Genomic DNA, 72,089 nt, shown 5'->3' with positions numbered 1-72,089 from the left:
GGATCAAAATAATGAGTTTTGGATTTATCCAAGAAAGACGAGAAAAGACGTGAGATATGTGCGAGGACAGTACACCTCGCGCCTATGCGTGGCACTGATGCGCGCATATGCGTGAGATGGGCAGAGGACATCGCGCATATGTGAGAAAGAGGTGCGCGCATATGCGCGAGCTAAACCAAATGCCAAGTCCAGAGAACCTCGCGCATATGCGCGGAAGTGGTGTTCGCATATGCACGAGTTGTCGAGAAGGAAAAATGCCGAGACAGAATGTCTCGCGCATATGCATCGAGGAGGGTCGCGCATATACGCGAGACGTGCAGCAAAAAGGAGTGAGCCACGTTTCTTGGCATGCATAACATGTGTATATTAGTTCATTTCTTTTCATTCTTTAACAAGAAACGAGGGAGAATCCCAGAGAAAGGCTTCAACTTTCTTTGACGTGGAGAATTTTTATTTACGAAGGATCCGTCCGTCAGAATTTCAATCCGACTTCAGTACTGTTATCCTCGTGTTAGCGGCTTCACACATACGCAAGTTTTTTTTATTTTCTTTATGAGTTGAAAAAATGATATTGAAGTAATTGGACATGATTCATATATGGTGTTCTTGACATATTAGACGTCATATAAGTGAAACTGGATTGAAGAACAAATACCATATGAAATTGCTATGATTTTCAGAATGGATTTGATTGAGATTTGATATCAGATTTGTATCGATTGATTATGAGTTATTGGTATATACTGAATTGTATTACCAGTACTTTTGAATTATATTGTCGTGCCATCAGAATTTGATAAGACTGAGATGTTTTGATTTGAATGGTATATTGATACAATATATTCGATATTTTCATTGCCAGTTTGATATTGACATGCTTTGAATTCGAGACTTTGACTTCGTCAGATCGACAGTACGAAAGATATAAATCAATGTTAACCGGGAGATCGACTCGAGTCAGATTGGACTTAAGTTTCTCAAAAACCGCATACTTTACTTTATTGCATTGATGTTTGCAAGTGAATGAGATTGAAATGCTTAGTCTATTGATTTATAGCAAATCATGTATTGAATCATGGCCGGAGATGCCTAGTCATTGGCGGACATGCCAAGTCTTTGGCGGATATTCCGAGACACTGGATGATTGAATTATATCGATGTTGCTTAGGAGTGGATTGACTCCTATCGCTGAGATTCGATATATGTGCCAATGTCCAGGAACCGAGATCCCTAGATTAGAGATTATTCGAGTCGGAGATGCAAGTCACTAGTTGAGTTACAGTTTTATATCAATTCATGTTTTCTGAATTGATACATGTTATTAATGATTGTTTATGCTTTCTTATATGTTTTAAGTGATTGCATGTATACAATGTTTATACTGGGATTATATTCTAACCAGAGTTATCCGGCTATTGTCGTGTTTGTCTGTGTGCAGGAAAATAGGTGTATAAAGGCCCGAAAATTCATGTTTTGAAATTTCCGGAAAAATTAAAATTTTCTTTTTAAATAATTAAAATATCTCATTCATAAAATAAACTGATAAGTGAAATTTAATATTCAAAATAGCAGCGGAAGAAATTATTGTTTGCAAAAATAACCGTTTAACATAATCCAACGACGGGTAAAAATATTTGAGAAATAAATGATAAATGCTGAAAATGAGGTCCTCGGGTTCCACTACTGCCGACCCAAGCTAGCTCAATGGTCCCCGCCCTCGGTCCCGACGTCATCAGTACCTACAACAATCAAGTCTAGTGAGTCTAAAGACTCATCATGCATATATCGTAAATAACGAGTAAATAATAAAGTTCCATGCAAGTGAAAATATCATGTCATTTGGCATAACGTAAAATGTCGTGTCATGATTAATTATAATACGTGCATAACTGAACTGAAAACCATAGTGAAAATGTTTGCTCCATGGAGCCCTGTGATGAAGTAGCATGTAATAATTTTCTGGTGAGTTTATGGTCTACGCAAGTGGCCCCTGCACTGAAATGAACTGAACTGACCGGCAAGTGACCAACGGGTGAAGTAATAATCGTCTGATCAGACTAATGCCACAGTATACTGGGTGGGACCGGTAAGTGACCACCGGGATGAACTGAAATGAACCGGTAAGTGACCATCGGTGAAACCATGATAGTGAAGTAGCCACAAGCAATATCGCATAAATCTCAAAAAAAGAATATTTTATATTTTTGCACGTAATATAATTAAATAACGTAATTAAATATCATGAATTAATTTTACCATATGGGTTGGATCGTTCCCAGGCTCGCTGCGACATAAATCTCACATGAAAAATATGCAAATGTTTTAACTTGACCAAACTTTGTGATTGACTCCAAAAACGAGACAATTACGCCCAATGACTCAGTATTAAATCATGACTCTGTGCCAACCCGAACCAACACCGAACCATCATTTAGTCATGATTAAAATACACCTAAAATGATGAAATAATGCTCCTAAAATTACAATACTCGAAATTTTAGTGAATGGAGACTAAAACATGAAACGCTCTTTCGAAAGTCACTTTGGCACATTGCACCGTAAATTCTCGTACGACCTCTAAAATGATCCGAATCACAAACAGCAAAAAACATGACCTTTCTAACTCAATGAGGTACTGTCTAGTCCAAGGCCATAGGCTAAAAACCAACCAAGAACCCAAAATGCACCTCTGAACCGCAACGCACTTGCTGTCAAAAATACAGCAGCATGAGTGAGTGATTTCTTTGCGTCGTTTGCGAGGCTAATGGCCATTGGGGCTTGAACCACCGACCAGAATCTCTTACCAAAATCCTAAGGAATGGTTGGAACCATGGCTAAGAGCCCTAGGCCAGCCACAATTCGAATCACACCAGAAACAAACCATACATCCCAACCGAGCACTAATTCTACGCGTGGGATGTTGCAGCGGTTCTTGCTGTCATGGACCATTCCAGTGGCCATTTGGTTGACCATGGCATGATCTAGACATCAAGAGGTAGGGTGTGAACTAGGGCTAAGGGCCAGAGGCCGACCAAGGTCCACCCCAAACCACCAAAAACCGAGATGACACATGTAGATTTCAAACAAGGGTCGAAGGGGGGGGCTGTTCTTGTTTCTTTGATTTGAAAACCGAATCCACCATGGACCAGGCTTCGAAACGGCGACTTGGTCACGTCTTAGAAATGATAGGGTGGCGTTCTAACCATGGCTATAGGCCCCTAGGGCAGCCAAGATCATGAACTTTATCCCTTGACAGCAACATTAGAAATCGAGACTCAAAAATAGTTCTGCAGAAGAGTTGCTGTGTTTCTAGATTTCCAGCATGTATGGGGATGGAACCAATGTTCTTACATGACCCTAACATGTCCTAGTACATGTCTAGATGCAGCGCCGAGCCCCTGGAATCGAGCCAACGCCTGAAACAACCAAACTCAGCCAAACCGTTAAGCAAGGAAAGAAACCAGAAAATCTGCACATGCATTTTTCGAAAATATAACTCATGTGTTTATGCAATAAAATTCATGAGTATGATGTTTTTAAAATATACTACTATGGATTGATTGAGGAGTGAAAGAAATATAGACATGCCTTGGTTTTGTTTTGACGAAAACAAAAGAAACGCAACGACGCGGCGTGGAGGAAACGGAGTGCTTCACTTTTCTTTTCTTCTACTCGATTCTTATCCCTAATTCCTCACTGAATTCTCACGGTTTTTCTCTCTATTTTTCTTCTGAAATTTTCGAAAATGAGGTAGGGAGAATGGCTAGGGAAAATAGGGAAGATGGCAAGATAAAGGAATGAAAATATTCTTTCTATCTATTAGTTTGTGAGATAAGGAATGGTTGTGATCTTATTTGATATCAAGGGATTTTTTGAGGGATAGTTTTGAAGGTGATGGCCGATTATTTCATCTACCAAATCATGGGAGAATATTTCTTAATTGCTAATTAGTGGAAATTAAAAAGAAGGGAATTATCTACCAAGCAAAGAATGAGGAAATGAATCAAAGTATGAGTTGTCAAATATCTTGAATCTTGATGAGGAGGGGGCCGAAATTTAACTCAAAGAAGATGGGGTGGAATATTGCTTAATTGTTTAATTATTGAAGATTAAATGGTAATTTAAAAGTGGGGAAAAATATCTACCTAGAAAAAGATTAAAGAAAGATAACAAGGAGATGAATTGTCAACCAAATTTAAATCTAGAAAACAGGGAGGGAACCGATTTTTATCTTTCAAAATGAGGTAAAGATTTGTTGAATTAAATATTATTGATGATTTAAAATTGAAGGAATTAACTAGGCCATTAAAGGATTAAGGAAAGATATTAAAATGGAGAGTTGACAATATTTAAATCCCTTAAAGAGATACGGCCGAAATTTACAATAAAAATGGAGGAGAAATATTTCTTAATTCTTGTTTTTTTTATTTTAATTCTTTAGAGTTTTATCTACACCTTAAATATTTTAGTGAATTAATAAATTAATTACGGACTAACATTATCTTGCATGCATGGATAATTCGTTAAATCTTAAAGGTAAATTTTTTATCATATTAAGTTAAAATTTCTTAATTAAAATAAGTCCAGATTGACTTATCTCAATTGGTCACCTATTTTATTTTAGGCTTTTAATTAAATTATCGGAGATAAAGAATTTATTTATTGCTTATCTCAAGTTAATTAAATAAATTTCTTAAACATTCTTTTTCCATTAAAATAAATAATTCTTTATCTTAAATTGAATCTGGGAATATTTTCTCATTATTAACTTTCATCTCAATACTCCAACTCCGATCCAGCCTCACTTAATTAATTGAAAAGATAGCAACTAACCTACTATATAAAATAGTTAAATTTAAATAAAGGAATTTAAATACTCATGCAATGAAAATCATTTTAATGTAAATACTATGAATTATGCATGACTTATACGTAGTCTAATTTACGGGTTCTACAACCCTTCCCCCCTTAAAAGAAATTTTGTCCTCGAAATTAAAACTCACCGAATAACTCGGGGTAACGACTCCTCATCTCTGGCTCAGATTCCCACGTAGCTTCCTCCTCTGAATGGTTAAGCCATTTGACTTTCACTCGCTTAACCAGCTTGTTCCGAAGTTTCTTCTCCTGGCTGTCTAAGATCTGCACTGGTCTCTCTTCATAAGACAGGTTCGGAGTAAGCTACAACGGCTCAAATTTCAGGACATGCGAAGGATTTGCCATATACTTCCTCAGCATAGAGACGTGGAACACATTTTGTACTCCGGCCAGATTCGATGGAAGAGCCACACGATAAGCTAGCGTCCCAACTCTGTCGAGGATCTCAAATGGTCCAATGAATCTCGGACTGAGCTTTCCTTTCTTCCTAAATCGCATGACACCTTTCATCGGTGCCACCTTCACAAAGACATGGTCACCGACGGCGAACTCCAGATCTCTCCTCCGCTGGTTTGCATAACTCTTCTGTCGACTCTGAGAAGTCCTCATCCTATCACGGATCTTGACTACTACATCAGCAGCCTGCTGAATAATCTCTGGACCCAACTCTGCTCTTTCTCCTACTTCATCCCAATGAACAGGAGACCTACACTTACGGCCATACAGTGCTTCAAACGGGGCAATACCTATAGATGACTGGAAACTGTTGTTATAGGTGAACTCCAATAATGGCAAGTTCGACTCCCAAATCCCCGAGAAGTCGATAACACAAGCACAGAGAAGGTCCTCTAAAATCTGAATAACTCGCTCTGACTGCCTATCTGTCTGCGGATGGAAAGCTGTGCTAAACAGCAATTTCGTACCCATGGTCGAATGCAAACTCTTCCAAAACGAGGAAGTGAATCTGGGGTCTCTGTCAGACACGATAGAAACGGGAATGCCATGCAGTCGGACTATCTCTCGGATATACAACTCTGCATACTGAATCATGGTGAAAGTCATCTTAATAGGCAAGAAGTGAGCTGATTTGGTAAGACGATCTACAATCACCCAGATGGCATTTGATCCTCTGACTGACTTCGGCAAACCGGTCACGAAGTCCATGATAACATTCTCCCACTTCCACTCGGGAATAGGAAGAGGCTTGAGCAAACCTGCTGGTCTCTGATACTCCGCCTTTACTAATTGATAGGTCAAACACTCGGATACAAACCGTCTGACGTCCTTCTTCATTCTCGGCTACCAATACAATAACAGCAGATCTTTGTACATCTTTGTACTCCCTGGATGGATAGAGTACGGCGACATGTGGGCCTCTAATAGAATATCAGCTCGGAGAGAATCACTGCTAGGAACCCACATCCTGTTTCGATATCTCATTATGCCGTCGCTCACTGTATACAAGACACTGCCCTTGGCCTCATATCTCTGCTTCCACTTTGCCAACTTCTCATCTGCTGACTAACCACTGCGAATACGGTCTAGAAGAGAGGACTGAATAGTCAAGGTAGATAGACGGGGAAATCTATCTCGAGGATAAGTCCCTAGACCAAACCTCTGCATCTCAGTCTGAAGAGGTCTCGAAACGGTCAAATGAGTCATCACTGCGACTGTTCTGCTCAATGCATCCGCAACTACATTAGCTTTACCCAGGTGGTAGCTAATTTCACAGTCATAATCCTTCACAAGCTCCAACCAACGCCTCTGACGCATGTTCAGCTCCTTCTGCGTAAATAAATACTTGAGGCTCTTGTGGTCGGTAAAAATCTGGCACTTCTCTCCATAAAAATAATGCCTCCAAATCTTCAAGGAAAAAACTACGACGGCCAATTCTAGATCATGGGTAGGGTTATTCTTCTCATGGATTTTCAGCTGACGAGAAGCATACGCTATCACCTTCCCATGCTGCATCAATACTGCGCCCAAACCGAGCTTCGAAGCATCGGTATACAACACAAAATCTCCGGGCCCTGACGACATGGCCAACACTGGTGCTGAGATAAGAGCTTGCTTCAAAGTATCGAAGCTCTTCTGGCACTCATAGAGGAGAATTCATTAATGAACTTCCGATAATATCCTGCTAGCCCAAAAAAACTGCGGATCTCTGATGCATTCTGTTGCACAACCCAATATCTGACTGCTGCAACCTTCGCTGGGTCTACCTCAATACCGTTGCTAGAAACAATATGGCCTAAGAATGCCACCTTCTCTAACCAGAATTCGCACTTACTGAACTTTGCGAATAACTTATGCTTCTACAAGGTCTGAAACACTGTGGTCAGATGTCTGCTATGATCCTCTCGATTCTTGGAGTAGACGAGAATGCCATCTATAAGGCTCACCCTTAAGACCTTAATGAACTCCTAAACTAAGCCTAAACAAAACATAAAGCTGATGTGCAACTGAAAGCAGAAACGTTCGAGTCTCTCCAAGAACAACTACCCGAGCCCTCTTCAACTACACCCCTTCGATATGCTCCTGAACCGAGACCAGCTGTTCCAGCCCTTAACCACCCTCCTAGACCTCGACTGGACCCTCATGAACCAGCATAACCCGCGGCTGCTCCACCATGCAAACTGCAGCTCCCCCACGATCGCGGTTCTCACAAAAACGCCAACCCGAAGCCAACACCTACATCTCTCGATCGATCTCGCTTGGGCTGGTTCTAGCATGCGCTGAACTCTTCCAAACCTTGTCTCAGACCCACCAGGGTCTGATCCGTGACTCGGAATGGTCCTGGCGTTGCTGGCCCAACCCCTATACAAGATCTCCCCTAAACCGAAACATACAAGGGACTGCACCTACGATTTACCGCAACCCTTCTCAAGCATCGATTCCAGCGCTATTTTCCTCAAACTGTGACATGCCTTAGCCCTCTAGCATCAGTAGACACAGGCCCCTTACACCAAGATCACAAACATGAGTTGGATGCAAAGCAAATGTAACTTTCATGCTCAACCGAAACATACCCGTAAAAACGATGCATGTACTGAAAAACAACGTGAATGGCACACATATCAGCATGTATTATGGCGTAAATGATGCAGAAATAATGTACATGGCGTGCCTTAGATGTTATAGAAGCGAGGAGATCGAAGAACGAGCGCCCGAGACAATTTGTTTGAAGGAATTGCTATGGCCGAGATTTTCTTGAATTGAAAATGCTATGGCCGATGGTTGCTGAAGGGAGGCTAGCTGCTGAATTAAAATAATGAGAGTGGGGAGAGTTGGAATAAAGAGGTGTCGGTTGGTGGGGAGGGTAAATGGGTATAGGGTAGCTTAATTAGTTATTAATCAACTAGCTAATGGTCTTTAAATGATTTAATTTAAAATTTAAAAGAATTTTAAGCCCAACGAGATTAAAAGTTGGCTCATTAAATCCAAACACACTTTCGAAAAATATTTCGTGTTGAAAACATTAGCCGAACTCTCAAAAAGTTCCCCGATTTGATAAAATTTATGCACCGTTAAAATTTAAAATCTTGCGGGTAAAAATACCCAATAAATCTCAATTCTTGAAAAATACTTTTAAAACATCTTAAATTAATATTAAAAAATAAATCATGTAATTAAAATAATTTTCCTGAAAATTCTCCGGTCCGGTCCCCGTCCTCATTCGAGTGCGAAAAGAAACTTAAAAATCGATACATGAACCTTTAAAATTTCATGAATTAAATCATATCATGCAATAATAATGCATAAAAATAATTAAACACAATTTAATAAAATAAAATACATTTTATTCTTTAAAAGAATTTAAATAAAATACCAAAGAATTTAATAATTTGCATGCATGTGGTTCACGTGAAATTTTCGATTTTCGGGACGTTACAATCTCCCCCCCTTAAATTGAATTTCGTCCTCGAAATTCATTTGTCCTCGATAATCACAAAGTTTAGACTTAGTTCTAGTATCCCAATGGCCCACGCTTCCGCTACGCTACTCTTGATAAAATAATAAATCTGAGGATATCCTTATATCTCCTCAATACTAATAAACTCTACCTTCTAAATCCTCATTTGCGAAACTCAACTTATAACGACCCATGGTAACCTAGAATCATTTTTCTACAAGCTCAAATTTCAACTTTTCTTAACTTTCCAATATTAGAAATGAGAGTCCGAATTTTATTGTGTCTTACTTTCTCATACTATACCCAGGATGTTCATTGATATATTACATTTGTATTTATGCAGTTCACCCTTAGAAACCTTAGTACCAAAATTTACCGATCGATTCTTATCCTCGATAATACACCCAAAATTTTAAAATTTATCTCAACCCCATAATAATATTAGCCTAAGATCCTTGAATCGAATCTTTATCTTACGATACCAAACTTTCGTAACTTAACTATTTACAAATATATCATCAATATAAAATTGTTGCAAATCTTAATCCTCGAGTAACGTTAATCCATAAAACCCAAATATACAATATCGATCTTCTACCTATATTTTAAAGCCCTGCAGTCCCAATTACATGCTTAAACTGTTTCTTTCCAATTTCAATATAGTGGAGGCATAAGACTCCGGACTTTCCTCATTGGAACAAATGTCGCATTCTTATGTACCCTCAATGCTTAGTTAATTATAGCGTATAACACTTACTAAGTTATCACATGTTAACGTTGGACTAACTCTATTAAACCAACTTTACTTATAGCCCATAGAATTCTAGAATTCAGACATCAAGATTTTAGATTTCTTACTCGATAAAAGTCTTAATATTCATTCATTGATAACTTGTGTTGAACACAACTAATTCTTTTTTTTTATTTCATCCAAAATTTCCGTATGAACAAATGTCTCATAAATCTGAAATTCAAACTTACCTAATCCAAATAGCTTTGAATAAAATAATTCCAATACACATATGCGCTTAGCCCCAAGTTTCTTAATGACTTTCAAAATTTCTCAAGACAAGGTTTCTACCTCACCTCTTACATTCGTCTATCAAATATCATAACCATTAATCACACTCAATTTTCTAGAAAAAATAAATTCCAACAAAGATATAATTTTAACTCCAAATATCACGATTAAAAATTAGGATACATCAAACTTAAGTTCTCAAAATTTTGTTAACTCAATGCTTATTCTTATAACTTAATCTAACCAGTCAACTTTACCTTAAATCGTCATTACTTTAAATTCTCAATTTGCCATAACATTATTTCACTAACGCTTAAATTTTCATGTCCAAGATTGATTCGTCCTAAAATGTCTTGACTAACATTTCTTATAAAATTATAACCCAGATATTACAAGGTTCTAAGTATCCCTTCGAACCTAAATCGTCAAAAATTCATATTATTTAAACCGTTCAATTCTCACTTACTAATAAATAAGTTCTCAAATTTCTTAAAATTGTAAAATTAATTCTTACTTTCCTCGACTGTCGTCCAATTTTTCCTAAATCTCAAAAATTTCACAATTACCCATGAGTCCCCAGCATTCCCAATTTCATTTTATAGATTTACCGTATCATAAGATTCAATAGTCTTAAGTTTATTAAACCCAAAATTAATTCCCATAACACGTCTTATATTTCTATAAATACTTAAAATCCCAAGTGTTCCTCAAAGGTTCGCAATTACATCCTTAAAATTTTGAAACTTGCAATCTGGCCCTTACAGTTCTCGAAATTTACATTTGGCCCTACAATTCTTCGAAATTTGCATCATTGTCCCCATAATTTTTTTTTTCATCTTTACCTCATTAAACTTTTAAATTCTCGAACTCAAAATTAAATCCCAAAATTTGGTAAATTCAAAAATAATCCCTCAGAATATTTGTTTTGCATTTGGTCATCAAATTATTAGTTATTACAATTAGGTCTCTAAAATTCTCAATTCATGCAATTCCATCCTTAAATCTAACTAGGTAGAGCATGTATCCTAAATAAATTCTACGGTTTATACTTCCGAATATCGTCGTAGTCTTCGAATCATTAATCCTTGCATGAAATCCTCAAAAATTTAATTCAACTAGAAATCACGAACCATCACTAATTTCTTACAAATTCTACAAGTCCCGAAAACATTCATAATTTTTAAGTTTAACTTATGGCCCATAAGTAGAACATCAGTACTACTAACCCAAAAATTAATATAGTCAAATAATTTACGACCTCTCCTAATGCCCTGTAGCAAAATTCTTATTTATGTCCGGTGGGGGTGGAGGTGCATTTCCCTCCTGCCTCTGATGCTCACCGTCCTCATGACGGCGCTCATCATCCCTCGCGTGCTCAACAAGGCGTCTAGGAGGAATATTGTTCCCTACATATAACCCAAACGTAACCAACATGCATAATTACCTAATTTTTTTAAATTTAAGTAAATACTAAATAATAAAATCCGAACGTAAAATATTTCATGAAATCATGCTGTTAAAATAATTCATGCTTTAGATAAAATGCGTAAATGTAAAACTTACAGACCGAAAACGTGACTTCGTGAGCTTCTCGAGATCAGTAGTAATACAACCCTTTACAGAACCATTGCTCTGATACCAGCTATAATGGCCCGAAAATTAATGTTTGAAAATTTGCGGAAAAATAAAAAAAAAAAAATTTTAAAATAATCAAAATTGTCTCGTTCACAAATCAACTGATAAATCAAGTATAAATATTCAAAATAGCAGCGGAAGAAATTATTACTCGCCAAAATAACAAGTTAAAATATCCAACAACTGATAAAATGTTTGAGCATAAAAAAAATGGCAAGTGCTGTAAATGAGGTCCTCGGGTTCCACTACTGCCGACCCAAGCGAGCTCACTCATTCCCGCCCTCGGTCCCGACATCATCAGTACCTACAACAATCAAGTCTAGTAAGCCTAAAGACTCAGCCTGCATATATCGTACATAACGAGTAAATAATTTAGTAAAATTTTCATGGGATAAAAATATCATGTCATGAGGCATAACGTGAAAATAACTTGTCATGAGCAATTATAATACGTGCATAACTGAACAAAAAATCATAGTGAAAATGTTTGCTCCTTGAAGCCCTGTACTGAAATAACATATAATAATTTTCTGTTGAGATTATGGTCTACGCAAGTGGCCCCTGAGCTGAAATGAACTGACGGGTAACTGGCGACCGGACCGGTAACTGGCGACCGGATTTTAATAATGTAGGTCTGATCAGAATACTGCCACAGTATACTGGGTGAAACAACTGAACTGACCGGTAACTGGCGACCGGATTTAGTAATGCTCCCATGACCGGTAACTGGCGACCGGGTGAAGTAATAATCCCATGATAGTAAAGTGGCCACAAGAAATATCGCATAAATCTCAAAAATGAATATTTTGCACGTAATATAATTAACCAACATAATTAAATATTTACAATTTCTATCTTCTTACATTAAAATCATGTACTTGCGATATTTAAAAATATCTATATGGCTTGATTGAAGAGTGAAAGAAGATATAAACATGCCTTGGTTTGTTTTGACAGAAAACAAATGAAATAACGACGCGGCGCGGCGGAGACGGAGTGCTCTTCACTTTCTCACTTTTTCTCTCTTAATTCCTTTAAACCAAGCATGCACCATAATTATTATAATAGCGTAAAAAAAATCGTAATCATGATGCATGACATTTAAAAATATCATGTTTTGTGCTCAGGGCGCTGCCAGGACCAAAATCTCACCCCAGGTGCAAAATGAGCATTTTGCCCCTGAAACTCAAAAATTACCATTTTTCCCATAGACGTAAAATTTCACTTCTTTGACATTTTCTTAATTCCATTGACACTAACGTGTCCCAAATAATTATTTAAGCCTACATCAATTTTTTCATATTTTTATTTGGTATAAATCGAGGACTTTTAAATTAATCTTTAACTATAACATATTAATCCGTTTTAATCCCGAATTAAACCAAATCTTAACATAAAATTCCCAAATTAAAAACTTATACTTCTAATAATTATTTGAGCTTAAATATAATTTCCCATAATTTTATTAAGCTTAAATCTAGGCGTTTCAATTAATTCTTTAATTAACGTTTTATGCGGCGACTAAATCCCTAATAAATCCAAAACTCATTATTTTGGTCTGAAACTTACCAAACTCCTAAAAATGTCCCGAAACATATTTAAAAGCATCCCTAGACGTGAACTCGAGCCCATTTCATAACTTAACCGAGTTGTTTTAAAACATAGATCGGGATCTCGGTTTTAATCCGAATTAAACCGAAACTTAACCAAATTTTTTTCCAACTTTTTACCATAACTTAAAAACCCATTCTAAACCATTTTCTTCTTAAATTATTCCTCTAAATCCATAATGTTTCGGCTACTCTAAATAAAACTCTCGCCCCCCCCTTGTGCTCTTATCATCCAACACATGTATTCAACTCCATAAAGTTTCGGTCCACCTTCAATCTTCATTTGTCTAGCTTTAAGGCTCGCCCTTAAGACCTTAATGAACTCCTAAACTAAGCCTAAACAAAACATAAAGCTGATGTGCAACTGAAAGCAGAAACGTTCGAGTCTCTCCAAGAACAACTACCCGAGCCCTCTTCAACTACACCCCTTCGATCTGCTCCTGAACCGAGACCAGCTGTTCCAGCCCTTAACCACCTCTCCTAGACCTCGACTGGACCCTCATGAACCAGCATAACCCGCGGCTGCTCCACCATGCAAACCACAGCTCCCCCACGATCGCGGTTTTCACAAAAACGCCAACCCGAAGCCAACACCTACATCTCTCGATCGATCTCGCTTGGGCTGGTTCTAGCGTGCGCTGAACTCTTCCAAACCTTGTCTCAGACCCACCAGGGTCTGATCCGTGACTCGGAATGGTCCTGGCGTTGCTGGCCCAACCCCTATACAAGATCTCCCCTAAACCGAAACATACAAGGGACTGCACCTACGATTTACCGCAACCCTTCTCAAGCATCGATTCCAGCGCTATTTTCCTCAAACTGTGACATGCCTTAGCCCTCTAGCATCAGAAGACACAGGCCCCTTACACCAAGATCACAAACATGAGTTGGATGCAAAGCAAATGTAACTTTCATGCTCAACCGAAACATACCCGTAAAAACGATGCATGAACTAAAAAACAAGGTGAATGGCACACATATCAGCATGTATTATGGCGTAAATGATGCAGAAATAATGTACATGGCGTGCCTTAGATGTTATAGAAGCGAGGAGATCGAAGAAAACGAGCGCCAGAGACAATTTGTTTGAAGGAATTGCTATGGCCGAGATTTTCTTGAATTTAAAATGCTATGGCCGATGGTTGCTGAAGGGAGGCTAGCTGCTCAATTAAAATAATGAGAGTGGGGAGAGTTGGAATAAAGAGGTGTCGGTTGGTGGGGAGGGTAAATGGGTATAGGGTAGCTTAATTAGTTATTAATCAACTAGCTAATGGTCTTTAAATGATTTAAATAAAAGCTTAAAAGAATTTTAAGCCTAACGAGATTAAAAGTTGGCCCATTAAATCCAAACACACTCTCAAAAAATATTTCGTGTTGAAAACTTTTTGAAAATATTAGACGAACTTTCAAAAAGTTCCGCGATTTGATAAAATTTATGCACCGTTAAAATTTAAAATCTTGCGGGTAAAAATACCCAATAAATCTCAATTCTTGAAAAATACTTTTAAAACATCTTAAATTAATATTTAAAAATAAATCATGTAATTAAAATAATTTTTCTGAAAATTCCCCGGTCCGGTCCCCGTTCCTCGTTCGAGTGCGAAAAGAAACTTAAAAATCAATACATGAACCTTTAAAATTTCATGAATTAAATTCTATCATGCAATAATAATGCATAAAAATAATTAAACACAATTTAATAAAATAAAATACATTTTATGCTTTAAAAGAATTTAAATAAAATACCAAAGAAATTAATAATTTGCATGCATGTGGTTCACGTGAAGTTTTTCGATTTTCGGGACGTTACAACATTTCCATGGATTTTGTGACAAAGCTACCGCGATCCTCCCGTGGTTGTGATGCGATTTGGGTCGTGATTGACAGATTGACCAAATCTGCATGCTTTATTCCGTACAAGATGACATACCGACATGACAAGATGGTCGATACTTATGTCAGAGAAGTGGTCAGACTGCACGGAGTGCCAAAGTCGATTGTATCATACTGTGATCCTGTTTACTTCGCACTTTTGGCAGAGTTAACAGCAGGCTCTAGGTACGAAGTTACATCTGAGTACTACATATCATGCATAGACCGATGGACAGTCAGAACGAACTATCCAGACACTGGAGGATATGTTTAGAGCTGTAGTGCTTGATTTTAGCACTAGTTTGCAAGAATCTTTGCCACTTTGTGAGTTTTCATACAACAACAGCTATCAAACGAGTATTGAGATGGCACTGTTTGAAGCGTTGTACGGTGAGAAATTCAGATCCCCTCTGTATTGGGATGATATCTCTGAGGTACCTGAGATTGGACCTGATATGATCAGAGATATGACCGAGCAAGTCAAGCTGATTCAGAAGAAAATGAAGACAGCTCAAGACAGACAGGCCAAATATGCCAATGTTCGACAAAGACCATTGGTATTTGAGGCAGGAGACCAAGTATTTTTGAAAATTTCACCTTTCAGAGGAGTTATCAAATTTGGCAAGAAAGGGAAGTTGTCTCCACGTTATATTTGGCCGTATGAGATTCTCGAGAAGATAGGAGATCGTGCCTATCGACTCGCCTTACCGCCTTCTCTATCTGGAATACATGATTGCTTTCATGTATCTTTATTGCGGAAGTATATTCCTGATGCTTCACATATTATTCAGCCATACGAGGCTAAACTTGACGAGACACTGAGTTACTTTGAGAAACCGATCTAGATTCTCGATCGTAAAGAAAAGCATCTCAGAACGAAAACTATTCCACTTGTGAAGATTCAGTGGAGTCATCATGGCATCGAAGAAGCTACCTGGGAGACTGAGTCAGACATGAGACAGAGATTCTCAGAGTTATTTCACTAATGTGAGTTTTCTATTCAGCTTTTTTTACACCTTCTTATTGATATGATTTGATTGTCTGTGATTTCGGGGACGAAAACGTATCTTAGGGGGGAGAAATGTAATGCCCAAGAATTTGGTTATTATAATTGATGAAACTTAAAATTAATAATTTATTATATATTAAAACCCGTATTTTAAAATTTTAAGTTTCATTAAAATTATAAATTATGTTATTTTAGTATTGTTTGTTTATATTTAAATGTCTTACTAAATATGTTTTATTTTCGGGTTTTCTACGTGTTGGTAAAATAATGATAACTCAAGCTAGAAAATTCAAATGGGGGTGACTCAAACATGTTTGGAATCCTTGAGAAATTATCTACAACTTTGCAGAAGACATGATTGCCTAAAAAGTTCATTAAGATGATCAAATTGTGCAAATATCAAAAAGAGGACAAATTTACTTTTACCATGACCAGCATATAGTAAAAATTAATAACTATTTCAATATTTAACCAAATGAGGTGAACAAGTGGCCAAATTCATCTACAGACAATTCCACACATGTTTGCCGTTTTGAGCAGAGTCAAATTCAGTGATTAAAGTCGTGGAACAAAGCATTGAAAGAAGAGACATGGAATTGAAGTTGGAGGAGACAAAGAATACTATTATAACTACATGGCATTAATAAAAATTTTGACCATTTCTCTAATTTGGCCTATAAATAGAGGCCTTGTGTTAGCTTGAGAATCATTCTATCTCATTGTAAAATATAGTGTGAGTGTGTATCAAAGTTCTAATTTTCAATATATTTTCTTTCATGTTCTCAACTATGAGTGATGTTTTTAGTGTTGATCAAAAGTAAGCTCATGGCAAGCTAAATCTATTATGTCAAGGTGAAGAGGATGTATTCTTGGTGAAGTAAGATTGTTTATATTTTGTATATTCTTTCTTTATTTCTTTTCATTTAGCTAACTTATTTTTATTGTAGGTATAAAAATGAATTATTTGTTGTTATCAATTTACATCAAATGCTTGATACCATTGAAGTGGTTATCTTGATTTGTTGTTTAAATTTTGATACAATAAATATTTCATCAATTATTATTATTGTTATATTATATATATAGATATAGATATATATATATATATATATTTATATAATAATATCATAATATTTCATTTAGACGATAGCGTGGCTCTGCCGGTTGTTCTAAATGAAATATTATGATACTAACATCTAACAATCTAACATTTATTTTATCGCAACTAACTTTTATTTTTCGCATCTAACTTTTACTTTCCCGCAACTAACTTTTACTTTTCCGCAAGTAACTTTTATTTTTCCGCAACTAACTTATTAAATCAATATATTTTATTTAGGCAATAGCGTGGCTCTGCCGGTTGTTCTAAATGAAATATAATGATTTAATTTAATATTTACTTTATGCAGTATATATTTATATAGTTATAACTATAGTCACTATAAAAAATACCGAATTAACCGATATTTTATATATGGTACCTAGATATTTTATATATGGCACATATGATTATAGTTATAACTATATAAATATATACTTGCATAAAGTAAATGTTAAATTAAATCATTATATTTCATTTAGAACATCCGGCAGAGCCACGCTATTGTCTAAATGAAATATATTCATTTAATAAGTTAGTTGCGGTAAAGTAAAAGTTATTTGCGGAAAAGTTAAAGTTAGTTGCGGGAAAGTAAAAGTTAGATGTGAAAAATAAAAGTTAGTGGCGATAAAGTAAATGTTAGATTGTTAGATGTTAGTATCATAATATTTCATTTAGAACAACCGGCAGAGCCACGCTATCGTCTAAATGAAATATTATGATATTATTATATAAATATATATATATATATATATATATATATATATATATAATATATCAAAAATAATAATTGATGAAATATTTATTGAATCAAAATTTAAACAACAAATCAAGATAACCACTTCAATGGTATCAAGCATTTGATGTAAATTGATAACAACAAATAATTCATTTTTATACCTACAATAAAAATAAGTTAGCTAAATGAAAAGAAATAAAGAAAGAATATAGAAAATATAAACAATCTTACTCACCAAGAATACATCATCTTCATCTTGACATAATAGATTTAGCTTGCCATGAGCTTACTTTTAATCAATACTAAAAATATCACTCATAGTTGAGAACATGAAAGAAAATATATTGGAAATTAGAACTTTGATACACACTCACACTATATTTTACAATGAGATAGAATGATTTTCAAGAAGGCTTCTATTTATAGGCCAAATGAGAGAAAGGGTCAAAATTTTTATTAATGTCATGTAGTTGTAATAGTATTCTTTGTCTCCTTCAACTTCAATTCCATATCCCTTCTTTCAATGCTTTGTTCCACCACTTTAATCACTGAATTTGACTCTGCTCAAAATGGCAAACATGTGTTTCACCTCATTTGGTTAAATATTGAAATAGTTATTAATTTTTTACTATATGATGGTCATGGTAAAAGTAAATTTGTCCTCCTTTTGATATTTGCACAATTTGATCATCTTAATGAACTTTTTAGGCAATCATGTCTTCTGCAAAGTTGTAGATAATTTCTCAAGGATTCCAAACATGTTTGACTCACCTCCATTTGAATTTTCTAGCTTGAGTTATCATTATTTTACCAACACGTAGAAAACCTGAAAATAAAACATATTTAGTAAGACATTTAAATATAAACAAACAATACTAAAATAACATAATTTATATTTTGATGAAACTTAAAATTTTAAAATACAGGTTTTAATATATAATAAATTATTAATTTTAAGTTTCATCACAAATGACACATTACTCGACATTGAACTAAAAATTATTATTATTATTATTATTACCATATACATCTATCTATTTTTATTTTCATATACTAAAAAAAACTAAGAGAAAAAGAAGAGGAGATTATTCATACCTTAAAAAAAAACTTTAAAACATACCGTTGAATCACAAGTTTAGCATCGCATGAATTTTCTTTTCTTACTCTTGGATGTTGGCCAATTAAGTTGAGATAAGAATGGATCTGGTTTATGACTAAATCCTTGCAGTAAATCAATAAGTTCACCTTCACTTGTAGCAGAAACTAACATCCTTCGCGAAGCTAATGAAATAAATCCATGTTCCACAACATCATCAAGAAACGATAACAGTTTATCATAATAATTGTTAACTTTTAAAAAACCAATTGGCTTATTGTGGATATTTAATTGTTGTGAGGCCCGGGGCCGAAGAGGGCGGGGGGTGAACGCCGGTGCCATCAGTTGCACGGACAATGAGCGGCTCCTGGCAGGCTTCTAGGTGAAGGGAACATGAATGAACCGACCCACACGGGAATGAGAGGGATTCCGAGACTGGGCAATGTAATGGACTGAACAGTTGAAGAGGGCTTAAAAGATTTGATTGGTACTACTCATATCACGAAGGTGCATCTTCTTTTCGGTAGCTCATCACATAAGAACTCCAAAGTTAAGCGTGCTTGACTTGGGGCAATTTTGGGATGGGTGACCTCCTGGGAAGTTTCCTAGGGTGCGTGTGAGTGAGGACATAAGCACGCTGGAAAGACTCGTCTTGGTACAGTGAGGACAGTCGTCAAATCTGGGGCGTTATAACGACCTCGTATTTAATCATGACTTTAAACCAACCCGAACCAACACTGAACCAACGTGACGTCATGATTAAAATACGTTTAAAATTATGAATTTATGCTCCTAAAATTATGAGGGTCGAAATCTAGGTGAAATGGAGGCCAAAACATGAAACGCTCTTTCGAGAGTCAATTTGGCACATCGCACCGTAAATTCTCGAACGACCTCAAAAATGATCCGAATCACGAACGGTCGAAAAAATGACCTTCCTAACTCAATGGGGCACTGTCCAGTCCAAGGCCATAGGCTAAAAGCCAACCAAGAACTCAAACAAGCCTCCTAATCGACACAGCAAGTTGCTGTAATTTCCAGCAGCTGTGCAAGTGTAGTGTCTTGCTTTGATCGATGTCTTGCGTCGATCCAGTGGCCATTTGGTTGACCATGGCACGATCTAGACATGTAGGGGCATGGTATGAACCTTGGCTATGGGCCATAGGCCAACCAAGATTCACACCAAGCAACCCAAAACAGAAATGCATGTGCTGTACAATGAAGGGCCGAGAAGGGGAGTGTGGGCTGTTCTTGTTTCGTGGGTTATCTTGCGTCATTCCAGTGGCCATTAATTTACCGTGGCACGACCTAGACATCTTGGGGTGTGGTATGGACCGTGGCTAAGGGCACAAGGCCGAACCAGATCCACACCAAGCCACAAAACAAAATGCAAACCTGCTGTCAAAACTCAAGAGCCGAGAAAGGGGAGGGGCTGCTGTCATGTTTTTATTTAAAACCGAGGAGCCATGGACCAAGCCACCAAAAGGGTGACTTAATCACGTCTTAGACATGCTAGGGAAGTGATCTAACCATGGCTATAGGCCCCTGGGGCAGCCAAGATCAGATCTCTTCCCATGACAGCAAAACTGAAATTTTCGAAAAGCAAAAATGGCAGCAAGGGGAAGCTGCTGTTATCTCGATTTCTAGGCATCATGGGGGCTGAAAGACTGGACCAAAGTGGTCTTAATACATCCTACTACATGCCTAGATGCAGCCTTGGAAGCCTGGAGTCGAACCATTCCCTGAAACTCACAAACCAACAGAAAACGTGAAGGGCACAAGAACAAAATCTGCACAGAATTTTTTTAATGATGTTGCTGTCAAATAAAAATCGGTTTCATGCTGTAAAATCGTGACTATGAGATGCTATAAAAATACTATAGGACTTGATTGAGGTTTGGAAAAGAACATAGACATGCCTTGGTTTCGTTTTAATGAAAAACGAATGAAGAGACGACGACGCGGCACGGAAGAGACGGAGCGCTTATTTCCTTTCCTTCTACTCGATTCTTTTTTTTTTTCTATTAATGAGCTCTCGATTTCCTCACTAAACCCACGATCAAGCTCTGAAATTCTCTCAAATAATCGGTGGTGGGGGATGGGAAATGGTTAGGAGGGTGAGGGAGGTCCAATAATAAAGGGACACCAAGGTATGACCAAGTCTTTTTTTTTTTTTTTTGAATTTGAATTCTAGTTGCTAACAAAAGATTACTTGGGTGATTCTAGAATGTGTAGTGGCCGATTCTTGCAATTAAAAATGAAGGGGAATGTTAAATACTTAGTAAATCACTAACATTTAAAAGCCTCACTAATCTTTTAATTAATTTAGTAAATAAAACCCTTAATAAATGGAGCTTAATTGAATTAATTTCCTACTCACCTCAAGTTATTAAAATAAATCCTCAAACCTTCTTTTTAACTTAAATTAACTTACTTGCTAGCTAAAGTAAGTCCTGGAAATATTTCTCGAATCTTAAATTCTATCTCAAAACTCCAACTCCGGTCCGGCCTCACTGAAATAACTGAAATGCTGGGCCGAAGAGGGCGGGGGTGAACGCCGGTGCCATCAGTTGCACGGACAATGAGCGGCTCCTGACAGGCTTCTAGGTGAAGGGAACATGAATGAACCGACCCACACGGGAATGAGAGGGATTCCGAGACTGGGCAATGTAATGGACTGAACAGTTGAAGAGGGCTTAAAAGATTTGATTGGTACTACTCATATCACGAAGGTGCATCTTCTTTTCGGTAGCTCATCACATAAGAACTCTAAAGTTAAGCGTGCTTGACTTGGGGCAATTTTGGGATGGGTGACCTCTTGGGAAGTTTCCTAGGGTGCGTGTGAGTGAGGACATAAGCACGCTGGAAAGACTCGTCTTGGTACAGTGAGGACAGTCGTCAAATCTGGGGCGTTACAAGTGGTATCAGAGCCGACCTCTCTTAGTACGGTGTGGTTCGGGGATGAACCAAGCGGAAGCTTGTGGGCATGTGAGGCCCGGGGCCGAAGAGGGCGGGGGGTGAACGCCGGTGCCATCAGTTGCACGGACAATGAGCGGCTCCTGGCAGGCTTCTAGGTGAAGGGAACATGAATGAACCGACCCACACGGGAATGAGAGGGATTCCGAGACTGGGCAATGTAATGGACTGAACAGTTGAAGAGGGCTTAAAAGATTTGATTGGTACTACTCATATCACGAAGGTGCATCTTCTTTTCGGTAGCTCATCACATAAGAACTCCAAAGTTAAGCGTGCTTGACTTGGGGCAATTTTGGGATGGGTGACCTCCTGGGAAGTTTCCTAGGGTGCGTGTGAGTGAGGACATAAGCACGCTGGAAAGACTCGTCTTGGTACAGTGAGGACAGTCGTCAAATCTGGGGCGTTACAATTGTGTTCAACAAACAGTATGAAATATTTCTTCCAAAGTACCGAAACCTCCTGGCAAAGCAATGAAAGCATCTGAATGTTCAATCATTTCAGTAATTCGTTCATACATATTGTCCACTTTCATTTCTTCTCCTATTGTTGGTCATGTAAGATTGGCTAAGGTAATCGGAATAATGACTAAGACTTCACTTCCACCTGTATGCGCAGCTTTTACAACTTTTCATATGAGGCCAACTTCACCACCACCATATACCAAATGAATCTTTTTTTAAGCAAGTGTTATTCCAAGCTTTTCTGCTACTTCTTCATAAATTGAATCTTTTCCTGCACTAGATCCACAAAATACACAAATATTTTTTATTTTACTTACCGTGGACGTTGACATGTTAAGAAATATGTTTTCTGTAATTGTTAGATCACATCATATGAATTTATAAGCGTAACATGCTAAAAGTCAATATTTGAACAGGAAATTATTATTATTAAAAGAAAATAAAAATGACAAAATTAAAACAAATATATATATATATATATCGTAGTTGTAATTGTGGCTCACATCTTCCTCTGATTTTACGTTCAGTAACGGCTTCAACGCCTTCTATGAGTCGAGGATATGCTTCCCATCCAATTTTCTTATAAATTGTCAAACAGGGTATTTTAACGTCAGATTCCCAAGACGAAATTGTACGTGTATATATATTTACTTATCTAAATAGATATGCGTTACTACAGTAGAATCTTTGTAAAGCTGATTCCACTGTCCATATTGATATTCCTCATGTTGAAATTGCCACCATAGTTTAAGAAGTTCATTTTGCACGTACCCACTAGAATGCGTATCAAGAACCTCTAGAAAATTATCCATAGGCTCTTTACTCAGACCATTCTTAATGAATAAAATTTTATATTCTCTACTCATTGATGTCATTCCTACATTTTTGCATTTCCCATTACAAGTCCACCTTGCACATTTATGACATCCACCTATACGTTTAGCTCTTCATTTTTTGGCATATGTCTTATTAATAATTCACTTGCTTCCCCAACCAATCAGACTTTTGCTTCAATTATCAAACGGACATCATTCGGTATGCCATTTAACATCATCAACCTTAGTCTCTCACATCTAGCTTTATAAATTTTTTTCAACACATTATCAGGTAAACAAGCAAAATATTTACGAAGATTCATAATAGACGCATTATTATTATTATTATTATTATTATTATTATTATTATTATTATTATTATTATTATTATTATTATTATTATTATTATTTCAATTATTTTGGGAAAACTGAAGAAACCGACTTAGACAGTCACGGAGTACCGTTATCCGCCACTTAACCGGGGAATGAACTAGAATCTGCAAAAACAGAATGAAAATATCAAACAACTATTGTGGGTCATATAAAGGCATAAATTCAGCATTAAGAATTTCATTTTCTATAAAAGGCTTAAGTCTTTGCCCATTAACTTTAAACACATCATTATCTTTGGGATTTTCAATAATCAACAGCACCATGAGGATAAACATATTTGACTATAAATGGTCCTGACCACCTCGATCTTAGTTTAACTGGAAATAAATGCAAACGAGAATTATAAAGAAAAACTTTTTGTCCAATTTCAAATGACTTTCTCATAATATTTTTATCACGAAAGGCTTTAGTTTTATCTTTATAAATCTTTGAATTTTCATATGCATCATTTCTTAGTTCTTCAAGTTCATTTATTTGCAATTTTCTTAATTTAGATGCATCATATAAATTAATATTAAATGCTTTAATTGCCCAATAAGCTTTATGTTCAAGTTCAACCGATAAATGACAATGCTTACCAAAAACTAACCTATATGGTGACATCCCTAATGATGTTTTAAATGCAGTTCTATATGCCCATAATACATCAGTTAATCTTAAAGACCAATAATTTCGATTTGGATTAACTGTTTTTTCTAAAATTTGTTTTATTTCTCTATTTGCAAGTTCAACTTGACCATTAGTTTGAGGATGATATGAGGTAGAAACTTTATGTGTAATGCCATATTTTCTTAACAAAGAAAAAAATGATTTATTTATAAAATGACTTCCCCCATCACTAATTATTGCTCTAGGTATTCCAAATCGGCTAAAAATATTTTCTTTTAAAAATTTTATAACGACTTTATGATCATTATTTCTACATGCAATTGCTTCAATCCATTTTGAAACATAATCAACAGCGACTAAAATGTACGTATATCCAAAAGATAATGGAAATGGACCCATAAAATATATCCCCCAACTATCAAATATTTCAATAATTATGATTGGATTTAAAGGCATCATGTTTCGTTTTGAAATTGATCCTATCTTCTGACAGTTTTCACAAGATTTGCAAAATAAATGCGTATCTTTGAATAAAGATGGCCAATAAAATCCACATTGTAAGATTTTTGTAGCTGTTTATTGGATGAAAAATGACCTCCACATGCTTCAGAATGAAAAAATTTAATAACATTACTTACTTCATTGTCGAGTATTCATCGTCGAAAAATTTGGTCAGGACAATACTTAAATAAGTAAGAATCATCCCAATAAAATTTTTTAACTTCTATCAAGAATTTATTCTTATCCTGTGAATTCCAATGAGAAGGCATTTTATTTGTCACAAGAAAATTTACAATGTTAGCAAACCATGGCATAATAGTAGCATAGAACAACTGATCATCTGGAAAATTTTCATTTATTAGTATTTCATTATTAGATGATTCAGTCATTATTCTAGATAAATGATCGGCTACGACATTTTCTTTTCCTTTTTTTCTTTAATTATAATATCAAATTCTTGTAACATTAAAATCCACCGTATTAATCTTGGCTTAGCATCTTGTTTATTTGATAAATATTTTATGGCAGAATGATCAGTGTAAACAATAGTAGTAGAACCAATTAAATAAGATCGAAACTTATCTAACGCAAATACTATTGAAAAGTAATTCTTTTTCAGTAGTTGAATAATTTATTTGAGCACTATTTTAAGATTCTACTAGCATAATAGATTGCATAAGGTTTTCCTTCTTTTCTTTGTCCTAACACAGCTCCTATAGCATAATCAGTTGCATCACACATTAATTCAAATGGTAAGGACCAATCTGGAGGTTGTAAAATAGGTGATGTAACTAAAAGATTAATAATTTTTTTAAAAGCATTTTCACATTTCTGAGTCTATTCAAATTGTGTATCTTTTGTTAAAAGATTTGAAATTGGTTTAGATATTATGCTGAAATTTTTTTTATAAACCTTCTATAAAATCCTGCATGACCCAAAAATGATCGAACTTCTTTAACCGTTTTTGGTGATGTTAAGTTAGCAATAACATCAACTTTGGCTTTATCAACTTCAATTCTTTTTTCAGCTATCACATGTCCTAAGACGATCCCAGATTTAACCATATAATGACATTTTTCCCAATTTAAAACAAGATTTTTTTTCTTCACATCTTTTTAATACTTCTTCTAGGTTTTTAAGACAATTTTCAAATGAGTTTCCAAAAACAGTTATATCATCCATAAAAACTTCTACAAATTCTTCAATCATATCACAAAAAATACTTAACATACATCTTTGAAATGTAGCCGGAGCATTACACAAACCAAATGGCATTTTTTAAATGCAAAAGTTCCAAAAGGACAAGTGAAAGTACTTTTTTCTTGATCTTCTAATGATATAGGTATTTGATACACATCGGTACTCCAGTGCATTTCTCCAATACCCCGAATACCCATCAAGAAAACAGTAATAAGGATTTCCTGCTACTTTTTCTAGAATTTGATCTAAAAATGGTAGTGGGAATTGATCTTTTCTAGTTGCATCATTTAATTTTCTATAATCAATACACATACGCCAACTAGATGGAATCTTAGCTTGTAATAACTCTCCCTTTTCATTTTTTATAACAGTGATGCCTGATTTTTTAGGTACTACTTGTGTTGGACTTACCCATTTACTATCTGAGATTGGATAGATAATTCCAGCGTCTAATAGTTTTAATACTTCATTCTTAACAACTTCCTTCATATGTAGATTTAACCTTCTTTGTGGTTGTTGATATGTTTTAGCATTTTCTTCCAAGTGAATTTTATGTGTACAAATTAAAGGATTCATACCTTTTATATCTTTCAAAGTCCATCCAATTGCATTTTTATATTTTTTAAGTAATTTAATTAAATCTTCTTCTTGATTTGGTAAAAGAGTGGAAGAAATTACAACAGGAACTGTTTTATTTTCACCAACAAATACATATTTCAATTCTAATGGTAAAATTTTTAATTCAAGTTTTGTATTATCATCTTCTTTAAAATTATTTTTAGACTCAAAACTTTCTATTGAAAAAACTTCAGATTGTTGATATAAGTTTTCTTCTTGTATATTTTCTTCCACAATTGTTTCAATTTCATTATCATATTCATTTTCATTAATACTTGGTCGTTTACATAAGTTGAACACATTAAGTTCTAGAGTCATGTTTCCAAAAGACAATTTCATTATTCCATTTCGACAATTAATTAAAGAATTTGAAGTTGCTAGAAATTTTCGTCCCAATATTACTGGAATTTCATTATGTACTTCTATTGGTTGTGTATCCAAAACAATAAAATCTACAGGATATATAAATTTATCAACTTGAACCAACACATATTCTACAATACCTCTAGGTACTTTGATTGACCTATCCGCCAGTAAAAGAGTAACAAAAGTGGGTTTTAATTCTCCTAAATTAAGTTTTTCATAAACTGAATAAGGAAGTAAATTCACACTTGCTCCTAAATCCAATAAAGCTTTTTTAATTTTATTTTCTCCATAATACATGAAATTGTTGGAAAACCAGGATCTTTATATTTTAAACTAGAATTATTTTGAAGAATAGAACTTACTTGTTCAGCCAAGAATGCTTCTTCTTCACATGCAATTTTCTCTTCACAGTACATAAGTCTTTTAAAAAATTTTCATAAGAAGGTACTTGTTTAATAACATCTAATAATGGAATATTTATCTTTACTTGTTTAAAAAATTCATAGATATCAGGATCACTTTTTTGTTTTTTATGATTTGTTAATGCATGAGGAAATTGTGGAGGTTTATTTGACTCATTTACTATTTCAGATGATTTATCATTCACCATATTATTCTTAGAATTTAAGTTATCATCATTCTCAAAAGTATCAGGATTATCATCCTTACTCTTTGATTTTAAATGATCCTTGCTTTCATTACTATATGGATCATTAACTATTTTACCACTTCGAAGAGTAATAACAGATTTTATTTGATCAATTTTTTTCATTTTTTAATTCTTGATTTTGATTTTTAGGATTAGGTTGAGGTTGAGATGAAAATTTTCCTTTTTCATGACTATTAAGTGCAGATGCAAATTTTGCAAGAGTTTCTTTCAAATCACTCATAGATTGACTGTTTTGAATATTGATAGACTCTTGCTTTTGGATAAATACATGAATTACATCTTCAAAGTTTTTTCTTGGAGGTGTAACATAAGGAATATAACCTTGATGATTTTGGTTATTTTGAAAATATTGTTGTGACGGTTATGCATTATTATCATTCCTCCAACTAAAATTAGGATAATTTTTCCATCCAGGATTATATGATGGTGAAAAAAGATCTAGTATTGGTTTTTTATAATTGTTAACATAATTTGTTTGTTCATGGAGACATTTTTTAAATGAAGGTAATGTTGGACAATCTTTTGTAGCATGATCATTTGTATCACATAAATGACAAACAATTTCTTGAATACTTTTTAATTGACCACTCTCTTTCATTTCTAATGACTCAATTTTTCTTGCTAAAGATGCAAGTTTAGCTTGAATATCTATATCATCTTTAAGATTATAGATACTACCCTCATTTGTTGAATTATTGATTTTAGTTGTTGGTGGTTCTATTGTACCTTTATTATCTAATTTTGAGCATTTTCTGCTAATGAATCCAAATATTCCATAGCTTCATTTGGATTTTTATCTTCAAAAGTTCCATTACACATGAATTCTATCATTTGCCGATCTTTAGGTATTAGACATTCATAAAAGTTAGAAACTATTCTCCATGTTTCAAAACCATGATGTGGGCATGTATTAAGTAATTCTTTATATCTATCCCAACATTGATAAAATGTTTCTTCTTTTTTTGAGAAAAAGTAGAAATTTGTCTTTCAAAAGAGTTTGTTCTATGGGAAGGGAATTTTTTTTAAGAAATTGTTGTTGCATTTCTTCCCATGACCTTATTGAACTCGATCTCAAATTTTGTAGCCATGTTTTAACTTTATCTTTTAAAGAAAAAGGAAAAAGCTTTAATCGAACTATATCCATGCTACAATTTTGATCATTATAAGTGTTACAAACTTCCTCAAATTCTCTTAGATGTAAATATGGATTTTCAGAATCTAAGCCATGAAAATTTGATAAAAGTTGAATAATTTGAGGTTTAAAGTTGAAATTAGATGCATCATGAGGAAAAACTAAACAAGATGGGGCACTAGTTCTAATAGGGTTCATATGGTGCCTAAATGTTTTTAATTGATCATGTTCTTGATTGTTATTATCATTATCTTGATTATTTAAATTATCATCCATGTTTAAATTATTTTCAGATACTCGAATAAGTCTACCACTTTTTTTCGACTCCAAATACTCATACAAAAAACAACACAATACTTATAAATAAAACATAATTAACAAATATAAACTTAATTTATACCTTCCCGGCAACGGCGCCAAAAACTTGCTACTACTTAAATTATAATTCACCCGAGTGTAGGTTTTCTGCAAGTAATATATTTCGTAAGTACGAGATCGATCCACAGAGAGGTTATTTTAAGTTTAAATTTATTAATTTATAGATTACCAAATGCAAGAATGAAGTTTACAAATTATAAATTTTGTCAAGGCTTGAGGATTTATTCTTGGTTTATGTAATATTATTTAACTAAAAGTAAAACAAAGGAAACCACCATAAATAATGTTTCCAAGAAAATTGAACATACACATAATATAATATAGTTCCCACTATAGAAAATACCGAATTAACCGATATTTTATATATGGTACCTATATTATATTATGTGTATGTTTAATTTTCTTGGAACCATTATTTATGGTGGTTTCCTTTGTTTTACTTTTAGTTAAATAATATTGCATAAACCAAGAATAAATCCTCAAGCCTTGACAAAATTTATAATTTGTAAACTACATTCTTGCATTTGGTAATCTATAAATTAATAAATTTAAACTTAAAATAACCTCTCTGTGGATTGATCTCGTACTTACGAAATATATTACTTGCAGACAAACACTTGGGTGAATTATAATTTAAGTAGTAGCAATAATGTGAAATGATTTATCGATAATTGATGTGATTATAGACGGAAAGGATCAGACCGAGAAAGACGAGAAAAGACGTGAGATATGTGCGAGTACAGTACACCTCGCCCATATGCGCGAGATGGGCAGAATACCTCGCGCATATGCACGAAGGGGGTGCGCGCATATGCGCGAGCTATGCGGGAAACCAAATGCCAAGTCCAGAGAACCCCGCGCATATGCGCGGAAGTGGTGCGCGCATATGCGCGTGCTGCCGAGAAGGAAAAATTTCGAGACAGAATGTCTCGCGCATATGCACCGAGGAAGGTCGCGCATATGCGCGAGACGTGCAGCACAAAGGAGTGAGCCACATTTCTTGGCATGCATAACAGGTGTATATTAGTTCATTTCCTTTCATTCTTCAACAAGAAACGAGGGAGAATCCTAGAGAAAGGCTTCAACTTTCTTTGACGTGGAGAATTTTGATTTACGAACGATCCGTCTGTTAGAATTTCAACCCGACTTCAGTACTGTGATCCTCGTGTTAGCGGCTTCACACAGACGTAAGTTTTTTTTATTTTCTTTATGATTTGAAAATATGATATTGAAGGAATCAGACATGATTCATATATGGTGTTCTTGAAATATTAGACATTGTATAATTGAAACTGGATTGAAGAATAGATACCATATGAAATTGTTATGATTTTCAGAATGGATTTGATTGAGATTTGATATCATATTTGTATCGATTGATTATGAGTTATTGGTATATACTGAATTGTATTACCGGTACTTTGGAATTATACTGTCGTGCCGTCAGAATTTGATAAGACTGAGATGTCTTGATTTGAATGGTATATTGATACAGTATATTTGATATTTTCATTGCCAGGTTGATATTGACAGGCTTTGAATTCGAGACTTCGACTTCGTCAGATCGACAGAACGAAAGGTATAAATCAATGTTAACCGGGAGATCGACTCGAGTCAGATTGTACTTGAGTTTCCCAAAAACCACATACTTTACTTTATTGCATTGATGTTTGCAATTGAATGAGATTGAAATGCTTAGTCTATTGATCTATAGCAAAGCGTGTATTGAGTCATGGGCGGAGATGCCTAGTCATTGACGGATATGCCAAGTCTTTGGCGGATATGCCGAGACACTGGATGATTGAATTATATCGATGTTGCTTAGGAGTGGATTGACTCCTATCGCTGAGATTGGATATATGTGCCAATGTCCAAGAACCGGGATCCCTAGATTAGAGATGAGTCGAGTTGGAGATGAGGAGTCACTAGTTGAGTTACAGTTTTATATCGATTTATGTTTTCAGATTTGATACATGTTATTGATGACTGTTTATGCTTTCTTATATGTTTTATATGATTGCATGTATACATTGTTTATACTGGGATTATATTCTCACCGGAGTTATCCGACTGTTGTCATGCTTGTATGTGTGCATGACAACAGGTGGGACAGGATCAGGGTCAAGAAGAGGATGAGAGAGGACAAGTTAGCGTGGAGATCCGAATCAGAAGTAGATAGGCTTCAGCACTTGATATAAAGTAGTTGAACCCTAGTTGATTTTAATGTATTGAGTACAAGACATACACTTTACTTTTGATATGTGTATCAGAGTGATTCCATTACGTTCCGCATTTGTATTTAAAAAAAAAATTAGACCACGTTTATTATAATTGATCAAATTATTCCCAAAGATGATTAAGAAATGAATTAGCGTCCGGGTCCCACAGAAGAGCTCGACTTCAATACATCTACTGAATACACAAAGAATCCCTTTGCTTTGTAATAATCGAGTCATAGATAATACAGATATCAAAGGAATTCTAGATCTAGAACCCTTACCGTAAAATTTCCACTCATCAGTCATCTCATGTCTGAATCTCACAATTTTCTGGAAACAATCTATGGTAGCTCTGTACTTGGTCAGCATATCAATACCGATAATGAAATCAAAATCAGACAAACCAAGTACAAGACAGTCTAACTCTATTTCATGGCCATCATACTGCAGTATACAATGTTTAACAGCATTCACTAATATAATACCTCTCCCCAAAGGTGAAGAGACATATACTAAAGTTGATAAAGACTCAATAGGCAACGCATGTATCAATGCAAATCGCTCAGATATAAAAGTATGGGATGCACCCGTATCAATCAACACATAAGCATGATAACCGCAAAGAGAACAGTTACCTGCAACAACATCATCAGATGCTTCCTGGGCCTGTTCCACAGTCAATGCAAATACTCTGGCCCACTGTATCGGAGGTTGGCTAAAAGTCTGGCTTCCTACTGGCGTCGGTTGTGACTGGGCAGGTGCTGGCTGGAAAGAGTGAACAGTAGATGATCGTCTATCAGTCTGAGCCACTGATCCAGATGATTCTGCTCCCTGGGATCATTGAGAACTTCGCTGTGGGCAGACTCTATCAAAGTGTCCCTGCTGTCTGCAGATATTGCAACTACCAAACACTCATTGGCATTGCTCTATGGGATGCCTTCCTCCACATGTTCTACAATAGACCCCTGTATAACTCTGACTCTGTCGTGAACCACTGGAGCTAGATGAACTACTACCAGACTTCTTAAACTGTTTTCCTCTGGCTTTCAGTTGATCTTTCTTCTCGCTGCTGCTACTGCCACTCTAAAATCTGGGAGGGGGTTGGTGGAACTGAGTCAAGGGTTGTTGTTGTTTCGGTGCTGGTGCAACATATGAAGCTCCTTTCTGCTTAATCATGCCTGCTTCAACTCCTTTTGCTCTATTCCAAGCATCATCAAAATTATTCGATCTTCCGGTATTTACCAGTGTAAAAATCTTAGGATTCAGCCCATTAATGAACTGATCAGCAACATCTTCATCATTCTCAGCAACGTGTGGAGCAAAACGCAGCAAGGTAGAGAATTTTGCCACGTATTCTTCAATATTCAGTTGGCCCTGTCTCAGGTTAGCAAACTCTGCACCCTTGTTCTTTCTGTACGATATTGGGAAGAATATTTGATAAAACTCAGTCTTAAAGAATTTCCAAGTAATAACCGTACCTCGATACTCCAAAGCCCTCTTTGTCGTAAGCCACCAATTCTTTGCAACATCATGCAACTGGTGCTCAATCAGTCTGACTCTTCGCTCATCTGTATAATCGAGTGAATCAAACAGCATCTCAATATCAACAAGCCAGCTCTCACAGTCAACTTAAGTCTTAGTGCCCTTCAAAGTTGGCAGTTTAAATGACTGAAATCTCTTCAACAGTGTTTCCATCGGTGTCTCTGTAACATCCATCAGATTATTTGATGTACTACCCTGTTTTGGGATTCTTCGAGGAGGCATATCTGATTATCAAAAGGGTTAGAAATCAAATCTCGCAAATCTGTCTCAGTCCTCCTCTGATTATCTTACCTCTGATCAAGAATCGGTTCTGATTCATTCTCAATAATACATGTTTCCAATCAAATAAGATAATCAGGTAAACATGTATATTATAAAGCAATAAAACATGCTATCACCGCAAAATCAGAAAAGAAAACTCATTCTACCCCGCTCACTCCCTTCTAGGTCAGTCTAAGGGACCTATAGCTCTGATGCCACCTGGTGTGGGGACCAAAACCTAATTCATCTTCTTAAATCGTCTTTGGGATTAATTAGATCGATTAATTGTACAGGGTCTAATTTTTTTTTTCTAAAGTACATAAGTGCGCAACATATGATAATCAATCTTATTTCATTTACAAGATCCAGAGTAATTGTTGCGCGTTTTCCTACCACAAGTGTACGGTGTCAAGTTTTAGTACTGGTTAGAGTACAGATATCGATCCCACGAAGAGTGTGTGTAAAATTGTATATCAATTCTTGTAATTAAAATAGTCTCAACTTTATTTAGAGAAATTGAATAAACGGTTGGTTTGGTTTAATGAATTAACTGAAAACAATGAATTAATTAAGTCACCGAATTGAGAGATAATAATGAGAGAAAGTATCTAGAGAAATTATTTCACAAAGTTTCCACGATAATTATTCACAGTTGAATTTTTATATTCCTGAATTCCAATCAATTAATGGCCAAGAACACTTAGATTGTTTTATTCCCCCTTTCCCAAGTGACGAATAAAGTGTATCTATCAACTTCGATTCAATTATTCCTAATTAGAATCTACGTTTCATAGATAAGTGCAAACAATGTTCTTACTAAGCCTCGCTAAAGTTATACGCCTTCCGAACGCTATAAACATTTAACGATGTGTCTCTAATGATCTATAATCCTAGTACCTCTCCCGAGTTATAAGATTAATCAAACAACAAACAATTTATGGCCAGTAAATTGCAGTGCAGTAAACGCAGAGAACACAATTAAACGAAAGCGGAATTCAATCAAATAAATAACGATGTCAAATCATCGTATCCACAGAGTTACGTCATTCTCTAGAATGGAAGTTTAGTTCATCACGAAATCCAAGAGAAACCAATACATATTTGTAGTTCTAGGCATCGACACGCAATAAAATAAAGAGACAAAAGAAAAGATAAAAAATCCAAAGCGTCGTCTCTGTCCCCAAATCCGTCGTTCTTCGTAGTTGTAATCGATCTTCGCCTCTCAGTACTTTCCTCTCGCCTTCTTTTTCTTCCCAAGATGGTGTATTTTCGTGTGTTTTCTCCTCACGGCGGCTCTTATCTTTTCTGCCCTAGCGATCGCGCTTTTATAACTATTATGGCCACGGCGCGTGCGCGGTGGCGCATGATCTCGCGCTGTGGCGCGCGATCTACTGTGATTGGCCCATGCGTGTGTGCGCGCGGGTGCGCGTGTTGTCGTGCGGCCGCGCGCAAGCGTCAGGTCACTTGCTTGTCTAGGTGCGCGCGTCTGCGCGTAAAGTGGCGCTGTCGCGCGCACCTCTCGGGTCATCTTCTGCTTCTGTACGCGCGCTGGTGCGCGAGATGTCGCGCGACGGCGCGTAGGCGTCTGCTTGTTTGCTTGTACTTGCGCGCGCGCGGTTGCGCATGATTTCGCGCGGACGCGCACGAGCTTCTGGTCATTTGCATCATCTGTGCATGCGCGGCTGCGCGGGCGCGCGCGAGGTTCTGTCCGAGTGCTTCATTGCGCCATGTTTCCTTGACTCGACTTGACTTCGTGTCCGCTATTTTCTCCATTTCTGTAATGACAACATAAACAAACCAAAAACGCATAAATCTGTTCGAAACAAGCATAATTCAAAATGGATTTTAATGTAAATTAAGTGCAAATCTTGCACTTATCAAACCCCCCAAACTTGAACTTTTGCTAGTCCCGAGCAAAATAGAATAAAAGCTAATAAATAAATACGCAACTACTAAAGTCATGGATATGCGAAAAGTGATATTGACCTCCGACTCATTTAATTTCATGTAATTCACGATTTCCCAAGAGTCACGTGTGTGTGTGATATGTCAATGTTCGTTTACCCCATCGACTGCTCAAATAGAAGTGTAATTCCCATTCGCCTTACAGAATTAAGAATTCCTCAGTTCAGTTCAACTTACACTTCATCAAGATATAAATTTGCATTCACAGATCACATAGGACTTTATCGGTGATTATTTGGATTGAAAGACGGTCAATCAACAGTATGCCAAAAAAATGAAATCACAAATTGAGATGCCTGCAAGCAAGTGATTAAAGTCTATATTCGTTGACACTGTATTTCAGGTATCCATAGGCTTGACTTTAACAACTTTTATCCACTAGTATATTGGATAAATGTGACAGGGTTAATAGGTCTTGTAGGCTTGTAACGTTAGGCTACGGCTCATGGCTACAATAAAGGTATGGAAATCAAAATTTGAGAGAAATATTTGAACTTCATCAACTTCACCCATTTTTATTCTATTTTCATTCACCACCCAATTACTGTTTTCTTTTCATTCATATCCTTCATTTCCCATATTTTCTTTTTTCACCACGTTTGATTAACACATATTTTTGTTTTTTGTTGTTCTTCTTTCTTTTGAACTCCTTTCAGCACATTTAACTTTTTCTTTTCTTTTCAAGGAGTATTTGAATCATTCCAACACCCATGAACTTATTTCTCTCAAAATTGGGTAAGACAGTAAATGTATAAGCTTCATTAGGTAGTTGTTGTGGGATGTATAATAGATACAAGTGGGGGTTAATTGTGTGTCATTGACACACACCACTTGTTTTTTAGTCGGCTCAAAATGGGACACTAGGGATATATCATGTTCATTTGGTAGGCTTGAAGGCTCAAAACGGCTCCAAAGATCGCCTAAATCATTCCTATGTCACATATTATCCGTATTTCGCTTCGAAAAGTGTTCAAACAAGTTCTAGACTTCCGTCAATCCATTAGTCAACTCATACAAACCAATCACATGCAATTTTCAATAAAAATGATATATGAAATAGGTGCACAAAAAAAATAAGCATCTCAATTAACTTTGAAGCTCAACGGGCTACAATTGACAGTAAAAAAAAAACACAGGCCCAAGGATGTTGTGAAAGACTGCCTAGATCATTTCTAAGTCTGCAGAAGTGTCAATCAATGTCATGCAAGTTTTACCAAGAATCGTATCCCCCTCATCTATTTAGCATCATAGGCATGCAACTTGTCTCTAAGCAATGATAGTATCAACAACACGACCGTGCAAAATAATTGTGACTCCGAGGTTATCATAAACATATATATATATCTCATAGTCGCAATTCAGTTTTCATCATTGGTCACACATTTTGCTTATCCATGATGCTACCTAACAAGTTCTAACATGCAATAAAAAAAGTAAATAAAAACTACTGAGCAATAGAAATAAAAAAAATTGCAGGAAAAATTCTTACAAGCAACGCAATTTTACCCTCCCCCCAAACTTAAATTATGCATTGTCCTCAATGTATAGAAATAAAGAACACGACAACACATACCTTGCGCACGAGTGTCAAAACTCGGGCGCTCGAGTTGTTGTCCGCAGCATCTGTGTCATCCATGTCCATGGGCTGCGGCGGTGATAGATCTGGTGGTGGGTAAACTTAACAACTAAGGATGTAAAATAAAATACAATAATAAAAACAAAATGAATGCTAAAGAAAATAAATTGTGGGTTGCCTCCCACACAGCGCTTGGTTTAACGTCATCAGCCCGACTATACCCATCTTGTTCATGGTGGATCGTATGATATCTTGGAAGCCTTGAGTTCTATGTTTTGACCATCAACCTCCATGGTCAGTTTTCCTTGTCTCAAATCAATGACGGCTCCAGCAGTAGCCAAGAATGGTCGTCCTAAAATGGTACGAACATTCTGACTGTCCCTCATGTCAAGTACCAAAAAATCGACTGGAAGCTTCAATTTATCAATTTTGAGCTCAACATCTTCTACAATGCCCAACGGTGTCCTGATCGATTTGTCTGTCATTTGTAAACTTAATCTCGTGGGCTTCATGTTGCTCAATCCAAGTTTATCGTAGAGAGAACTCGGCATTATATTCACACTTGCTCCTGAATCACATATAGCTTTTTCCACTAACTGACCCCCTATTTCACATGGTACGACGAATTCCCCGGGATCCTGCAGCTTCTGGGGAAGACCTCCTTGCCTCCCCTTACCATCTTCTTCAGTAAAAGCCACCTCTTCCTGCTCTGCAAACTGAATGTTAGAGTGTAGGTTCTTGAGATATTCAAGACTTTTTTTCTTTTGAAACTCAGCCTTCAATTGTAAAAATCTTTGGGGGTAGGGAAGTAAAGAAATATCAACGCATTGATCAAAATCATAACTCTTACCTTTCTTACCTCGGTTCTTTTTGCTTGGAGTCGGCTGATCAACTTTCTCTTGTTTGCTTACCACTCCAATCTCCTCATGCTGCATAAAAATAGCATTCACCTCTCTCATATTTGGGTCTGCATTCTTTTGCACTGCACCTGATGGTTGAGATGTGAGTTGCTTCGTTATTTGCCCAACTTGCGACTCCAGAATTTTCAAAGTAGCACCAATACTTGCCATGTGGGTTTCTAGGCTGTCAAGCCTAGACTCAGTCCTAGACATTCTCTTTCCAGATTCAGCAACAAACGTTCCAACTAAATCCTCAAATGACGGCTTCCCTTCCCCATTTGATGTGTTGAACCCCGGTGGGGGATTCAACACATTCTTATTGTTTGCATAAGAAAAGTTTTCATGGTTTCTCAAACCAGGGTGATAAGTGTTAGGGGGAGGGTTACCTCTGTAGCCTCCATAGCCATGATTGTTAATGTACTGAGCTTCTTCCACAACTGGCTCTTCCACAGCAATTACCAAAGCTACATCAGACGTAGATTGGCCTGGCTTGTTCATCGCTGCAATTTGTGCTGTCAATGCCGAAACCTGTGCAGTCAGTGATGTGATCGGGTCTACGGCATACACTCCAGCTGTTCTCTGTACTCCTGATCTCTCACTTGGCCACTGATAACTGTTGATGGTCATCTGTTCAAGTAATTCATAAGCTTCATCAGGTGTTTTAGAAAAAATAGTACCTCCGGCGGCTGCATCCACATTGCCTCTAGTTGGCCCATCCAGACCATTGTAAAAGAGCTCAATCTGAACACATTCTGCATATCCATGATTCGGACATTTTCTGAGCAGTTCTTTGTATCTCTCCCAAGCCTCATATAACACTTCAAATTCCCTCTGCCTGAAGTTAGTGATGTCTATTTTCAGCTGAGCAGACTTGGCAGGAGGAAAATACTTTGACAGAAATTTTGTGACCAAATCTGCCCATGTAGTAATACTCCCTAGCGGCAGAGATTGGAGCCAGCTCCTTGCCTGATCCCTGAGAGAAAACGGAAACAAACGCAATCGAATAATTTCGTCAGAAACACCATTAATTTTTACCGTGTCCGTGATCTCTAGAAAAGTCCTGAGATGAAGATGGGGATCTGATGTGGCTGCACCTCCAAACTGGTTCTGTTGAACCATGTTGATCAGTGCGGGCTTTAGCTCGAAGTTATTAGCAGCAATGGTTCCACGAGCTATTCCAGAATAGTGAGCGTTAATGACTGGGCGGAAATGTTCTCGGATTGGCACCTCTCGTGGGAGCTCGTTCTGATGATCTCTGTTTTCAGCCATTTCTTTAATCTCCTCTCGTCTTGCTTTCCTTAATTTCCTGGCAGTTCTTTCGATTTCAGGATCAAAAACCAGCAAGTCGGGATTTGTATATTTTCGCATGCACTGTAAAAACAGAGAAGATTATAAAATAACAAAGTAGAACAATAAAAATAAACTCTAAATTAAAGTCAAGTCTACTTGGTAACAATACTGATATAAATTCAAATTTGACACTCCCCGGCAACGGCGCCAAAAACTTGTTGCACGTTTTCCTACCGCAAGTGTACGGTGTCAAGTTTTAGTACTGGTTAGAGTACAGATATCGATCCCACGAGGAGTGTGTGTAAAATTGTATATCAATTCTTGTAATTAAAATAGTCTCAACTTTATTTAGAGAAATTGAATAAACGGTTGGTTTGGTTGAATGAATTAACTGAAAACAATGAATTAATTAAGTCACCGAATTGAGAGATAATAATGAGAGAAAGTATCTAGAGAAATTATTTCACAAAGTTTCCACGATAATTATTCACAGTTGAATTTTTATATTCCTGAATTCCAATCAATTAATGGCCAAGAACACTTAGATTGTTTTATTCCCCCTTTCCCAAGTGACGAATAAAGTGTATCTATCAACTTCGATTCAATTATTCCTAATTAGAATCTACGTTTCATAGATAAGTGCAAACAATGTTCTTACTAAGCCTCGCTAAAGTTATACGCCTTCCGAACGCTATAAACATCTAACGATGTGTCTCTAATGATCTATAATCCTAGTCCCTCTCCCGAGTTATAAGATTAATCAAACAACAAACAATTTATGGCCAGTAAATTGCAGTGCAGTAAATGCAGAGAACACAATTAAACGAAAGCGGAATTCAATCAAATAAATAACGATGTCAAATCATCGTATCCACAGAGTTACGTCATTCTCTAGAATGGAAGTTTAGTTCATCACGAAATCCAAGAGAAACCAATACATATTTGTAGTTCTAGGCATTGACACGCAATAAAATAAAGAGACAAAAGAAAAGATAACAAATCCAAAGCGTCGTCTCTGTCCCCAGATCCGTCGTTCTTCGTAGTTGTAATCGATCTTCGCCTCTCAGTACTTTCCTCTCGCCTTCTTTTTCTTCCCAAGATGGTGTATTTTCGTGTGTTTTCTCCTCACGGCGGCTCTTCTCTTTTCTGCCCTAGCGATCGCACTTTTATACCTATTATGGCCGCGGCGCACGCGCGGTGGCGCATGATCTCGCGCTGTGGCGCGCGATCTACTGTGATTGGCCCATGCGTGTGTGCGCGCGGGTGCGCGTGTTTTCGTGCGGCCGCGCGCAAGCGTCTGGTCACTTGCTTGTCTAGGTGCGCGCGTCTGCGCGTAAAGTGGCGCTGTCGCGCGCACCTCTCGGGTCATCTTCTGCTTCTGTGCGCGCGCTGGTGCGCGAGATGTCGCGCGACGGCGCGTAGACGTCTGCTTGTTTGCTTGTACTTGCGCGCGCGCGGTTGCGCGTTATTTCGCGCCGACGCGCGCGAGCTTCTGGTCATTTGCATCATCTGTGCATGCGCGGCTGCGCGTGATCTCGCGCGGGCGCGCACGAGGTTCTGTCCGAGTGCTTCATTGCGCCATGTTTCCTTGACTCGACTTGACTTCGTGTCCGCTATTTTCTCCATTCCTGTAATGACAACATAAACAAACCAAAAACGCATAATTCTGTTCGAAACAAGCATAATTCAAAATGGATTTTAATGTAAATTAAGTGCAAATCTTGCACTTATCAGTAATATGTACATCAACATCCACAGTACAAGTCTTGTACAAAATAAAACCATAACATACCAAACTAAGGTTCAACAACTACGTATCAGTGTCGAAAACCAATTCTACTTCTAGGTCCGGATCTCCACTCTAATCTTGATCTCTCATCCTCTTCTCGACCCTGATCATGTCCCACTTGTTGTCATGCACACATAAAAACACAACAACAGCCGGATAACTCCGGTGATAATTTAATTCCCAGTATAAACAACATATACATGCATTTCATATAAAAATATACAAAATCATATAACAGTTATCAATAACATGTATCATAATCTGAATGAATGAATCGATATAAAAATGTAAATCAAACTATTTGACTCTGAATCTCTTACCCGACTCTTCTCTAGTCTAGGGATCCCGGTTCCCGGACGTTGGCACATTATATCGAATCTCTACAATTGGAGTCGATCTACTCCTAAGCACATCGATATAAACCAAACATCCAGTGTCTTGACACCTCTGCCGAAGACTCGCTCTCGACATCTATCTTCTATTCTCTGCTTTTCTATAAATCAATAGAATAAGCTCAAACATTCAAAGAATTCAAATATATCAAAACAATAACGAATAAGTATGTGGTTTTGGGAAACTCAAGTCGTATATAACTCGAGTTATATCTCCCGGTCTAACATTGGTTTATACCTTTTTTTTCTCGGGGTTTGGCTTTGCTCTGTCTTTGAAATCTTCAATACCAATCTGGCATCACATGTTCAAGGAATACAATATCATTAGATACAAATCATAACTCATAATCAACAAAAACACAATCTGATATTCTCAAATCTGCATAATCTCAATCAAATCAAATCTTAAAAATGATAACAATTTAATATGGTATCCGTTCTTCGATCTGGTTTCGATTCTACGATGTCTACTATCTCAAGAACACTGGATATCAATCATATCTGATTTCTCCCCTATCACATTTTCAAATCATGTAAGAAAAGGAAGAAAACTTACATCTTGTCGAAGCATTTAATAAGAGAAACACAGTACTGAACTCGGATCGAAATTCTAATGGGCGAATCTTGCGCAGTCGCAATTCTAAAACATAAAGAAGCTTGAGGATTCTGAAATGGAGTCTCGGTCTTTTTTTTCAATATCCTGAAAGGAATGAAGGAATTTATACATGTACAATTGCATGATAATACAAGTGTCTTATTTTCCTTCAGCATGTCTCGCGCATATGCGCGAACTTACCCAACGCATATGCGCGAGACTCTTTGTCTCGGCATTTGTCACTTGAAACTGCTCAGGCATATGTGTGCCTTGTCTCGCGCATATGCGCGAGGTCTTCTGCCTCTCTCGCGCATATGCGCGCATCTTCTCGCGCATATGCGCGAGGTGTTTTGTCCTCGCACATAATACACATGCTTTCCTCTTATCTTTTTCGGCTTGTTCCTTTCATAATTACATCAATTTATAAATCAATAATCTCATATTAACAAAATAAAATCTCGGGCATTACACCTCCTCTTGTATGCATAGCTCTTCTGTCTACTCTTTGTCGTCTTCATCCTATCTCGGATCTTAACTACTAAATCCGCAGTCTGCTAAACAATATCGGGTCCAATTTCAGCTCTCTTTCCGACCTCATCCCAATGAATCGGTGATATACACTTTCTTCCGTATAGAGTCTCGTAGGGAGCCATACCTATAGACGATTGATAGCTATTGTTATAGGTAAAATCCACTACCGGTTACTTCGGCTCCGAACTACCTTGAAATTCGATCACACAAACTCATAATAAGTCCTCCAGAATTTGGATCACCCTTTCGGATTGGCCGTCAGTTTGTGGACGGAAAGCCGTACTAAACAATAGCTTGGTTCCCATGGCAAAATGAAGACTTTTCCAGAATGATGAAGTAAATGCGAACCTCTGTCGGATACTATAGACATTGGAATTCCATGCAGTCTAAGTATCTCTCGAATATACAGCTCGGCATACTGCGACATGGAGTACGTTTTCTTCATTGGCGGGAAAGGTGCTGATTTATTCAGACGATCCACGATTAGCCAAATAGCATTGTATCCCTTCACTATTTTCGATATACCAACCGCGAAGTCCATCTTAATATTCTTCCACTTCCACTCGGGAATAGGGAGTGGCTTCAACAACCATGCTGGTCTCTGATGCTCTGCCTTCAACTACTGAAAATTGATGCACTCCGATGCCAACTTCCAAATATCTCCCTTCATGTCCATCCATAACTTTAAGTCCTTGCACATCTTCGTACTTCCGGGGTGGATAGAGTACGGTGAATCATGTGCTTCTGTCATAATCTCGCGTCTCAACGAGTCACCACTAGGCACCCACAACCGGCCTCTATATTTGACAATGTTGTTTTCCACAAAATACAATGTACTGCCCTTCGATTCATCACTTGTCTTCCACTTCTGCAACTGCTCATCAGTAGACTTCTATGTACGAATGTGGTCTCTCAAAGTGGACTGCACCGTCAAAGTAGACAATCTCGGTGCGTCGCCACCAGCATAAATCTCAAGGTCGAACCTCTGAATCTCTGTATGAAGAGGTTTCTGTAATGCTAGAAGTCCTACTACTGCGGTCTTTCTATTCAATGCATCGGCCATGACATTAGCTTTTCCCGGGCGGTAGCTAATGTCACAATCATAGTCTTTAACCAGCTCCAACCATTGCCTCTGTCTCATGTTCAACTCCTTCTGGTAAAGAAATACTTGAGGCTCTTGTGATCGGTAAAAATCTTGCATTTCTCGCCATACAGGTAATGTCTCCAGATCTTCAGTGTAAAAAAGACTCTAGCTAATTCAAGGTCGTGTGTCATATAGTTCTTCTCATGATTCTTTGGCTGTCTCGACGCATAGGTAATCACCTTATCATTGTGCATCAGCCGGACGCCCAAACCGATCTTTGAAGCATCAGTGTAAAGCACATAATCCCCTTGTCCGGATGGCATCGCTAGAACTGGTGCTAAAGTATGTGCTTTCTTCAACGTCTCAAAACTGCTCTGACACTCGGCACTCCACACAAACTTGACATTTTTCTTTGTTAAATCTATCAAGGGCACTGTAATAGAGGAAAATCCCTTGATAAACTTGCGATAATAACCGGCCAGGCATAAGAAACTGGGAATCTCAGATACATTCCTAGGTACTACCACTTCTTTACTGTTTAAACCTTAGTGGGTCGACCTCAACTCCATCCCTAGAAATAATGTGGCCTATGAACCCCACATTCTCCAACCAGAACTCACATTTGCTGAATTTAGCAAACAACTTTCGTTTTCGAAGCACTTGTACTGTTGTCCTCAGATGATGACTGTGCTCCTCGTGACTTCTCGAGTATATCAGAATGTCATCTATGAACATGAAAATAAATTGATCTAGATACAGCTGAAAAACGCGATTCATGAGATCCTTGAAGATCACTAGGGCATTTTTCAACAAAAAAAGGCATCACAAGAAATTCGTAGTTTCCATAACGAGTTCTGAAAGTCGTTTTATGTACGTCTGATTCCTTGACTTTCAATTGATGAAAACCAGAACAAAGATATATCTTTGAAAAAACGAAGCTCCTTGAAACTAATCAAATAGGTCTTAAATTCGTGGGAATGGATATTTGTTTTTCACGGTCACTCTATTCAACTCTCGGTAATCAATGCAAAGTCTCAGACTGCCATCCTTCTTCTTCACAAAGAGAACAGGCGCGCCACATGGGGATGAGCTAGGGTGAATAAAACCCTTGTCTAAAAACTCTTGAATTTGATATTTCAGTTCTTTCATCTCCCTAGGCGCAAGTCGATAAGGTCCTTAGAAATTGGCACAGTTCCCAGCATTAGCTCGATAGAAAACTCCACAACTCTCTCCGGTGGCAAGCCAGTTTCATCGTAGGGAAAAACACTAGAAAACTCCTTGACGACCTCCACCTCCTCAATAATCCAACTGGAAGTGTCGGGAATTGATAAAGACTAACCAGGAAAGCTTGACACCCCTTAATCATCAACTTCCTCGCGCGCAAGCAGGAGATAATGTGTGGCACAAGACTGCTCCGAGCTGTTGCAAATGACTCCCCACCAACTGGATTAATAGACGATCAAAAATCAGCCAGATAGCACTTGACCCTCTGATTGAATTCGGCAAACCGACAATGAAGCCCATGGTAACATTTTCTCACTTCCACTCGGGAATAGGAAGAGGCTTGAGCATACCTGCCGGCCCCTGATGTTCCGCTTTCACTAGCTGACACGTCAGACACTCGGATACAAAACATCTGATATCCTTCTTCATCCCGGGCCACCAATACAACAACTGCAGATCTTTGTACATCGTCGTACTCCCAGGATGAATAGAGTACGACGACATATGGGCCTCAGATAAAATATCCGCTCGAATAGAACCGCCGCTAGGAACCCACATCCTGTCTCAATATCTCACAATACTGTCGCTAACTATATACAAGATACTGCCCTTGGCCTCATCTCTCTTCATCCACTTCGCCAACTGCTCATCTGCTTGATATCCATTGAGAATACGGTCCAAAAGAGAAGACTGAATCGTCAGTGTAGATAGACGGGGAGCTCTACCACGAGGATATGTCTCCAGATCAAACCTCTGCATCCCCAACTGAAGGGGTCTCGGAATCACCAAATGAGCCATCACTGCGACTTTCTTGCTCAACACATCCGAAACTATATTAGCTATGCCAGGGTGGTAGCAAATGTCATAGTCATAGTCCTTCACTAGCTCTAACCAATGCCTCTGACGCATATTCAACTCTTTCTGCGTAAAGAAGTACTTGAGGATCTTATGGTCGGTAAAGATCTGGCACTTCTCTCCGTACAAATAATGCCTCCAAATCTTCAAGGAAAATACTACGGCTGCCAACTCTAGATCGTGGGTAGGGTAGTTCTTCTCATGGATCTTCAACTGACGAGAAGTATATGTTATCACCTTCCCTTGTTGCATCAACACTACACCTAAATCGAGCTTCGAATCATCGATATACAAAACAAAATCTCCGGGCCCTGACGGCATGGCCAATATTGGCGCTGAAATAAGAGCTTGTTTCAAAGAATTGAAGCTCTTCTGACACTCATCTCTCCACACATACTTAGCATTCTTCTTTGTCAACAATGTGAGTGGGACTGCGATAGAGGAGAATCCCTGAATAAACTTCCGATAATATCCTGCTAGCCCAAGGAAACTACGGATCTCCGATGCATTTTGGGGCACAACCCAGTCTCTGACTGCTGCAACTTTCGCCGGGTCTACCTCAATCCCGCTGCTATAAATGACGTGGCCTAAAAATGCCACCTTCTCTAACCAGAACTCGCACTTATTGAACTTCGCGAATAGCTTGTGCCTTTGCAAGGTCTGGAATACTGCGGTCAGATGTCTGATGTGATCCTCTTGATTCTTTGAGTAGACGAGAATGTCGTCTATGAATACTATCACGAACTGGTCAAGTTACGGCTGAAATACGCGATTCATGAGGTCCATGAAGATCGCTGGCGCATTTTTCAAACCAAACGGCATCACAAAGAACTCGAAGTAGCCATAACGAGTCCTAAAAGCAGTCTTGAGAACATCGGCATCTTTTACCTTCAACTGGTGATAACCAGAACGCAAATCAATCTTTGAGAATACTGAAGCTCCCTGCAACTGATCAAATAAATCTTCGATCCTTGGAAGTGGGTATTTGTTCTTCACTATAACTCTGTTCAATTCCCGGTAATCAATGCAGAGCCTCATCGAACCATCCTTCTTCGTTACAAACAACACTGGCATGCCCCATGGTGAAAAACTCGGTCGAATGAACTCCTTGTGAAGAAGTTCCTGAATTTGCTTCTTGAGTTCTGCCATCTCTATCGATGCTAATCGGTACGGTGTTTTTGAGATCGGTGCGGTACCTGGCATAAGCTCAATAGAAAACTCCACCTCACGCACAGGTGGCATACCAGAGACGTCATCAGGAAAAATGTCTAGAAATTCCCTGACAATTGGGACATCAGAGGCTGACTGACTGGGTGTCTCGGGAACAGATACAAAAGTCGCTAAAAATGCTCGACACCCTCTACGCATGAGCTTCCTAGCCTAGACACAAGGTATTATACGTGGTAAAGGAAAGTACCTGTCTGGTTCGAATAAGAACTGCTCTCTCCCAAGAGGTCGGACTAGAACAAATCTCCGCTGGAAGTCAATCAAAAATATGTTCCTTAATAGCCAGTCTATACCCAGAATGATAACAAATTCTGGCATCGGCAATACGATAAGATCTGCATAGACAAGATTACCATGAAGTTCAAGGTCTATGTCTCGGATCACATTTGTGGCTATCAGCTCCTCCGTAGAAGGCAGTACTACCGAATACACTATGTCTAGCCCAATGGTCTTGACCTTGAGGAGATTTACAAAGGTCTCCGAAATGAACGAATGAGTAACCCCTGAATCTATCAAGGCATTTGTAGCTGAACCAGCTATAAAAATTCTCCCTGAAAGGTTGAAACATCATGCTGAACCCAATAGTTAAAAGAATCAAATTTATAGTCATGCAAAGGTCAAAGTTCTTCTAACCTAAATTCTCGAAAATGACACTGACTAGAACATGCAATTCTATCACAAATTCTAAGATCAAAATCTTAACCCAAAACATTAAATTTCAACACAACTTAAAGTTTAAAATACCTGTCAAGAGCATCGTCTCAGGGTTTGTCTCCACTGCATGGAGAGCAAAAACTCCGCCTTGGGTAGGCAGATTCTTCTGAAGACAATCCTTCAGTAAATGGTCAGGACTACCACACTTGTAGCACTTCCCTGAACCATACCTACAAACTCCAGTATGGCGGCGTGTGCACTTGGCAAAGACTGGATACTCCGAGGGCCTCGGGACTACCTGTCCCTGCTGCTGCTGTCCTCTACTCCTGGATGGGCCATGGAAAGGCTTCTTACTCTGATTTTCCTGCTAAGGAGCGCGGTGCGGCGCCTTAAATGGTCGCTTACCGTGAAGATTGCTCTTAATATCATTCTGGTCCTGCTCTGCAGATAGAGCTCTGGAGACAGCGACATCATAGGTAGTAGGGCCAGCCACCCTGACATCGCCGCACAAGATTGGCCGTAGACCATCCAGAAAATGCCTCAACTTGGCTCCAACATGATTTGCAATCAGGGGTACAAAATGACAACCCCTCTCAAACTAACGGATAAACTCCGTAACAGTCATGTCTCCCTGCCTGAGGGTCATAAATTCCCTGGTCAATCTGGAACGCACCTTGTCAATAAAATATTTAGAGTAGAATACCTCTGTAAAGCACGTCCAGCTCAGAGTAGCCAAATCTAAGGCTATCGATGCTCCTTCCAACCACAGACAAGCGTCTCCTCCAAACAGATAGGTTACACAACAAATCATATCCTCATCCCCAAGCTCCATGAATACGAAGATAACCTCCAGGGATTTAATCCAGCCCTTGGCAACCAAAGGATCTGTCGTCCCTGAGAACTCCTTCGGTCTCATCTTCATGAACCGCTCATAGGTAGCCTCAGGCCCCGTCTGCCTGGCTACCCCAGCATTGTTTCCCGCAAACCGTGCGAAGAACTGAGTCATTTCGGCTAACATCTGGGTGTTCATGTCCGGTGGAGCGGGTGGTGGTAAATCTCTCTCCTGCCTATGATCCTCACCGTCCTCATGACGATGCTCATCATCTCTCGTGCGATCATGAATGCGTCTAGGAGACATACTGTCCATACATAACCCATATGTAACCAACATGCAATCCTATTATTTCTCTAAATTTAAATAAATATTGTATAATCATAATCTGGACATAAAACGTTTCATGGAAACATGTTGGTAAAATATTTTTAATGCTTTAAACGAAATGCGTAAAACTTACAGACCGAAGACGTTACTTCATGAGCTTCTCGAGATCAGTAGTAGTACAACCCTTTACAATAACATAGGCTCTGATACCAACTGTAAAGGCCCATATTTCGTATTCACATTTTTACGGAATTATCAAAAATAAATTTCTTTAAATAAATAAATAACTTGTCTCATTCATAAAATATATCAGTAAATAGTTTTAACTTTAAAATAACAGCGGAAGTAAATATTGTGTTTGTTTAAAAACAACAACTTAAAATAGTCCAACATATAAAAATCTGAATTATAACATAAAAGGTGAGTAAACTGAAACATGAGGTCCTCGGGTTCCTACTACTGCTGACCCAAGCTAGCTCAGTGGTCCCCGCCCTCAGTCTCGACCTCATCAGTACCTACAACAATCAAGTCTAGTGAGTCTAAAGACTCAACATGCGTATATCATGAATAGCAAGTAAATATATCATAAAATCACGTGCAACGTAATAATATCATATCGTAACGCGTAAGGTGAAAATCGTGTCATGAGTAATTAGAAAAACGTGCATATCTTAAGATCGTGCGTAAAATATTGCTCGATAGAGTCCTTTCATAAACTACTATATCGAGATTTTTCTAGTGGAGATAATTTTTCAATGCAAGTGGCCCATAACATAACATGAACGTCTGATCAGACTAAAACTGTAGAGGCCCGTATTTCGTATTTGAAAATTTGCGGAATAATTTAAAATTTTCCTTTAAAAGTAAATAACTTGCATCATTCATAAAATAATCTGAATAAAAGTTTTAATGTTTAATGTAACAACGGAATAAAAGTTTAAATGTCAAAATAGCAGCAGAACTAAATATATGTTTCAAAACAACAACTTAAAGTAATTCATCGTGATAAAATGTGTTTGAACATAAAAATAATAAATGATAAAAGTGAGGTCCTCGGGTCCTATTACTGTCGACCCAAGCTAGCTCACTGGTCCCCGCCCTCGGCCCCGACCTCATCCGTACCTACAACAATCAAGTCTAGTGAGTCTAAAGAGTCAGCATGTGTATATCGTGAATAACAAGTAAAATATATCATAAAATTTCATGCCATGGAAAGATATCATATTGTAAAGCGTAACGTGAATATCGTGTCATGAATAATTATAATTACGTGCATAACTGAAAAATCGTACGTAAAATGTTTTCTCGATAGAGCCCTGTCATAAAGTAGCACATCATAATTTTCTGTTGAGATTAAGTTCCACGCAAGTAACCCATAACATGAACTGAATCATCTGATCAGACTAAACAACAGTATACTGGGCGGTAGAGATCATCAGAGTCCTTGGACTGGATATCTGTACCCATATATGAACATGAACTGGTCAGTAGCAACAGGATGAAGTAATAATCCCATAAGCTGTAATCTCATGAGTGTGAAGTGGCCACAAGACATATCGCATAAATGTCAAAAATAAACTTTTATAATTTATGCACGTAATATGATTATTATCCTGTTTTATTTTAGTAATTGAGTTTGATAGTTCCCAGGCTCGCTGCGACCTAATTCTAACATTAGGAACATGAAAACAAACTTCACTTGACCAACATTACAAAATCGAACTAAAAACGAGACTACTACGTCCAACGAACTTAGTATCTAACCATGACTCCGTACCAACCTGAACCATCATTTAGTCATGATTAAAATACACCTAAAATGATGAAAGATAAATATCAAGGGCTGTAATACACGAAAATTGGGCATGGAGGCCAAAATCATGAAACGCTCTTTCAAGAGTCACTTTGGCACATTGCACCGTAAATTCTAGTACGACCTCTAAACTTGACCAAATCACGAACCGCCAAAAACATGACCTTCCTAACTCAATGAGGCACTGTCGCGTCCAAGGTCATAGGCTAAAAGCCAACCAAGAACTCGTACGTGACATCTGAACCCAACTTACAGCTGCTGTCAAAACAAATACAGCAGCAGCTGTTGCGCTTCTTTGCTTCGTTTTCGAGACTATCGGCCATCGGGGCTTGAACCACCGACCACAGCCTCTTACCAACATCCTAAGGTATGGTTTGAACTGTTGATAAGGGCCCTAGGCCAACTACAATCCAAGCCAACACCTGAAACAACTCACAAGCTTCACCCGAGAACACACCTCACACGCGTGAGGTGTCTTGCTTGTTCTTGCTGTCAAATGAAGGATCCAATGGTTATGAGGTTAACCATGGTCCATGCTAGATATGCTAAGGCGTTGTATGAGTCATGGCTAAGGGCTAGAAGCCAACCACAACCCACCTAACACAATAAATTCGAAACCCAACTCACACAACCAAAACCAGAAAAATGGAAGACCGATGGGGCGCTGTTCTTGTTTGTTTTAAAAACCGATGGGAACGTGAACCAAGCCATGAAAGGTCATCTTGGTCACGTCCTAGACATGAGAAGGAGGGGTTCCAACCATTGTTACAGGCCTAAAAGCCAACAAAGATTCGAACCTCACCTTAGACAATCCAAACAAGAAAATCGAGACTCAAAATGGCATCAAATGACAAGTTTCTGTCAAATGTGTGTTTCTGTAGCGAATGAACTCGAACCAATGGACCAATCTCGTCTTAATATACCCTATAACAATCCTAGGTGCAGCCTTGAGCCCCTAGAAATCGAGCCAACGCTGAAACCACAAAAACATCAAAACCGTGAGCTGCACAAGTGAAGAGCCGAAAAATTCTGTATAATGTTTCGAAAATTGCTTGACAGATTTTCGGTTTTGCTGCATGAAATATGAACATAATCTGGTTTAAAAGTATGTATATGACTTGATTGAAGAGAAAAGATAATATAAACACGCCTTGGATTTGTATGAAACGAAAACAAATCAATACGACGATGCGGCGCGGCGGAGACGGAGTTTTCTTTTCTAGCTTGTTTTTCTCTCTTATTTTTCCTCTAGCCTCTCACGATTTTTCTTGCTGAAAGATGCTGAAATTTCGAGAATATGGAGTGGGGGAAAAGGCTAGGAAAATAAATGGGAAGGTTGCAAGATAATTGGAGATTAAATGGCAAGATCAATCTTTCTATCCTAGAATTTGATAGATAAGAGAATGGTTTGATCATAGGATTTTGAGGGATAATTGAGGGGGCGATGGCCGAAATCTAGTCTAGGTACAAGGTAGAAAATTGCTTAATTGTTTAATTGTTGGTGATTAAATGTTGAGGGAAATTATCTATCAAGAAATGATCAAGGAAAATGAATCACATGGTGAGTTGTCGTTCAATATTAAATCTTATCAAGAGGAGGCCGAATTCTTGCTTCAAAAATGGGTAGGAAAATTGTTTAATTAATAATTATTGAGGATTTAAAATGATAGAATTATTCTACCATGAAAGGATAAGGAAAGATATCAAAAATGGAGAGTTTCCAACTATTTTTAAATCTAACAAGGGATGGCCGATTTTATGCTTATTACAATGGGGTGGAAAATGTTGTTAAATCTTGTATTTTAAATCTTTAAAGTTTTATCTACCCATTAAGTATTTTAGTGAATTAAATAACTAATTAGTTTAGGATAGTAATTATCTCGCATGCATTGCCAATTCCTTAAAGTAAATTACTAACATGTTAAGTTATAATTTATTAAATAAAATAAGCCTAGATTAGCTTATCTCAATTGGTCACGTATTTTAATTTAGGCTTTTAATTAAATTATTGGACATAAAGGAACTTATTTACTACTAACTTCAATTATTAATTAAATCCCTAAACATTCTTTTACATTAAAATAAATTATTTTTTATCTTAAATTAAGTCTAGGAATATTTTCTCATTATTAAAATTTATCTCATTACTACAACTCCAGTTCGGCCTCGTTTATTTAACTGAAAAGATAAAACTAAATTTATACGATTTAAAATAAATAATCAAGATAAAATAACTTTTAAAATGCCTTAAAAAAAATAAAAAAAATCATTTTTTTTAATTTAAATACTAGAAATTATGCATGGCTTATACGTAGTCTGATTTAGCGGGTTCTACAACCCTCCCCCCTTTAAAAGAAATTTCTTCTTCGAAATTAAAACTCACTGAATAACTCGGGATAACGACTCCTCATCTTTGGCTCAGACTCCCAGCTTTTTCCTCTGAATGATTAAGCCATTTGACTTTCACTCGCTTAACCAGCTTGTTCCGAAGCTTCTTCTCCTGTCTGTCTAAGATTTGCACTCTCTTCATAAGACAGGTTCGGAGTGAGCTGCAACGGTTCAAAATTCAGGACATGCGAAGGATTCGCCATATACTTCCACAGCATAGAGACGTGGAACACATTGTGTACTTCGGCCAGATTCTGTGGATGAGCAACACGATAAGCTAACGTCCCAACCCTGTCGAGAATCTCAAATGGTCCGATGAATCTTGGACTGAGCTTTCATTTCTTCCCAAACCGCATGACACCTTTCATTGGTGCTACCTTCACAAAAACATGGTTGCCAACGGCGAACTCTAGATTTCTCCTCCTCTGATCCGCATAGCTCTTTTGTCGGCTCTGAGCAGTCCTAATCCTATCACAGATCTTGACTACTACATCGGCAGCCTGCTGAATGATCTCCAGACTCAATTTTGATCTCTCCCCTACTTCATCCCAATGAACAGGCGATCTGCACTTACGACCATATAGTGCTTCATACGGAGCCATACCTATAGACGACCGAAACTGTTGTTATAGGTGAACTCTACCAATGACAAATTTGACTACCAACTCCCTGAGAAGTCGATGACACGAGCATGGAGAAGATCTTCCAAAATCTGGATAACTCTCTCTGACTGCCCATCTGTCTGAGGGTGGAAAGCTGTGCTAAACAACAACTTCGTACCCACTGCTGAATGCAGACTCTTCCCAAATGCGGAAGTGAATCTAGGATCTCTGTCAGACACTATAGAAATGGGAATACCATGAAGTTTGACTATCTCTCGGATATACAACTCTGCATACTGAATCATGGTGAAAGTCGTCTTGATAGGCAAGAAGTGCGCTGATTTGATGAGACGATCAACAATCACCTAGATAGCATTTGATCCTCTTACTGACTTCGGCAAACCGGTCACGAAGTCCATGGTAATATTCTCCCACTTCCACTCGGGAATAGGAGGAGGCTTGAGCAAGCCTGGTGGTCTCTGATGCTCCGCTTTAACTAGATGGCACGTTAGACACTCGGATACAAAACTTCTGATATCCTTCTTCATTTCTGGCCACCAATACAACAACTGCAGATCTTTGTACATCTTCGTACTCTCACGATGAATAGAGTACGGCGACATATGGACCTCGGATAGAATATCTGCTCGAATAGAATCACTGCAAGGAACCCACATTCTGTCTCGGTATCTCAAAATACCGTCGCTAACTGTATACAAAACACTGTCCTTGGCCTCATCTCTCTGCTTCCACTTTGCCAACTTCTCATCTACTGACTTTCCACTGCGAATACGGTCTAGAAGAGAAGACTGAATCGTCAATGTAGATAGACGGTGAACTCTACCTCGAGGATAAGTCTCTAGGTCAAACCTCTTCATCTCAGACTGAAGAGACCTCGAAATCGCTAGATGAGCCATCACTGCGACTTTTCTGCTCAGTGCATCCGCAACTACATTAGTCTTGCCCGGTTGGTAGCTAATGTCACAGTCATAGTCCTTCACTAGTTCCAACCAACGCCTCTGATGCATATTCAGCTCTTTCTGTGTAAAGAAGTACTTGAAGCTCTTATGGTCGGTAAAGATCTGGCACTTCTCTCTATACAAATAATGCCTCCAGACCTTCAAGGAAAAAACTACGGCGGCCAACTCTAGATCGTGGCTAGGGTAGTTCTTCTCATGTATTTTCAACTGACGAGAAGCATACGCTATCACCTTCCCATGCTGCATCAACACTACGCCTAGACCGAGCTTCGAAGCATCGGTATACAAAACAAAGTCTTCAGGCCCTGACGGCATGGCCAAAACTGGCGCTGAGATAAGAGCTTGCTTCAAAGTATCGAAGCTCTTTTGACACTCATCTCTCCACACAAATTTAACATTCTTCTTTGTCAACGACGTGAGTGGAACTGCGATAGAGGAGAACCCTTGAATAAACTTCCGGTAATATCCTGCTAGCATAAGGAAACTATGGATCTTTGATGCATTCTGCGGCACAATCCATTCTCTGACTGCTGCAACTCTCGTTGGGTCTACCTCGATACCGCTGCTAGAAACGATGTGGCCTAAGAATGCCACATTCTCTAACCAAAATTCGCATTTACTGATCTTCGCGAATAACTTATGCTTCTGCAAGGTCTGCAAAAATGCGGTCAGATGTCTGCTGTGATCCTCTTGATTCTTTGAGTAGACGAGAATTTCGTCTATGAATACTATCACAAATTGATCAAGATATGGCCGAAATACGCGATTCATGAGATCCATGAAGATCGCTGGCGCATTCGTCAAACCGAACGACATCACAAGGAACTCGAAGTGGCCATAACGAGTCCTAAAAGTAGTCTTGAGAACATCGGCGTCTTTCACCCTCAACTGGTGATAACCATAACGCAGATCAATCTTCAAAAATACTGAAGCTCCCTGTAACTGATCAAATAAATCTTGAAAGTGGATATTTGTTCTTCACTGTAACCCTGTTCAACTCCCGGTAGTCAATGCAAAGCCTCATCGTACCATCCTTTTTCTTCACAAACAAGACTGGTGCGCCCCATGGTGAAAAACTCGGGCGAATGAACTCTTTGTCAAGAAGTTCCTGAATCTGCTTCTAAAGTTCTGCCATCTCTGTCGGTGCTAATCGGTACGGTGCTTTGGAGATCGGAGACGTACCTGGCATAAGCTCAATAGAAGACTCCACCTCGAGCTCGGGTGGCATACCAGAGACGTCGTAAGGAAAAACGTCTAGAAAATCCATAACAATTGGGACATCGGAGGCTGACTGGCTGGGTGCCTCGGGTATGAAAGTTGCAAAAAACGCTCGACACCCTCTATGCATGAGCTTCCTAGCCTGGACACAAGATATCAAACGTGGTAAATGAAAATACCTGTCTGGCTCAAATAAGAACTGCTCCATCCCAGGCTGTCGGACTAGAACAGATCTCCGCTGAAAGTCGATCAACACTATGTTCCTTAGTAGCTAGTCCATACCCAGAATGATATCAAACTCTGACATTGGCAAAACGATAAGATCCGCATAAACAATATTGCCATGAAGCTCGAGGTCTATGTCTCGGATCACAGTGGTAGCTGCAATCTCTTCACCAGAAGGCAATACTATTGAATAGGCTATATTTAGCCCAATGGTCTTGACCTTGAGAAAATTAGCAAAGGTCTCTGAAATGAACGAATGAGTAGTCCCTGAATCTATCAAGGCTTTCGTAGGTGAACTAGCTATAAAAATTCTCCCTGAAAGATTGAAACACTAAGCTGAACCCAATAGTTACAAGAACTAAAATTATAGACATGCGAAGGTCAGAGTTCTTCTAAAATAAATTCCCGAAAATAGCACTGATTAGAGCATGCAATCCTATAACAATTTCTAAGTTCAAAATCTCACCCCAAAACATAAATTACCAAATACAACTTAAAGCTTAAAGGTACATGTCATGAGCATCGTCTCCGGGTTCGCCTCCGCTGCATGGAGAGCAAAAACTCTGCCTTGGGTAGGCAAGCTCTCCTGCAGGCATTGCTGCAGCAAGTGGCCTGGCCTACCACACTTGTAACACTTCCCTGAACCATACATACATGCTCCAACATGGCGGCGTGTGCACCTAGGACAGACTGGGTGCTCAAAAGTCCTCGGCGCTGCACGTCCTCGCTGCTGCTGCTGTCCTTTGTCCCTGGGTGGGCCGTGGAAAGGCCTCTTACTATGTGGCTGCTTCTGAGGAGGAGGGCGGTGTGGCACTTGGACTGGTCGCTTGCCCTGGCGGTCTCTCTCAATGTCAATCAGATCCTGCTCTGCAACTAGCGCTCTGGAGACAGCGACGTCATAGGTAGTAGGGCCAGCACCCTAACATCACGGCGTAAGATCGGCCGTAGACCATCCAGAAACTGTCTCAGCTTGGCTCCCGCATCATTGGCAATTAGGGGCACAAAATGGCAACCCCTCTCAAACTTACGGATGAACTCCGTAACAGTCATATCTCCCTGCCTCAGGGTCATGAATTCCCTGGTCAACCTGGCACGCACCTCGTCAGTAAAAAAATTTCGAGTAGAATAGCTCGGTGAATCGCGTCCAGCTCAAAGTAGCCAAGTTCAGGGCTACGGATGCTCCTTCCCACCATAAGCGGGCGTCCCCTCCAAATAGATAGGTAGCACAACGAACCCTATCTTCGTCTCCAAGCTCCATGAACTCGAAGATAACCTCGAGGGACTTAATCCAGCCCTCGGCAATCATGGGATCTGCAGTCCCTGAGAACTCTTTCATCCTCATCTTCATGAACCTAGGTAGCCTCGGGCCCTACCGGCCTGGTTGCCACAGAATTGTTCCCGCAAACTGTGCGAAGAACTGCGTCATCCCAGCTAACATCTGGGCATTCATGTCCGGTGGAGGGGGTGGAGGTACATTCCTCTCCTGCCTCTGATTCTCGCTGTCCTCCTGGCCAGGTTTAGCATCTCTCGTGCGCTCAAGAATGCGTCTAGGAGGCATATTGTTCCATACATAACCCATACGTAACTAACATGCATAATCTCTATTATTTATTTAAATTTAAATAAATAATGCATAATCTTAATCTAGACATAAAATATTTCATGAAAACATCATGTTAAAATATTTCATGCTTTAAACGAAATGCGTAAACGTAAAACTTACAGACCGAAGACGTGACTTCGTGAGCTTCTCGAGATCAGTAGTAGTACAACCCTTTACAAGAACATAGGCTCTGATACCAACTGCAGAGGCCCGTATTTCGTATTTGAAAATTTGCGGAATAATTTAAAATTTTCCTTTAAAAGTAAATAACTTGCCTCATTCATAAAATAAACTGAATAAAAGTTTTAATATTTAATGTAACAGCGGAATAAAGGTTTAAATGTCAAAATAGCAGCGGAAGTAAATATCTGTTTCAAAAGTACTTAAAATAATTCATCGTGATAAAATGTGTTTGAACATAAAAATAATAAATGATAAAAGTGAGGTCATCGGGTTCCTACTACTGCCGACCCAAGCTAGCTCACTGGTCCCCGCCCTTGGTCCCGACCTCATCAGTACCTACAACAATCAAGTCTAGTGAGTCAAAAGACTCAGCATGCGTATATCGTGAGTAACAAGTAAAATATATCACAAAATTTCATGCCATGGAAAGATATCATATCATAAAGCGTAACGTGAAAATCGTGTCATGAATAATTATAAATACGTGCATAACTAAAAAATCATACGTAAAATGTTTGCTCGATAAAGCCCTGTCATAAAGTAGCATATCATAATTTTCTGTTGAGATTATGTTCTATGCAAGTGGCCCATAACATGAACTGAATAGTTTGATCAGACTAAACCACAGTATACTGGGCGGTAGAGATCATCACAGTCCTTGGACTGGATATCCGTACCCATACATGAACATAAACCGGTCAGTAGCCACCGGATGAAGTAATAATCCCATAAGCTGCAATCCCATGTGTGTGAAGTGGCCACAAGACATATCGCATAAATCTCAAAAATAAACTTTTATAATTTATGCACGTAATATAATTATTATCCTGTTTTATTTTACTAATTGAGTTGGATCATTCTCAGGCTCGCTGCGACCTAATTCTAACATGAGGAACATGAAAATAAACTTAACTTGACCAACACTTAAAAATCGAACTAAAAACGAGACTACTACGCTCAACGAACTTAGTATCTAACCATGACTCCGTACCAACCTGAACCATCATTTAGTCATGATTAAAATACACCTAAAGTAATCAAAGATAAATATCAAGGGCAGTAATACATGAAAATTGTGCATGGAGGCCAAAATCATGAAACGCTCTTTCGAGAGTCACTTTGGCACATCGCACCGTAAATTCTCGTACGACCTCTAAACTTGACCAAATCAGGAACCGCCAAAAACATGACCTTCCTAACTCAATGAGGCACTGTCGCGTCCAAGGTCATAGGCTAAAATCCAACCAAGAACTCGTACGTGACATCTGAACCCAACTTACAGCTGCTGTCAAAACAAATACAGCAGCAGCTGTTGCGCTTCTTTGCTTCGTTTTCGAGACTATCGGCCATTGGGGCTTGAACCACCAACCACAGCCTCTTACCAACATCCTAAGGTATGGTTTGAACCATTTATAAGGGCCCTAAGCCAACTACAATCCAAGCCAACACCTGAAACAACTCACAAGCTTCACCCGAGAACACACCTCACACGCGTGGGGTGTCTTGCTTGTTCTTGCTGTCAAATGAAGGATCCAATGGTTATGAGGTTAACCATGGTCCATGCTAGATATGCTAAGGCGTTGTATGAGTCATGGCTAAGGGCTAGAAGCCAACCACAACCCACCTAACACAATAAATTCGAAACCCAACTCACACAACCAAAACCAGAAAAATGGAAGACCGATGGGGCGCTGTTCTTGTTTGTTTTAAAAACCGATGGGAACGTGAACCAAGCCATGAAAGGTCATCTTGGTCACGTCCTAGACATGCGAAGGAGGGGTTCCAACCATTGTTACAGGCCTAAAAGCCAACAAAGATTCGAACCTCACCTTAGACAATCCAAACAAGAAAATCGAGACTCAAAATGGCATCAAATGACAAGTTTCTGTCTCTGTAGCGAATGAACTCGAACCAATGGACCAATCTCGTCCTAATAGACCCTATAACAATCCTAGGTGCAGCCTTGAGCCCCTGGGAATCGAGCCAACGCTGAAACCACAAAAACATCAAAACCGTGAGCTGCACAAGTGAAGAGCCGAAAAATCCTGTATAATGTTTCGAAAATTGCTTGACAGATTTTCGGTTTTGCTGCATGAAATATGAACATAATCTGGTTTAAAAGTATGTATATGACTTGATTGAAGAGAAAAGATAATATAAACACGCCTTGGATTTGTATGAAACGAAAACAAATCAATACGATGATGCGGCGCGGCGGAGACGGAGTTTTCTTTTCTAGCTTGTTTTTCTCTCTTATTTTTCCTCTAGCCTCTCACGATTTTTCTTGCTGAAAGAGACTGAAATTTCGAGATTATGGAGTGGGGGAAAAGACTAGGAAATTAAATGGGAAGGTTGCAAGATAATTGGAGATTAAATGGCAAGATCAATCTTTCTATCCTAGAATTTTTAGATAAGGGAATGGTTTGATATCATAGGATTTTGAGGGATAATTGAGGGGTTGATGGCCGAAATCTAGTCTAGGTACAAGGTAGAAAATTGCTTAATTGTTTAATTGTTGGTGATTAAAAGGTGGGGGAAATTATCTATCAAGAAAAGTTCAAGGAAAATGAATCACATGGTGAGTTGTCAATCAATATTAAATATTATCAAGACGAGGCCGAATTCTTGCTTCAAAAATGGGTAGGAAAATTGCTTATTTAATAATTATTGAGGATTTAAAATGAGGGAATTATTCTCCCATGAAAGGATAAAGAAAGATATCAAAAATGGAGAGTTTTCAACTATTTTTAAATCTAACAAGGGATGGCCGATTTTATGCTTATTACAATGGGGTGGAAAATGTTGTTAAATCTTGTATTTTAAATCTTTAAAGTTTTATCTACACATTAAGTATTTTAGTGAATTAAATAACTAATTAGTTTAGGATAGTAATTATCTCGCATGCATGGCCAATTTCTTAAAGTAAATTACTAACATGTTAAGTTATAATTTATTAAATAAAATAAGCCTAGATTAGCTTTTCTCAATTGGTCACATATTTTAATTTAGGCTTTTAATTAAATTATTGGACATAAAGGAACTTATTTACTACTAACTTCAATTATTAATTAAATCCCTAAACATACTTTTACATTAAAATAAATTATTTTTTATCTTAATTTAAGTCTCGGAATATTTTCTCATTACTAAAATTTATCTCATTACTCCAAATCCAGTCCGGCCTTTCTTATTTAACTGAAAAGATAAAACTAAACTTATGTGATTTAAAATAAATAATCAAGAATAAATAAATTTAAATGCCTTAATAATAAAGAAATCCTTTTTTTAATTTAAATATTAGAAATTATGCATGACTTATACGTAGTCTGATTTAGCGGGTTCTACAAAACCACAGTATACTGGGCGGTAGAGATCACCACAGCCCTTGGAGTGGATGTCCGTATCCATATATAATCGTAAACCAGTCGTAAGTCACCGGGTGGAGAGATCTCATAAGCGTGAGGTGGCCACAAGACATATCGCATATATCTCAAAATAAACATTTTATATTTTATGCACGTAATATAATTATAACTTTGTTTTTACCGGATGAGTTGGATCGTTCCCGGGCTTGCTACGACCTAATTTTAATATGAGACACATGCAAATAATCTCAACTTGGAAAAAACTTCATATCCGAACCAAAACAATACAAACGAGACTAACAACCTAATTTCCAACCATGGCTTCGTACCAACTCAAACCAACATTGAATCATCGTTTATCCATGATTAAAATACACCTAATATAATGAAATAATGACCCTAAGAATTGTAACACACGAAAAAGAGTGAATGGAGGCCAAAATCATGAAACGTTCTTTCGAGAGTCACTTTGGCACATTGCACCGTAAATTCTCGTACGACCTCTAAACTTAACCAAATCACAAACGACCAAAAACATGACCTTCATAACTCATTGGAGTACTGTTTATTCCAAGGCCATAGGCTAAAAGCCAACCAAGAACTCGAACTAGGCCCCTGAACCGAAGCAAGACTACTGTCAAAAAGCAATGGCAGCAGCTATGCGTATATTGCGTAGTTTATGAAACTACTGGCCATTAGGCTTGAACCACCGACCAGAGTCTCTTACCAACATCTTAAGGTGTGGCGTGAACCATGGAAAAGGGCACTTGGCCAACCATAACTCAAGCAATTACCTAGGACCACCCAAAGTTCAAACCGAGGACGCCAAAATTCTGTACTGTGATGTATTGAATTGTTGGGCTGTCATGTATCGTTCTAGTGGTCATATTATCGACCATGGCTCAATTTAGACAGGATGAGGTATTGTATGAACCATGGATAAGGGCTAGGAGCCAGCCACGATCCACCCAATCACCCAAAACCGAAAGCCAACTCACACAAAAATCAGAAATGAAAACCACGGGGCACTTTGCATCGTTGTTGTATAATTTTGATGGATCCGTGAACCAAGCCTCGAAAGGCTAACTTGATCACGTCGTAGACATGCTAAGGGAGGGTTCTAACCATGGTTACAGGCCTTGGGCCAACCAAGATTCGAACATTCTCCTTAGAAAATCAAACAACAAAATCGTGACTCAACTTGCAACTATGAGAAAGTTTGTTGTCAAGTCTTTAACCTGAGTGCATGGGCTTGAATCAATGAACCAACAACATCCTAACACACTCAAATACATGCCTAGATGCAGCCTGGAGAGCCTGGAACCGAGCCAACCTCCTTAAATCAAAAGAACAACTCAACCGTGAAGCATAGAGCCAAAGAAAAAAAACTGAGAAGGGGTCTGTGCAGAATTTTCGCATAGTTGCTGTCAAATTATGTTTGTTTCATGAATCACGGATATATAATGGTTTAAAGTATGTATAGGACTTGATTGAAGAGAAAAGAAACGGTATGTACATGCCTGGAAATTAGTTTAAGAAGAAAACAAACAATACGACGAACACGGCGCGGCAGAGTCGGAGTTTCTTTCTTATTTTTCTGATGAAAGTTCTCGATTTTTGCTGCTGTTTTTTTCTGAATTTTTCGAAGTTTATGGGTGGAGGGATGCTAGATAATTAAGGTGAAGGTTACAAGGGTGATAAAAGAGTCAAGAATGCAATTAGATGGAAGTTTCATGTGAGGAGTTTGAATGGCAATAGGAAATATTTCTTTTTCCTTCTAGCTGTACGAAAATGGAGGGGATTAGTATGCTAGATTAGTAGGTTGAGGGAAATTATGTGAATAATGGTGCTTGACTTATCACTAATTGGTGAGTTAAAGGTGTGGGAAATTATTACTCAATGAAGGCCATTGAGGGGTGACTTGAATGGAGAGTTGCCAAACATATATGAATTAATTTAGGGGGTGGCCGAAATTTTCTTAACAAATTGCAAGGTAGAATATTGCTTAAGTCTTGTTTTAAATTCTTAAGGTTTTAAACACTCAATATGTATTTTAGTGAATTAATAAATTAAATTAGGATAAAGATTTCTTGCATGGCATGGCTTGGTCTTAAAATAAATTAGTAAAATGTTAGGTTATAATTTCTTGAATATATTAGGCCTAGATTAATTTATCCCAATTGATTACACATTTTAATTTAGGCTTTTAACTAAATATAGGACGTAGAAAAACTTATTTGATAACTTAAATCCAATTAATTTAAATTAATCTTAAAAATATTCCTTATCATTAAAATACAATATTCCTTGGCTTAAATTAAATTTAGGAATATTTTCTTATTATTAACCTTATTTCAATTCTCCAAACTCCAGTTCGGCCTCGCGTATTTATCCGAAAAGATAAAACTAAACTCTTGCGTTTAAAATAAATAATCATGACTAAAAAAATTTTAAAATGACTTAAACCCTTCGTATATATAAAAAAATAAATCATTTTTTTAATTTAAATAATAGCAATTATGCATGGCTTATACGTAATCTGATTTTTCGGGTTCTACATTCTTCCTCTTCTTCCATATTTTCTACGACGAGATGCATATAATGGTTTTGTTGTTGTAGCCGATCCATCGTGCCATGAAGTTTCGCAAAATAACGTTCTTGCTTGCTAACAAGATCTTCATGCTAGCGACAAAACACAGTTAGCAAGTTCTTTCTCAGTCTCTATCCTTTCCATCAACTCGTGGTTAAGGGCGACTAGTCATATCACATGAGATGAACTATGCAGGTTAAGGGTGAGCTGGCTCTCTGCTCGATCAAGGATATTGGTGATAGGGGTGTTCATCGGTCGGTTCGGTTCGGTTCGGTTTTCGGTTTTTTATTTCGGTTTTCAGTTTTAGAAATATATAATCCGAATCCGAACCATTTTTCTTCGGTTCGGTTCGGTTTTCTACCAAAATGGTTCGGTTATTTTGGTCGGTTATTTCGGTTTTGATATAATTATTTAAATTAATAATATAAATATATTGTAAAATATAATATGTTAACTTTCTATATGTGTTCTTAGTAAAATATTTAAATTGAAGGTTTAAATTAATTAAAAAACAACAATCAACTAAAAATTGTCAAGATGGTTTTTCATTCACTAAATATCATATCAAAATATATAATATAAATAAAAATTATTAATTTAATGAAATTTTGGTTTTTTCAGTTTTTTCGGTTTTGACATATATAATCCAAAACCGAACCAAATAAACTTCGGTTTTAACATTTATATCCAAATTACAAAATTCAGCTTTCGGTTCGGTTCGGTTCGGTTCGGTGTTCGGTTTTTTCGATTTGGATTTTCGATTTTTTCAGTTTTATCCGATGTTTGAACACCCCTAATGGGTGAGGCGGGGTATATCAGTCTGAAGTAGGGTTTTGGCTTCCATGAGCTCATGTTTCTCTTGTTTTTCCCTAGCTATTTGAGACTTTAGGGTAGCAATCTCACGGGTTTGGTTGTAGATGGTAATTTGACGCATGGGAAGAGCAGCTGGAACACGAGTATGAGGGGCAGCCATTTCTAGAGAAATCGAATGAGAAGGTTTAGAATCAAAGCAAAGGAAAAATCAAAATTACAACATCGGACAATAAAATAATTGGGTCGAACAAAATATTTCGTTGGATTTTTTTACCAGCCCCAGAATTGTTTTTGCTCCCTTTCTTCCACCTGTTCTTCTTTCTCATTTGGAGATGGACATAAGGGGGGTGAACGTTTTAGGAAACGCTCAACAAATGGGGCCAATCGAATACAAGAAAACATTTGATACTTAACATTTTAAAACCAACTTCTTTTTACGTAATATAATATATCAGAGTTGGATGATTAGAAATCAGACATAGAACAAATCAGAATTTCATATCAGGATATTTCAGAACGGAACTTATCAGAGCTTATCATACAAACACATTATAATGATCATGTGTTATCCTTGATCTGGGAATCCCTCTGGGTGGGGCCTTTTCCCGCTTCCGGGATCTCTCTAGAGCCTTCTCCCATATATAGACTCCTTTTGGGACCGTTTCCCTCACAGGTTTCCCGATACACCATTGACGGATAAAAACTAAAACTTATCATTCAGAGACGGAGTGGTTCGAATAGAAGGACACAATTATAGAACGAAACGGAGGACAACGGACGGAACAAAACGATTCGAAGCAACTTAATGATTTTTGAAATCAACAATTGCACACAACATGCAGTAGATGATCGAATTTTAGAACATACATAACTTTAAAACATATATACCCACTTATCCTCGGTTCAAAAACGTGGCTCAAACTTGCTTGCTAATCGGACGAAGCCTTGGTCGAAACTTGGGTAACACTTTGTCGAATTTTTGAGTAGAGTCTTAAGACGTTTCAGCAGCACTTCGACGTGTTTTGTTGTGGCTTGAAACGTCCACACGAAGCCTCCTTTTCTTCCTTACCTTGGCCGAATACTGGAGTGAATTGAGGGGAGATTTGAGTGTATTGTTTGCTACAACACATGGGGTATCTATAAATGAAAAAATGACTCTTCTCCTACCCCATTCAGCTGCCATGTGACCTTCCAAATGCCCAAGGATGATGGTCCAAGTGGCCTCCACATGGTAAAATTTTATCCAAAACCAAAGGTCACTTTGGTGCACTCAATGGTCATTTATTACACATTGATTATGTCCAACTTTTAGCTCCTTTAATTACTATATTTTTGTCTCTTTTAGGACAAACATAACTTAGCTCCCTTGAGCTAAGGGTTTAAGCTCATGAGCTAGGGTTTTTCTTCCAAGAATGCATGAGCTTCCTTGAGCCGAGGGTTTCTGCAATGAGCTTTCTTGTGCTGAGGGTTTCCTCTTCCGAGCGACGTCCCTTCATTCTCATGGTTTTGCATTGCTTCGATTTCCTGTTGAGCTACTTTCCGAGCTTTTCGAGGTGATTTGATCTGAAAATCAGGATCCTCACATGTAATACATTTTAAAATTGGAACGAAAACAAAAAAAAAATTTAAAGAATGACATTCGAATGCAATGATCTATCGAACGTGGTCTTTGGTTCCAACATTTGTGTTTACTCAGTTCAGTTTAGCTCAATAAAATTTTAAAGCATTGAATGTAAATAGCGATATATTGAGGGATAAAAACGTAGAGAGTAAGAAAATGTATATCAGTTGATTCATTTTTGGGAGCCAGTATCAATGTTGTCAGTGTCGATGTTTATATTGTATGAAGTATGAATGCAATTTTACATTCTATCAGATTTAGAAAATGCATTAACATCAATTATCAACCTTGAGTGGCTGTTTTCATTTTCTCTCCCCAATTAAGTCTGCTCAAATAATTGAGGGACCATTAAAGAAGCACCATTATGATCCAGACTACATGTGCTCAAATGCGCCATTCAACATCATCACCCATATTTTTTCGTTTGCTGTATTTTGCAATGATTCTTGTGAAATTTCCTAGGTTCAAATCTTCATCCAGGAACATCATGGTATGGACAACTTCTCTGCATAATCTCGCATGTTATACAGAATGGCCTACAAAACAGTGTGATCACACAACAACATCAACTCCTGCTGCATCGCGAATGAGTTGCCAGGGTGCCGATGATGCGCAAATGTAAAATAAATAAATTAATTCTTATTTCTTCAAAGATACAAGAATGTGTAAACAATTCAACAGTAGTGTTTATTCGCGTCGATCCCAATCTCCTGATTCACCAAGCTTGATCCTCCGGCGTGGTCGTTTCCTCCTGGATGCCTCCCATTCAAATTTAAGCTTATTGCATCAAAGACAGGAGTGCTTGCTTGAAAACTTTGCGGACTTAAGTACTTCGCGGACTCACGTAGCAAGCACACTGGAAATGACTGAATATGACATGTAACCCAGACTGACTCTGCAGATCTGTAAATACAAGATGAAGACTACTCTATTTGATTGAGCTATTGTGCAATGTTTTGCCCCTGCGAAGTCTACAATATTGTCATTCCAGCGGCTGCGGCTGCGGCTGAGGCATTATCCTGATCATGCTCGAGTCTAATCTTTGCCGGTACGATCTGGTAATAAAGACACAACAATCAGCTCTTCTGCTTATGGCCACATTTGAAAATATCGGAAGAGGAAGAACATGAAAACAGAACAACTCAAGCAAATCGATGCTATCGAAAAAACCAACCGAACTCTGATGTTTAAATAAAAATTCCAAAAGGAAAGTGGGAATCTAACACAAGCATCTACATTATTGACGGATGGGGAAAGATTCAATCTTTTTTTGCATCTTTTAAGCAAAAAATGTAACTGGCCCCAATCCAGATCATTAGTCAGCTCCAGTGATCTTAAATGAAATGAACACCCCGCATTGCAAAAGATATTCGTTATCTAGATATTCTTGCTCATAACAAGAACACCCAGAATCTAAGAAATAGAAAATCCCCCAAAATTTATAAAGAAAGGGGACAACCAATAGAAAGAGAATTTGAAGAAAATTGAAGGGAAAATCGAATATTTGACCTTTGAAACAGTCTCCTCGAGATCCGGCGCCGAAACAGGCAAACAATCCCTTGGAGTTTCAAAAGAAGACAGTGAAAACTGCTTCGAAACAACACCCACATCAAAGTAAATCAATCCGGAGCTGGGAATATCGACCCGGATTTCGATCACCGGAAACCACAAAAACAAATCCTGTACCGAAATACCCGACAACTCATTGATCTTCCCGTCACTCAGAGCGCCAGTTACATTCATATCGTAGCGCAATTCACTCTCGAACTTGGAATAGCACGCTTGATCCAAGTGAACCTCAAATTTCCCAGAATCTTCGAAACTGAAATTGCTTATGCCCTTAGGCAGCAATCCAATGGGCAGCCCGTAAAGCTTGAGAACTTCGTAGATGGATGTTTCTGATTCATTAGGAGCTGCTTCTGATAGTAACGATAGACATACGAAAAGGGCCGTCAGTGGGATGAAGAAATGGCGTAAAGGGAGCATCTTTTTAGCAGCAGTTCTCGAAAGTTATGGCATGGAAAACTTCCCGGGCTCAGGGTCCAAGGAGAGATTCGGGGTCAGGATGGAGAAGAAGAGGGGAGAGGATGAATTATTGGTGACGAAAATGGGGTCCATGCTTTTGGGGTCTTCATTTCCACATTGGACTAGCCAGTTCCTTGGCAAGGGTAAAGTGGGGATTTCGCGCTCGACAAAATATTTTGTCCACGTGTCAGTTATTGATTGTGTGTAGCAAGTTCCACGTTCGGATTTATTCATACCAAAGATCATAAAAAAAAATTTAATACAATGTGAAAAATAAGACCGTTTCACGGATTTTAATATGTGAGATAGGTTAACTCTGGATTGGTTCAACCAAATAAATAAATTTGTTTGAGTTACTCTGCTATAAGGAATTATTTTAAAATAAGTTACATTGGATCAAGATTTATGTATTACAATTAACGAAAAAGCTTATATGAAATGATCACACATGTCAATTTTTTGAAACATATCACTTGTTCGATTGATATATAAAAATTAATATTTTTTTATGTCAAAAATATTACTTTCCACTTCTAATATGAATCGGAGCTATCTGGTTTATATGAGACCAACTCAATAAATTTTGGAATAGTATATTTAGGATACTAAAGTTTGTGAGATGTTTTTATATATTAAATTAGTAGAGAAGTACCTTTAAAAAATAAATTAGGATGACCTGATCTTTATTTTATTTTACTTTTTTAAAAAGAAAAAGAAATGGCTTGAAAACGAACAAATAACTATTTGTTTTGACACTTAAATTCTTATAGCTTGTCTTGGGTTCGAAATTTTGCAGTATATATTTTTTAGAATCTATTTTAAGGTGATTTAAAACCTTTTAACTTTGGTCGAAAAATGATGTCATACATATATTATATATTATTATTATATCTACACTTATACATTATGACACTGTTTGGTACATGGGATAAGGGTGAAATTGATAAATAATCCCTCTTACACCATGTTTGGTACTTTTTTAAAAAACTCATGATACTTGATAAATTAATTTTGAGAAGGATAAGACATCTTTTGTAAGAGATGTGATAATTTTAATGTAATGATAAAATACATTACAAATGACTTAATTACTCTCAATTTAAATACATTTAAATTAATGTTAAATATTTATTAAATACATACATATATACAAATGTATAGATACATATATATACACACACAAATATATATATATATATACACACATGTATATATATGTGTGTGTGTATATATAAATATATATATATATATTATATAAATTCTTTTTTTTATTTAACAAGAATTCATCAAATCTATTTTACTAACTGGACATCTTATTTATCTATAATGTCCTAATAAAAATCTTTATCTATATTTTGTACTTTTAAACTAAATAATCACATATTTCATTACATAAAAAATATACTTTTTTTGAAAAAACATTTTTAAATTTTAATACAATCTCTCGAATTAAAAAAAAAATTAACAAATTTTGAGGTCATAATATAATTTTTGATAAACCAAAAATACCCCTATAAAATTACCAAAATATTTCAACATCATTTAATCAAAAAATATTAAAAAACTATTTTAGTAAATTTTTTATTTATCTATAACTATCATATCTCTATGATATATTGATTTATCTTTATCTATTTTTTTATTTTTTATATCATCATATCACCTCTAACCTAAAAGAAATATTCCGAAAACTATTTTTAATTTTTTTCTATTATGATATGATCTCTAGAATTTAATCAAAAAAAGAGTAGGTCTTTTATGAGACGGTCTCACGAATTTTTATCTGTAAGACAGGTCAACCCTATCGATATTCATGACAATAAAAAGTAATACTCTTAGCATAAAAAGTAATAATTTTTCATGGATGACCCAAATAAGAGATATGTCTCATAAAATACGACTCGTAAGACCGTCTCACACAAGTTTTTATCCCAAAAAAATATTGAATCTCGAAACATTTTAATATATATGTACATATCGTGTGCCGAAATATGCTAGTTATTATAAAGTAAGAGAGTTTTAGACTAACTACCTATGATGTCTTTGTTATCACATTTCTCAAGTGCTGAAAATATCCCTATTACAAAAATACCAAATTTTATTTAATAATATAATATCATAAAAATTTATTTCGGTAAATTTATAACTTATCTTATCTAACAAATCTTATTTACTTCCAAAACTCTTTTAAAACTATAAAATTGTTTATAAATTTTTTTCATAAAAACTTCATCATCATTTAATCAAAAAATATCATAAATAAATTTTTATTTATATATAACTATCGTTTACTTATAAAATATTGATTTATTTTTATCTATTTTCTGATTATTTGATTATCATCTCACCTCTGACATAAGGGGGAAAAAACCTTAAAAATCTATTTTTAAAATTTTCTTATTCGATATGATCTCTAGACTTTAACAAAAAAATTATTTAATATAAAAAACATTTTAATATGTAGGCACTGCGCATGCCAAGAGCTAGGCCAAGAGATGCTAGGTAGTTATTATATAGGATGAAATTCTTATACTAAGGCAAAGTTTGGTACACATAATAGGATAATTATGTGATATATAATATAATGATAAATTAAGGATAAATAAGATGTAGGATTATTTATATAATTATCTTTACTTCATTTATATAATTATCATATTATATAACATATAAAAATAAATAAAAAAATTTATTTGATTTTAATTTTATATTAAAGTCGAAAGACAGGAGCTTTTTACAAGAAGAAACATTAAATATTTATAAAAATTATTTATATAATTATCTCGAGTTCAAAACACCATTATTTTAATAATATATAAAAAAAGTAAAAATATTTCATAGGGTTTATGATTTTTATATATTGAAGACAATTAAGTCATTTGTCGTGTTTTTTTATCATTAAGTTAAAATTATCACATTTCATAAAAGAGATATTTTATCCTTGTATAAAATTATTTATCACGGACTTATGATATTATCATGGACTTTCTAAAAATGTACCAGACGTGTGATAAGAAGGATTACTTATCAATCCATCTCTTATCCAATGTACCAAATTATACTTAAATCTATAAAGTTATTTATTTATCTTTATATATATATATATATATATATTATTATATTTTTATATATCACTCTTAATAAAAAAAATATGGAAAATTATTAATTTGAAAATAATAAAAGTTATCAGGTTTAAATAATGTTCAAAATATATAAATACGCAAAACAGGGCACTGGTTAAAAATAAATAGTTGTTTATTATTCCGAGGATTCCGTTTTTATGTATTGTACGTTAGGATGGTTTGATAAAGAAATTGAAAACAATGAACTGTGTAATAATTATTCAAACCATAATTTTGGTGTCAGTTATCTTTATTTAGCCACAGAAATAAGTGTGAGAAAATTTAATTCAAATAATGGGAGCATGTGTTTAGGAGAGATTTAAGCAGGAATTATAGAAAATAAGGGTGGAACGCCAAATTTGGAGGAAAATGCATGTGAAGATAGGCTGGAATTATGATGATAATAATGAATATATTTTTGTCATGGCATAACAGTTGTGCCCGAATTCGATTCTCGATCTCTTTCAACCCAATAATTGAATACGTACAGATGATGCTGATCAATCATTTCACAATAATAATATTTATTTATATTCATATGAATTTAGGATTGAATCTTTAATAGTATTTATCGCTTTTCCATTGTCATCAGGGCAATAAATAAGGGATGCAGTTTTAGATTCATAATTTTGAATCTTTTTTTATGAAAATATGAATGAAATATGATATTTTCATTCGGATTCATTATTTATCATTTATTGACTAATTTACATTTCTTAATAAATAATCATCCCCTTTCAAATAATTTACCGTAAAATTCAATGTGAGAGGAAGCTTAGGTGTAAAAACAGCATTACGTGTCTTGAGCTCCACCAATCTCATATACATAATTGCAGATGCACGCGTATTCTTTACATTCGGAGCCCGTTTGGGCACCTTGACTAGGCTCAAACGGAAAAACGAGGGAGTACAATGGTGTATCATTTGTGCACATTCAGATTTTGTATTTGATTTTCTTCAATTTCATACATCTCCATCTTTTTAGCCTAGAAATAGAATTTCATTCCTTTATTTGGCTCCCCACACCTTACATATACTTTTTTTTCTCTTCCATTCGGCGTAATTTTCTTTTTTTCTGTACTCCTCAGATAGGAATAAAAGGTATATAAATATGGCTTCAGTCCAGTCTCAGGAGTGCATAAATAGGGTTAGATAAAAGGGTGACAAGCATCGCAACACAATTATTCTCGGTGAGCTCAGTCCAATGCATTGTTTAACATAAATGTTCTTAACTCATCTGTGTGCTGCTGGGCAGTGTTCATGTCAAGGAACGTGTTGAGTTCAAGTC

General features: G+C 37.2%; 3 protein-coding genes and 1 non-coding gene across 4 annotated transcripts; 1 reads left to right on the top strand and 3 right to left on the bottom strand.

Annotated features, from left to right (window-relative positions):
- Positions 1-28,367: 28,367 nt before the first annotated feature.
- Positions 28,368-28,477, top strand: LOC140804126 (small nucleolar RNA R71). Its single transcript, XR_012112084.1, has one exon. It is a non-coding gene; the product is annotated as a small nucleolar RNA R71 (small nucleolar RNA).
- Positions 28,478-32,290: 3,813 nt separating this feature from the next.
- On the bottom strand, positions 32,291-32,803 carry LOC140842957 (uncharacterized). Its single transcript, XM_073211167.1, has one exon. It carries the CDS (start codon positions 32,801-32,803, stop codon positions 32,291-32,293), a length of 513 nt encoding a protein of 170 aa, XP_073067268.1.
- Positions 32,804-36,781: 3,978 nt separating this feature from the next.
- LOC140842956 (uncharacterized) lies at positions 36,782-42,588 on the bottom strand. Its single transcript, XM_073211166.1, has 4 exons — positions 42,396-42,588; positions 40,292-40,368; positions 37,837-38,821; positions 36,782-37,695 (listed from the first exon to the last, which is right to left on the bottom strand). The coding sequence occupies exons 1-4, from the start codon at positions 42,586-42,588 to the stop codon at positions 36,782-36,784; spliced, it is 2,169 nt and encodes a 722-aa protein (XP_073067267.1).
- Positions 42,589-66,263: 23,675 nt separating this feature from the next.
- Positions 66,264-67,750, bottom strand: LOC140803829 (uncharacterized protein At5g01610-like). Its single transcript, XM_073159699.1, has 2 exons — positions 67,164-67,750; positions 66,264-66,709 (listed from the first exon to the last, which is right to left on the bottom strand). The coding sequence occupies exons 1-2, from the start codon at positions 67,638-67,640 to the stop codon at positions 66,626-66,628; spliced, it is 561 nt and encodes a 186-aa protein (XP_073015800.1). The 5' UTR covers positions 67,641-67,750; the 3' UTR covers positions 66,264-66,625.
- Positions 67,751-72,089: the final 4,339 nt, after the last annotated feature.

The sequence above is a fragment of the Primulina eburnea genome, chromosome 10, assembly GCF_022965805.1.
Source record: "Primulina eburnea isolate SZY01 chromosome 10, ASM2296580v1, whole genome shotgun sequence".
Lineage (NCBI taxonomy): Eukaryota > Viridiplantae > Streptophyta > Magnoliopsida > Lamiales > Gesneriaceae > Primulina > Primulina eburnea.
This window is presented reverse-complemented; position numbering and strand designations above follow the sequence as displayed.

Coding starts and splice junctions, on each gene's coding strand:
- LOC140842957 (XM_073211167.1), bottom strand. CDS start 32,803: ATGCTGTTTGATTCACTCGATTATACAGATGAGCGAAGAGTCAGACTG.
- LOC140803829 (XM_073159699.1), bottom strand. CDS start 67,640: ATGCTCCCTTTACGCCATTTCTTCATCCCACTGACGGCCCTTTTCGTA. Junction 66,710..67,163: donor TCGAGGAGACTGTTTCAAAG/GTCAAATATTCG, acceptor CTTTATTACCAG/ATCGTACCGGCAAAGATTAG.
- LOC140842956 (XM_073211166.1), bottom strand. CDS start 42,588: ATGGACTTCGCGGTTGGTATATCGAAAATAGTGAAGGGATACAATGCT. Junction 40,369..42,395: donor GTCTATAGTATCCGACAGAG/GTTCGCATTTAC, acceptor TTGTCATTACAG/GAATGGAGAAAATAGCGGAC. Junction 38,822..40,291: donor AAGCACTCGGACAGAACCTC/GTGCGCGCCCGC, acceptor CTGTTTTTACAG/TGCATGCGAAAATATACAAA.